At 43.7% G+C, this 56659-nt stretch overlaps 1 protein-coding gene and 1 long non-coding RNA gene across 2 annotated transcripts; one reads left to right on the top strand and one right to left on the bottom strand.

Moving 5' to 3' along the window:
* Positions 1-1584: 1584 nt before the first annotated feature.
* urm1 (ubiquitin related modifier 1) lies at positions 1585-54607 on the top strand. Its single transcript, XM_078550073.1, has 5 exons — positions 1585-1662; positions 5038-5108; positions 36394-36475; positions 52943-52991; positions 54106-54607. The coding sequence occupies exons 1-5, from the start codon at positions 1628-1630 to the stop codon at positions 54172-54174; spliced, it is 306 nt and encodes a 101-aa protein (XP_078406199.1). The 5' UTR covers positions 1585-1627; the 3' UTR covers positions 54175-54607.
* Positions 48659-54805, bottom strand: LOC144685497 (uncharacterized). The gene is made up of 3 exons (XR_013577739.1): positions 54088-54805; positions 52913-53076; positions 48659-49166 (listed from the first exon to the last, which is right to left on the bottom strand). It is a non-coding gene; the product is annotated as an uncharacterized LOC144685497 (long non-coding RNA).
* Positions 54806-56659: the final 1854 nt, after the last annotated feature.

The raw sequence follows: 56659 nt of genomic DNA, 5'->3' as shown, positions 1-56659 counted from the left end.
ATCAGCAAGACCTGGACAATATCCAGGCTTGGGCTGACAAGTGGCAAGTAACATTCTCACCACACAAGTGCCAGGCAATTACCATCTCCAACAAAAGAGAATCTAACCATCGCCCCTTGACATACAATGGCATCACCATTGCTGAATCCAACACCATCAACATGCTGGAGGTTACCATTGACCAGAAACAGAACTGGATTAGCCACATAATTAATGTGGCTACAACAGCAGGTCAGAAGCTAGGAATCCTACGGTGAGTAACTCACTTCCTACCTCCCCAAAGCCCACCCACCATCTACAAGGCACAAGTCAGAATGTGATGGAATACTCTCCACTTGTCTGGATCAATGTCACTCCAACAACACTGAAGAAGCTTGACACCATTCAGGACAAAGCAACCCACTTGACTGGCACCTCATCCACAAACATTCACTCCCTCTGCCACTGATACACAGTGGCAGCATTGTATACCATCTACAAGATGCACTGCAGGAACCCACAAAGACTCCTTCGACAGCACCTTCCAAACCTACGATTGTTACCATCTAGAAGGACAAGGGCAGCAGACACATGGGAACACCACCACCTGGAAGTTCCCCTCCAAGCCACTCACCATCCTGACTAGAGAATATATCGCTGTTCCTTCCCTGTTGCTGGGTCAAAATCCTGGAACTCCCTCCCTAACAGCACTAAGGGTGTACCTACACCACATGGACTGAAGCAATGCAAGAAAGCAGCTTGCAACCACCTTCTCAAGGGCAGTTAGGGTTGGGTAATAAATGCTGGCCTAGCCAGCAATTCCCACATCCCATAAATGAATTTAAAAAGAGACATGGTACTCCACCCTGTGCCACAGCATCCACGGCAGGAACTGCATCAAATTTCCTGTCTGGTCACCTTGGCTCGCTTGTCATTTACAGAAATGTATGTGTTGGATTGCTTCATGAGGAGCATGTGAACAATTAATGTTCTTCAAAATGTTCTTTTGGGGGAGATGGTGATGTAGTGGTAATACCACTGGACTAGTAATCTAGAGACCTGGGCTAATAGTCTGGGGACACGGGTTCAAATGCCACTAGCTAGTCTCAGTAACGGTGACCATGAAGCAATTGTCGATTGTTGCAAAAACCCACGAACGTCCTTTAGGGAAGGAAATCTGCCACCCTTACTCAATCCTGCCTACAGGTGACTCCAGGCCCACCGCAATATGCTTGACTCTTAACTTCCCCCTGAAATAGCCATGCAAGCCACTCAGTTCAAGGGCAAATTAGGGATGGGCAATAAGTGCTGGTCTTGCCAGCGCATCCCATGAAAGAATAAAAAGACTGCATAAATGTTGAATGAAAATGTCAATAGAGTCAACGCCACTGGCCATACAGTCAAAAATGTTATTAATAAATTATTTACAAACCATATTTGTGTCCAGTAATGACAATTCTGACTGTAATCAAACTTTAAAATGGGCCACACATTATTAATTTGCTGACCACAATGCCACTAAGCTGGTGCCCTGCACACTCCCAGAACTCAGGCCCCCAGCTACACATAGATTTCTATCCAAGAGCTGCCTCAAAGACTCATCACTTCCGGGCTGCAGCGCAACTGTTTCCGGGTTCACCAGAGCAACATGGCGGCGCCCATCGGTCTCCATCTGGAATTCAGGTGTGTGTGTGTGTGAGTGTTTTTAAGTGGAAAGACGGAGGGTTTTTCAGGAATCGCACGGTTTGTTGTGGCAGAGGATTGATGTCCGGCGACACATTCGGGCCGATGACTGGGGTTTTAAGTTTAATTTACCCCGCCTGTGCTTTGCAGGCTGGTCTCAGGGCCTGCGGAGTATTGACCAGTTTACTCTGTAAACTCATGAAACTTCATTCGTGGCCGCGCCTTCCGTTGTCTTGGGCCCTCGGCTCTGGAATTCCCTCCACTCCACCACTTCCCTCTTAAAGACATTGCTGAAAACCTGCCTTTTTTGACCAAGCTTCTGGTCATCTGACCTCATGTGGCTCAGTTTAATTTTTCTTTGTAATGCTCCTGGGATGTTTTATTATACTAAAGGTGCTGTATAAATGAATTGTCATAGTTAGTTTGAGATTGCAGTTTGGTGTTGGGTTGGTGGAGAATAAACTTGTGCAGTGTACGATGTTGTAAAAGACCAGTTTCCCTATCACTCTGTTGCAGTGTCAGTGCATGTCACTCAGCCCAATAGTCTGATCCTAGCACTTCCTACGCTCAGTTCAGAGACTGTCACTATTTTCTTGTTTTTCCTCTTGAAGATGGTTATTCATAGGAAGATATAGTTCTCTGAATGGCGGCAAACCTCCAGGGTAGTATCTATTCTTCACATGTGAGATTAGACAGAGTGCTGTCAATCACTCTCTAACAATGAGATATGCAGCTGAGTCTGAACCTAACTGCATTAAGGTTTCAGCATGGTTTCTAATGGGATCGATTGGGATTACTGATTCCCTACCAGTAACATGACAATCCCAACTGTTTTCTCCACTCAAGTACTTTAGGGATCCTGAGCCTAATTGCATTTTGCCTCTCTCACCAATCTGTCCATTGGCTACGTAAGCAATGCCTAATTTGCTGTTTGAATGGACAGTGAAGCAGAGATTGGAACTAATGGCAATTTGGGGTGAGTTCAACCAGTAAATTGTACAGCTTGAGGGATTGAATGGGCTTTTTCTGTTCCTGTATAGGTGTCCTGCTTTTGGTGCCAGCATGAAATCAGGCAACACTCTTGCAGTTTGGCTTTGCTGAGGCTATGGTTAAGGTGTATTGTTAGTTTAGAATGGAGGAAGCTTGACACTTTATTAAATTCTTCCTCTTCCTGATTTTGGACTGTTTGATTCTGGGTGCTGATGAGTCGAAAGCTGTTCTGTTCCCCAGCACTGACAATTCCTCATCTTCAGAAGCACTGAAGCAATCTGTGCCCATATGCAGCAAGACCTGGACAATGTCCAGGCTTGGGCTGATAAGTGGCAAGTTGCATTTGCACCACACAAGTGCCAGGCAATGACCATCTTCAACGGGAGAGAATCCGACCATCTTCAACAAGAGAGAATCTAACTATCTCCCCATGACATTCAATGGCATTACCATTACTGAATCCCCCACTATCAACATCCTGGGGGTTACCACTGACCAGAAACTGAACTGGACCAGCCATATAAATACTTTGGCTACAAGAACAGGTCAAAGGCTGGGAATTCTGTGGTAAATAACTCACCCCTGACTCCCCAAAGCCTGTCCACCATCTACAAGGCACAAGTCAGGAGTGTGATGGAATACTGTCCACTTGCTTGGATGAGTGCAGCTCCAACAACACTCAAGAAGCTTGACACCATCCAGGACAAAGCAGCCAGCTAGATTGGCACCCCAGCTACAAACATTCACTCCCTCCACACCGACGCACAGTGGAAGCAGTGTGCACCATCTACAAGATGCACTGCAGGAACTCACTAAGGCTCCTTCGACAGCACGTTGCAAACTCACGACTACTACCATCTAGAAGGACAAGGGCAGCAGATGCAAGCGAGCACCATCACCTGCAAGTTCCCCTCTAAGCCACACACCATCCTGACTTGGAAATATATCGCCGTTCCTTCACTGTCACTGGGTCAAAATCCCGGAACTCCCTAACAGCACTGTGGGTGTACCTACACCACATGGACTGTAGCAGTTCAAGAAGGTAGCTCATCACCACCTTCTCAAGGGCAACTAGGGATGGGCAATAAAAATAAAAACAAAAAGCTAAAAGCTACTGCGGATGCTGGAAATCCAAAACAAAAACAGAATTACCTGGAAAAACTCAGCAGGTCTGGCAGCATCGGCGGAGAAGAAATCAGTTAACGTTTCGAGCCTTCATGGCCCTTCGGCAGAACTGAAGCATAGTTAGTTTAAGGTGGGGGGGGGGAGCGGAGGGGGGCGGGAAGAGAGAAGTTGAGGGTGTGGTGATTGTGGAGATAAGCAGTGATAGGAGCAGATAATCAAAAGATGTCACAGACAAAAGGATCAAAGAGGTGTTGAAGGTGGTGATATTTGTCTAAGAAAAGTGCTAATTAAGAATGGAAGACAGGATACTCAAAGTACAGCTCTAGTGGGGGTGGGGTGGACAGACTAACAAGGTTTTAGTTTTAGATTTAAAAATAATGGAAATAGGTGGGGAAAGAAGAATCTATATAAATTATTGAAAAAAAAGGTGGGGGGGGGAGAAACGGGGTGGGGATGGGGGGAGGGGGAGTTTAAGATCTAAAGTTGTTGAATTCAATATTCAGCCCAGAAGGCTGTAAAGTGCCTAGTCGGAAGATGAGGTGCTGTTCTTCCAGTTTGCGTTGGGCTTCACTGGAACAATGCAGCAAGCCAAGGACAGACATGTGGGCAAGAGAACAAGGTGGAGTGTTAAAATGGCAAGCGACATGGAGGTTTGGGTCTTTCTTGCGGACAGACCGCAGGTGTTCCGCAAAACGGTCGCCCAGTTTGCGTTTGGTCTCTCCAATGTAGAGGAGACCGCATTGGGAGCAACGAATGCAGTAGACTAAGTTAGGGGAAATGCAAGTGAAATGCTGCTTCACTTGAAAGGAGTGTTTGGGCCCTTGGACGGTGAGGAGAGAGGAAGTGAAGGGGCAGGTGTTGCATCTTCTGCGTGGGCATGGGGAGGTGCCATAAGTGGGGGTTGAGGAGTAGGGGGTGATGGAGGAGTGGACCAGGGTGTCCCGGAGGGAACGATCCCTACGGAATGCCGTCAGGGGGGGTGAAGGGAAGATGTGTTTGGTGGTGGCATCATGCTGGAGTTGGCGGAAATGGCGGAGGATGATCCTTTGAATACGGAGGCTGGTGGGGTGATAAGTGAGGACAAGGGGGACCCTATCATGTTTCTGGGAAGGAGGAGAATAAAAATTCTGGTCTAGCCAGTGATGCCCAAATAGCATGAAAGAATAATTTAAAAAAAACAAGGGATTAACTCTGCTCTTTTCATTTATTTTGTGAAGTTAAATAACTCAACTTTTTTTCTCTGCAATGAATCCATTATAGAGGTGGTGCTGAGCTGCTCTTCAATGGAGTGAAGGATCAAAACGTCACATTGCCTGGCCAGTCAACACCATGTGAGTATTGGATTTCTTTTGCTTTCACTGCTTGTTGTAGAAGAGAATTTAAAGTGTGACACCTGTGTGACAGCTTGTAGCAAAGCAGAGGGAATGGAACATTGCATTTGTTGTGCCTTTATTGGAGGGGGAGAGAGAGGGCTTTTGGGAACAAGACATAAGAAAATGAGCAGCTGCTCTACCAAGCCTTCCCCACACTTGTGATAGCTGAAGCTTTTTGATTGGACACTTCCTACTTCTGCACCCCACCTTCCTGCTGTCATGTGATCTCCAACGAGAGGCTTAATAACCCAGGCTAATTAAGGGGAAGCAAACTCTGAAATATTCCCCCCCAGGCAATTGAAACCAGTCCAGGAGATCAGTTGGACAAAGTTTTTTTTAATATCTGTTAATTGACTTTTCTTCCACAACGTGTGATCTCTGCCCTGGTCAAGAACCGGTCCACCTCCCTTTTGAAGATGCACTGTTCAGAGTTAGCACACCCCACATAGGCCTGCAAATTGTTTCAGAGGCTCACTGCTCAAGGGAAAAGAACAACAATCTAACATCCAGCCTATTTGTCCTTCTGTGTACAGTAGTTTAAACGCATGTCCCCAGATATGGGCCACTGGTGTGTAATGACTGATAAAGACACATTCTGTTCTTATCGCACAGGATTCTCACCGGGCTTTGGATTGTATTTCACGATTGCATCCATCTTGCTATAAAAATCAAAAACTACTGCCCTTGTATGCAATGTACTGCGACCCCACCTAAATGAATATCTTCTTGGGAATGATTGGTTCCAACGAACCCACATAATTTGCTCTGTTCTACTGAAATTTGGTTGCTGTGCACTTAACTACCTCTGTAATTAGTTTATCATGAGTTCAATATCCCTGTCAGTTTCTGGAATTTAAACTCTCACTTATTGCTCTGTGTCTGCTTGGTGAAGTTGTAGGGGACGGTGAAGTTAAACAAGAATTGCGCTGTGTCTGTGATGTTTGTCAACACTTCACTAAGCAAGCCAGGGTCTATCAGATCTGGAAGTAATGTTTGAAGCTTGTTTCATTGAGATTCCCTGTCTCATGTTTCTCCAAAAAACCCTTAGATAAAAAAATCCTATCCAACTATTTATAGTACTGTGAGCAAACATTGAGTGAGTCTTAGCTACGCCATCATGAGTACAGTAATTTAGTAAAATAAACTTTTTGCTGTATGAACATCCGAAAATATGTACGAACATATTAATTAGGAGTAAGCCATTCAAGCTCTCGAGCCTGCTCCATGATCTTAATAATGACATTGCTGATCTGATTGTGGCATCAACTCTACTTTCCTGTCTACCCCCTATACTCATTGACTTTCTTGTCAGTTAAGAATCTTATCTAACTCGGTCTTAAAAGATATTCAATGAACCCGCTTCCACTGCTCTGAGGAAGAGAATTCCACAGACTATTGACCCTCAGAGAGAGAATTTTTTCTCATCTCCATCTTAAATAACCGACCCTTTGTTTTTAAACTCTGTCCCCTAGTCCCGGTCTCTCTCATAAGGGGAAACGTCCTCTCAGTACCCACCCTGTCAAATCCGCTGTAGATCTTGTATCTGTAATATATTTTGGGGAGTCGGTGCGAAGTGGTATTGTCACTAGACTAGTAATCCAGAGACCCTCCAAGAGAAAGGTAATGCTCTGGGGACCCGGTTTCGAATCCCACCATGGTAGATAGTGGAATTTGAATTTAATAAAATATTTGGAATTAAACCTGGTTGTACTACTTGTGACTTTAGACCCACGGCAATGTGGTTGACTCCTAGCTGCCCTCTGAAATGGCCTAGCAAGCTGCTCAGTTAAAACAAGCAAACAAGGAATGAAACTGGACAGATCACCCGGCATCGACCTAGGCACCGGAAATGCTACTGTCAAATTCAGCCCTGTCAACCCTGCAAAGTCCTCCTTACTAACATCTAGGGGCTTGTGGGAGAACTGTCTATCAGATTAGTCAAGCAATAGCCTGACATAATCATACTCACGGAATCATACCTTACAGACAATGTCCCAGACACCACCATCACCATCCCTGCAGTGGAGGTGACAGCAAAGTGGTATACAGTCGGGAGGGAGTTGCCCTGGGAGTCCTCAGCATCGACTCTGGACCTCATGAAGTCTCATGGCACTAGGTTAAACATGGTCAAGGAAACCTCCTCCTGCTGATTGCCACGTACCGCCCTCCCTCAGCTGATGAATCAGTGCTTCTCCATGTTGAACACAACTTGGAGGAAGCACTGAGGGTGGAAAGGGTGCAGAATGTACTCTGGGTGGGGGACTTGGGGACGAAGTCCCATCTTCACTTTGAGGATACCCTCCATCATGTTGTGTGGCACTACCACTGTACTAATTGGGATAGATTTTGAACAGATCTAGCAACTTGAGACTGGACAACCATGAGGCGCTGTGGGCCATCAGCAGCAGCAGAATTGTACTCAACCACAATCTGTAACCTCATGGCCGACATATCTCCCACCCTACCATTACCATCAAGCCAGGGGATCAATGAAGAGCATGGAGGGTATGCCAGGAGCAGCACCAGGCATACGTAAAAATGAGGGCTCAACCTGGTGAACCTACAACACAGAACTGCTTGCGTGCCAAACAGCATAAGCAGCAAATGACAGAGCTAAGCGATTCCACAGCCAACAGATCAGATCTAAGCTCTGCAGTCCTGCCACATCCAGTAACGAACGGTGGTGGACAATTAAACAACTCACTAGAGGAGGAGGCTCCATAAATATCTCCATCCTCCATGATGGAGGAGCCTAACACATCAGTGCAAAAGATAAGGCTGAAACATTTGCAACAATCTTCAGTTGGAAGTGCCGAGTGGATGATCCATCTCGGCCTCCTCCAGAGGCCCCCAGCATCACAAATGCTAGTCTTCAGCCAATTCAATTCACTCCACGTGATATCAAGAAACAGCTGAAGGCATTGGATACTGCAAAGTCTATGGGCCCTGACAATATTCCGGCAATAGTACTGAAGACTTATGCGGCAAAACTTGCCGCGTCCCTAGCCAAGCTGTTCCAGTACAGCTACAACACTAGCATCTACCTGGGAATGTGGAAAATTGCCCAGATATGTCCTGTACACTAAAAGCAGGACAAATCCAACCTGGCCAATTACTGCCCCATCAGTCTACTTTCGATCAACTGTAAGTAATGGAAGGGGTCATCAACAATGCTATCAAGCGGCACTTGCTTAGCAATAATTAGTTTGGGTTCCACCAGGGCCGCTCAGCTCCTGACCTCATTACAGCCTTGGTTCAAACATGGACAAAAAAGCTGAACTCCCGAGGTGAGGTGAGAGTGACTGCCCTTGATATCAAGGCCACATTTGACTGAGTGTGGCATCAAGGAGCCCTAGCAAAACTGGAGTTGATGGGAATCGGTGGGGGGAAAACTCTCTGCTGGTTGGAGTCATATGTAGCACAGAGGAAGATGGCTGTGGTTATTGGAGGTCAATAGGGAGGCAGTGTGGTATTGAGGCATAGTGGTATTGTCACTGGACGAGTATTCCAGAGATCCAGGGTAATGCTCTGGGGACCTGGGACCACCATGGCAGGTTGTTAAATTTAAATTCGATAAAAATCTGGAATTAAAAGTCTGATGATGACCATGAAACCATTGCCGATTGTTGTAAAAACCCAGCTGGTTCACTAATGTCCTTTAGGGAAGGAAATCTGCTGTCTTTACCTGGCCTGGCCTACATGTGACTCCAGACCCACAGCAATGTGGTTGACACTTAAATGCCCTTTAAACCAGGGCAATTAGAGATGGGCATTATATGCTGGCCTAGCCACGACTCCCACATCCCATGAACAAATTTTTAAAAATCTCAGCCCCAGGACATCACTGCAGGAGTTCCTCAGTATGTTCTCGGCCCAACCATCTTCAGCTGCTTCATCAATGACCTTCCTTTCATCATAAGGTCAGAAGTGGGGATGTTCGCTGATGATTGTACAATGTTCAGCACCATTCGCGATGACTCAGATATGGAAGCAGCCCATGTCCAAATGCAGCATGACCTGGACAATATCCAGACTTGGGCTAATAAGTGGCAAGTAACATTCACGCCAGGCAATGACTATCTCCAACAAGAGAGACTATTGCCATCGCCCTTGACATTCAATGGCATTACCATTGCTGAATTCCCCGCTATCAACATCCTGGGGCTTCCCATTGACCAGAAACTGAACTGGACTAGTTATATAAATACTGTGTCCACAAGAGCAGGCCAGAGGCTAGCAATCCTGCAGCTAGTAACTCACCTCCTGACTCTCCAAAGCCTGTTCACCATCTACAAGGCACAAGTCAGGAGTGTGATGGAATACTCTCCACTTGCCTGGATGAGTGCAGCTCCAGCAACACTCAAGAAGCTTGGCCACCATGCAGGACAAAGCAGCCCACTTGATTGGCACCACATCCACAAACATTTACCCCCTCCACCACAGACGCACAGTGGTAGCAGTGGGCACCATCTACAAGATGCTTTATAGGAACTCAGCAAGGCTCCTTAAACAATACCTTCCAAACTCACAACCACGACAAACTAGGACAAGGGTAGCAGACACTTGAGAACACCACCACCACCTGGATGTTCCCCTCCAAGCCACTCACCATCCTGACTTGGAAATATATTGCTGTTCCTTCACTGTTGCTGGGTCAAGATCCTGGAACTCCCTCCCTAACAACAATGTGGGTTTACCTACACCACATGGACTGCAGTGATTCAAGAAGGCAGCTCACCACCATTTTCTCAAGGGCAATTAGGGATGGGCAATAAATGGTGGCCTAGCCAGCAATGCCCACATCCCATGAATGAATTAAAAAAAAATGAGATCACCCCTCATTCTTCTAAACTCCAATAGATATAGGCCCAACCTTTCGAACCTTTCCTCATAAAATAACACCCTCATCCCAGGAATTAGTTGTGAATCTTCTTTGAACAGATTCTAATGCAATTATATCCTTTAAGTAAGGAGACCAAAACAGTTCACAGCACAGCAGTTCAGATGTGGTCTCACCACGCCCTATACAACTGTAGCAAAACTTCCTTCCTTTTGTTTGATTCCCCTTGCAATAAGCGACAACATTCGATTTGTCTTTCTAATCATTTGCTGTACCTGCATACTAACTTGGTGATTCATGTACCAGGACACCCAGATCCCTCTACCACAGAGTTCTGCAATTTCTCTCCATTTAAATACTATACTGCTTTTTTATTCTACCTTCCGAAGTGGACAAGTTCATATTTTCCCACATTATACTCCATCTGCCAAATTTTTGTTACTCACTTAACCTGTCTATATCCCTTTGCAGACTCCTTATGTCCTCCTCATAACTTACTCTCCTACCTATTTTTGTGTCATCAACAAATTTAGCAACCATACATTCGGTCCCGTCATGCAGGTCATTAATATTGATTGTAAATAGTTGAGGACTCAGCACTGATCCCTGTGGCACTCCACAAGTTATAACTTGCCAACTCGAAAATGATCCACTTATCCCTACTCTCTGTTTCCTGTTAGCTCACCAATCCGCTATCCATGCTAATATGTTACCTTCTACACCATGAACTCTTAATTTTTTGTAGTAACCTTTCATGTGGCACCTTATCAAATTCCTTTTGGAAATCCAAGTACACCACATCTACAGGTTCCCCATTATCCACATTGCTTCTTACTTCCTCAAAGAGCTCTGATAAATTCGTTAAACATTTCTCTTTCCCAAAACGATGTTGACACTGCCTGATTGCGGTAAGATTTTCTAAGTGCCCTGCTCTAACCTCTTGAATAATAGATTCTAGCATTTTCCCTATGACAGATGTTAGGCTAACTGTTGGGTGGTTTCCTGCTTTCTGCCTCCCTCCTTTCTTGAATAGGGGAGTTCCATTCATTGTTTCCCAGCCTGATGGGACCTTTCCAGAATGTAGGGAATTTTGGAAAACCACAACTGATGTATCTAACTATCTCAAGAGCCACTTCATTTCTGACCCAAGGATGAAGTCCAGCAGGTCCTAGGCACTTGTCAGACTTTAGTTCTACTAGTTTTCTCAGTACCTTTTCCCTGATGATTGTAATTGTTTTGAGTTTCTCCCTCCTTTTCATCTCCTGATTTACAAGTATTTCTGGGATGTTATTTGTGTCTTCTACAGTGAAGACAGACACAAAATAGCTGTTCAATGCTTCTGCCATTTCCTTATTTCCCATTAATTCCCCAGACCCCCTCTCTAAAGAGCCAATGCTCAATTTAGAAACTCTTACTATCTGTTTTTATACTTCTAGCTAGCTTTCTCTCATACTCTTATTTCTCCCTCCTTTTTTTTAAGGCATTCTTTGCTGGTTTTTAAATTGTTCTGACCTACCACTAATCTTTGCGGAAGCGGAATTGTATTATTTTACTTTCAATTTGATACTATCTTTAACCTCCTTAGTTAGCCACAGATGGTGCATCCTTCTCCAAGAATCTTTCTTTCTCACTGGAATGTATCTCTGCTGAGTGTTTATGAAATATCTCCTTAAATGTCTGCCACTGCATCTCTACTGACTTACCCCTTAACCTCTGTCTTCCTACCCCTGTGTTATGACCACAGCAAGTGTTAAGCAAGCCAGATCCCTGTCTTACTGATCATAACCTTTTTTTTTGTATTTTGAAAATGAGGAGGAAAAGCTACTGACCCCAAAAGCATAGAACTCCAGTAACACCTTTAGGATTTTAAAACGTTATAGGATTTATTAACAAGAAGAAAAAAAACCCATAAGCACACAAGGTTAAAGTTACGCAGTTGAAACAGTCTTACAAAAACATTCCCCCCAAAAAAAACCATTTGATCGGAACATACAAGGAAACTACTTGGCAACAGCTCCCTTATAGATTTTCAACTATAAAAATCCAGTAATATTACCCCAAGGCAAAACTGCTGTTACTTTAGTAAAGGTATACCACACAACTCCTCAAACACTTTCACTCTGCTGTGGAAATCCAAGAAAATTCAGAAAACAAACTTTCTGAAACAAAGGCTTTTCTGGTTTGACTGGATGGCTGGTTTGATTTCACTCCTCTCAGTACAGAGCTGGTCTCAAGGCATCTCTCCCACACAGCCACCACAACTCAGCTCAACATCTTCCTTAAATATCCTTTTCCCTTTTATCTTAGATTCCATTGTCATCAGGACCTCTCTGAACTCAACTTTTCCAAAATATAAAAATCTTTCATGTTTTCCTATTGCCTCTACTTTTAAGGAAAAAAAAACTTTCCCTTGTTTACTTATGAAACCTTTGTAAGTTGTAAAAGTTCCTTAAACTCCCCTTTGAAATTTAACAGCTGGAAAGCCAAGTCCCCATCTATCTCCTAATGGAATTTAAAAAAACCCAGCCTATTTACTTGTAAATCCAACTTCACCATAGTCTCACTACAAATGCATGCATCTAGCTCCTTTACCATCAGCCAAGCTGTCTCTATTAACCTTCCCTCATTTTAATTAACCTCTCTCTCTCACACACACATCCACCCATCTTTACAGAGTACTGCCATATTCCGAAAATATTTTAAAACATTCATCTTCACATATGCAATTACTTTTATTTATGTTTAAAACACTAGTCTTGGACCCACTCTTCTTTCCCTCAAACTGAATGAGAAATTCAATCCTGTTATGGTCACTGCTACCTAGAGGTTTATGTAGAGGTCATTAATTAATCCGCCTTCATTGTATACGACCAGGTCTAGAATAGCCTGCTCTCTGGTTGGCTGTAGAATGTGCTGCCGTAAGAAATTGCCCCAAAAACATTCTATGAACTCATCTTCTAGGTTATCTTTGCCAATCTGAATCACCCAATCTATGTGTAGGTTGAAATCGCCCATGATTATTGCTATACCTTTCTTACAAGCCCCCATTATTAATGTTTGCCAATAAGTTTGTTCCAGTAAGTCTAAGGAGCATCCACACAGAGGCAGTGGGACCAGGGCATTAAGTTGAAGTTCTTGCTCCTACTGATGGTACTTGCTCCGGTTTTTTATTTCTTTGCTGCCTACTGTTGCCAATTTTCTCAGTGCCAGCTGTGGCTCAGTGGGTAGTGCTCTTGCTTCTGAGTCAGAATGTTGTGAGAGAGTGCCGTATATTGGGCGCGATATTATATCAAGATCCGTCTGCCCTTTTGATGTCAAGGGATCTTTTAAGTCCACCTATTTTGAAGAAGAGCGGACAAGTTCTCCCTAGTATCTAGCCAACATCTATCCCTCAACCAACATCAGTAAAATAGATGATCTGGTCAATTGCCACATTGCTGTTTGTGGGAGCTTGCTGTGTGCAAATTGTCTGCTGGGTTTCCTACATCACAGCAGCGACTACACTTCAAGAGCACTTCATTGGCTGTCAAACGCTCCAGGACATCCTGAGGTTGTGAAAGGCGCTATAAACACGCAGTCCTTTTTCTCTCTGTCTCCTTTCCTGAAGCAGCTGTGTTTTTGCTGGGATACAGTTCTGTGGGACATCATCAACCCTCTGGTGCCATGTCAGAGTGACCATATTTCATGTCTTAGTGTTACCGATATTTTCAGTTGCGGGGCATCACAGCTCAATCTTGTATAAGTTCAGTGTTCAAACGCACACTTTCTGGCATACATTAGTGACCCAGCAGCTTTCATGGTCACTCTTCCCGGTGCTTTCCCACATATTATCAACTTTATTCAATTCAGGTTGGAGCTTTCCACTGTGGGATTTGAACTCCCAACCTCTGGGTCACGAGTCCGCTTCACAATTGTACCCAACACATGCTAAAAATTCACAGCAGTCAGCCTGTGTGCTGTGGTACCTTTTAGCTCTTCAAGTTTGACTTTCAATTCACGCAACCACTACACCCTGCAGGGCACAAGTGTGTGAAAGTGCAGCTCTCCTCACTCAGAATTAATCTTTGTGTTTTTTCTCTTTCACAGGTTGTGTTCGGCTTTGATCTTTGTAATGCTGTATTTTGTGTGTCTGTGTGTGTTGGGGTATAAATGTGATCTTTGTAATGCTGTATTTTGTGTCTGTCTGTGTGTGTCTGGGTACAAAAGCAGATACTGTTTTATGACCTCACTATTGAGGTGCTTAGCAACAAGCGACTTGTATTTTCCTGGTTACTTAATTGGTCCTCCCCTTGTTTCTGATTTATAAACTGTTATGCTTTGAACGACTCCTCCAGGTGGAAGATGGAATTCTATCAACCCCCCAGCTCCCTCCCCCAAACAGTTCACAAACCATATCTCTTCACCCTCTATCAAGTTTTGCCTTGTATAGTATATATGTTCTTGTAAGGGCTGCTCTAGCGGGCATATGAAATTTTGACTGCCTTTCCCTTTTCCTTTTGTACCATTCCATGGACCTCTGCATCAACCCCTTCCCCCCGGGGTCAGTTCAGGTAAGCTATGGGCCAGTGGCCAAAGCAGTGCTAGGCAACAGTGGTGTTGCTCCAACAATGCAGCTTGAACCGTGACGACTGTCCTGCTGTGGAGCTCTCAATATTGTCCGTGGAAGGGCAAACAGATAAACAAAAAGGGTTCTCTGCCCTGTCAGGGCTTTCTGCAGCCAATAATTTCAAGCTGTTAAATTGAAACAGCGCTGGCTGGTAAGTGGGAAAACAAAGGGAAAATGCCTTCACTTGCCAAGTGAGTGAAAACTGCCATAGCTTCTCTTGAAGGTTGGCGACTGCTTCCCCATCCATGGTTCAGCAAGGTTATCTGGTGTGGCACTGTGCCAACAGAGCAGGGAAGACCCTGGTTTGATCCATTCTGAGTTCCCTCTCCGTAGCTGGAAAGCAAGTGGCAGCGCTACAGTTGGCTTTGAGGCCCTGGGTTGAGGAGGAGCTAACCTCAGCTCCACTCCTGATGGCAACCCTGTGACCCTTGCTGGAGGTGCGGATGTCCAATGGGGTCTGGCTGTGATGCCTTTCACAGTCGAATAACTACCAAGCATGAAGACTGATCAGCCGAGCAGGGAATGAAATGGCAATCTGCATCCACGGGACGGTAGTGCAGCAAAGAGACTGCTTTGAAGAATTGATGGAAATAATTGGCAAAAATGGTGGTTGGGGAAACTTCCTGGCAAAGAAATCTTAAGAGATTTTTAGCAGCTAGTAAGACAATATAAACATTTGTTTTACAGCAGCTTGAGGCTTAACATTCAATACAACGACAACTTGCATTTATATAGCACCTTTTGCATAGTGAAACATCCCAAGATGCTTCAATTGAGCATTGACAAACAAGTATTGGCACCCAGTCAAAGAAGGAGACATTTACGAAGGTGACTTGAATGTTTCCTCTGAGGTAGGAGTTAAAAGGAGATTTTAAAGTGGGGGAAAGAGAGAGAGAGAGCGAGGTGTAGCGGTTTAAGGAGTGACATGAATCCAGTTGGTACTTGCTAATTTTGTGCTTCCTCGTTTTGATCACTGCTTTCAATGTCAGTTTACTTCATAAGTTTAAGTTTATATTTAATTTATCAATTTATATTGATAGGTTTACTTCAAGTCCTTAAACTGAAAAACTGTGTACTTACATGAACTTCATTGAATGAAACCCACTGGTATTAGAATGAAAGAAAGCTTGGAATAGTCTCAATATCATGACAGCTAATTGTCTTTGTGTATTTTTTATAATTCTTTGATGGGATGTGGGCGTCGCTGGCAAGGCCAGCATTTGTTGCCCATCCCTAATTGTCCTTGAACTGAGTAGCTTACTCAGCCATTTCAGAGTCAACCACATTATCGTGGATCTGGAGTCACATGTAGGCCGGACTGGGTAAGGATGGCAGGTTTCCTTCCCTATTAGTGAACTAGATGGGTTTTTATGACAATTGACAATGGTTTCATGGTCACCGTTACTGAGACTAGCTTTCAATTCCAGATCTTTTTTTTCAAATTAATTGAATTTAAATTCCACCAGCTGTCACAGTGAGGCTGAACCCACGTTCCCAGAGCATTAGCCCGGGTCTCTGGCTTACTCATCCAGTGACATTACCACTAGGCCACTGTCTCCACCATGTCTACAAAACAGTGCTCAAAAGCCCACAAAGTAATTTTTAAGGAATGATAATTCTGCGCCCCCCCCCCCCGCCCCCCCCACACCAAGCTTAACAAATGCACTGTCGGGTGTGCCATCTTTCAGAAGAGCCATTAAACCAAGGTCCCATCTGTCTCTCTAGTGAATGTAAAAGATCCCATAGCACTAATGAAAGAAGATCAAGGGAGTTCTACCTCGTGTCCCTCAAACAATATCACGAGAAGTAAATTGCTTTGCTTGTCATCTCAGTTAACGGGACCTTGCTGTGTGCAAATTGGCTGCTGCATTTTGTATATAACAAAAGTGACTTCACTTCAAAATGCATATTATCTTGCTCCGTGTACTATGTGCATTTAGGAAGCTGGCAAACCCATAGACCTGTAAAAATGTAGATTTAAGAATGCGCCATCAAGTTACGGCCGCCAGTTTCAGTAAAGTGACCTTGCAACTGTTGGTCCCGCATATTTGCCCTCTGGACCTCACAGTGGAGCCCAGCATCGCTGTAGAGATCGGCACTCGATGCCAAGCAGAGAATGACATGACATGGTCACTTTCTCGAATGTGATCCAAATCTCCAGTAAAATATAAGATCCTGCGACAAGATAATACTGACCCAGGGTCACTAAATGTGTAACCAGAGATCTGGAAAGTGAACACCTGGGAGTGGAAGAAGAGCCTTGTGTTCAAAGAAGTAGGTGCTGGGCAGGAGTGGCAATCCACTGAGCAATTTGGCAGTGATTGCAGGATGCTCTGTGGTGTGAAGCTGTGGTCAGCCTGGAGTCGGTCTGTATTTCCAGCTGTTTTGTAAATTAGCTTCAAATATAGATTTATCTTGCCTTCAAAGTGGGAATTATTTTTGCAAATTATACTGGCTCGTTCTGTCCCTTTCTCCTGGTGGAATTGCATTCAGGCAACCTGGAATCTGAAGCACAGTTGTGATAAAATAAACTTTGCATTATCCGGCACTCTACCAACCAGAATTCCCTAGTAACTGGAATTTCTGACATCTTGATTTTTTTTTTAAAAGCCTTCACTTTCAGTGTTCAGATTGTAAATCCACAAGTTGAAATTATTAAATTATTGGGTCAGTTTAGGTTATTGTGCCTGAACAAAGATATTACCACACCTTGTGTCGTGTCCAGAGTAATGTAACTAACTCCCCATTAACTGGCAACAGCCATTCCCCGAGCACGTCGGACAACAACAATTTTACTGTACTTCGTTGCGCTGATGGAGCTGTGGTTAATATGTCCTGTCCCTTTAGGAGCACTCTTCAGGTTTTTTACTGCAAGAAAGGGCTCTGAAAAGGTCCTTCCAGAGGCTGCTTAGAGAATAATGGCTGATTGAGGTTTCATACATTGGCAACTGCTTCTCTTGTTAGTTTTCGTGGACAGACCAGGCAGGTTCTCCTGGTTTACCCATTCTCTTTAAATACTTTTGACACTTGGAAGCCTGATGCATGTGCACTAGATGTAAGATTTTGACTCTCACTTATCACAGAAGGAGACAGTACAGAAAGAGGCCATTCGGCCCATCGTGCCTATGCTGGCATTTTGGAAGAGCTGCCCAGTTGGCTCTGCCCCCTGCTCTTTCCCCAAAACCCTGCAAATTTTTCCTCTTCAAGTATTTATCCAATTACCATTTTGAAAGTTACTATTGATTCGGCCTCACCAACTTGGAAGTTTGCTGATCTACAAGAAAGGAAGTTTCCTGAGCTTTATGCACAGTGTTAGTGCAGGACTGTTTAAAGCTGCCAATCCGTCTGTCCGGCTAACACAAGATCAGGTCACTGAGTTTAACTGCTTGATTCCAAACTCTGAAAACCATGACACGCTCATCAGTTTAAGCTTCAGGTTAGAAGCACTCAGTTTTAAATAAATAATGTTTTAGTTTTAAGAAAGTTTTGCATCTTTATTGAAGTGTGATGCCTGGCACAGGACTATCATGCTAACTTCCTTATGTTACTAACACATCTCCTGTGAAGTTGCTCATTGTAAATCACAGAATCCAGTGTTTATAAGGGCAGCAACATTAGAATCATCCAACGTAGAAGGAGGCCATTTGGTCCATTGTGCCTGTGCTAGCTCTTTGAAAAAACTACCCAATTAGCCCTGCTCGCCTATCCTTACCCCATACCCTGTTGCAAAAAAAATACAGATTATCTGGTCATTATCACAGTGCTTTCTGTGGGAGCTTGCCATGTGCAAATTGACTGCCATGTTACCTACATTACAACAGTGACTACACTACAAAAGTTCTTCACTAGCTGTAAAGCACTTTGAGAGCCCAGTGGTTGTGAAAAGCGCTATATAAATGCAAGCCTTTTTTAAAAGTTTTTTTTTCAAAACCAATGACGACGTTGAAATCAAATCTCTCCTTTCCCGGCTCAACGAAGAACATCTCCAGCTTTTCCAGTCTCCCCAGATAATCAAAATCCCGGGACCATTATAATAAAAAAAGTTACTCCACATTTTGTTCTGCATTTCAGTGCGATCATCGTGGGTTTTTTCAATTCCTGTGTGTGTGTGTATATATATATATATATATATATATATATATTATATACTTTAAAAATAAAGAACCCTGACCCTTTAAGATAAAATGACCCAGTCATGTCCTGGTGAGGTGTGGGAGATGCTCTTGTGTTTAATATTCCGTTCACACGCTGCTCATTACCAGCTGGCCATTCAGTGTTAGTTTGAAGAGTCCTGTTTGCTGAACTCTGAACAAAGTTTAAACGGCCTGCGCCTCTTTGCAAATCACATTTTAAAAAGGCAAGTTTCTGCCTAATTAAACAATGAGCGGTGAGTCTGTGCAACATCTGTGAAAATCCATCTTCTGCCTCATTCTTTACACAAACTGGGGCTTTGTTACACGCCATTCACTTGTAAATGTAGCCACTGATCCTGCAGCTTAGACTTTATTGGGGGTGGTGGGGGGGTGGAGAGGCAGTGAGGGTGGAGGCACATTTAGGCTGTTTTTTTTATTGGGTTAAGTGCTGTGCTGCTGGCTTTCTTGTACTTGGTTCTTGAAATCTGAAGCTAAATGTCACATTTGCTAAGGCTGGCCATTCATAAGGCCAGATTTCTATCAAAAGCAACAGCAACCTGCATTTATACAGCACCTTTCACATACTTGGGGTGTTTAAAGCACTTCGCAGTCAATGAAGTATTTTTTGTTGTGAAGTGTGGTCACTATTGTATTGGGGGTAAAAGTGGTAGCCAACTTGCTCACAATGCAAACAGCAATGAGATGAATGAGCAGGTAGTCTGTTTTTTTTAAATGTTTCAGTCTACCAGGTGCCCCTCATGGCTGCCCTTAGCAAATGCTCCAAGCTTGCTCTCACACTACTGCCAGCTGTGTCGAATCCCAAACACCACAAACCAGTAGTGCTGGTGGAGGTCTTGCATGAATGTAACAGCAGCTCACATGATCATACCAGACTGCTGGTGGTCAGTTTTTGCGCCTTTGATGGCACTCGATGCAGTTAGTGCCCATTTTTTCTCTTGTTCAGAAATAAACAACTTGCATTTATGTATCACCTTTCAGGATATCCCAAGTGCTTTACAGCCAGTGAATTACTTTTATTTATCTGCAGTTACTGTTGTAATGTAGGAAGTGCGGGCTAATCAGACCCAGTGGCCTGTTTCTGTCCTGTAATTTCAATGTGCGCATCACAGCTTTAACCTTTTAGCTGCCGACCTGCTTCATTATCCATGGAAGGCCTGGACGCCAACAGTGCAAAATGACCAGCGAAAATTGCAAGCTGAGAGAGTGTGGTGGTGCCAGAGGCACATCTCCCAGCTTTATTCTGGTCTGTTGCAGAAGTTGATTTGGCCTCTGGCACTGAAACATAAATGGTGCATGGGTCAACTAATCCAAGCCAAACAGTAACTTTTGGTCAGTTTAGTTTGTAGACGTATATGTGTGTGTGTAAGATATACTATTCATAGGTAGCTTGGGACCTGTGATGTTTAGGTGCTAATCTGGCATGTCCATTTAAGGCCAAGCACTACCCCTTGGAATCCTCCTTATTTTAGGTGTTTGTAAATTAAGCTGAAATCAATTATAGATAAGTAAACTGCTTGTAAATTTGAAGCTGCAAATTAATAGGTGAGCCTGGCTTTCTCTTATCTGAGTGCTTACTTTCTCCTTAAGGTGTGATGGAAGCTTGTCAAATGGAAGTTTTATATCAATATAATTAAAAACTGTACATCTGGCATGCATATCCTGTCATCACAGTTGTTGCATTCCCTTTTCTGTGTCACGGTTTTTGAAAAAATATATATAATGTATATGCAAAGAAGCAAAGGCAATTGTCTGCAATACACAAAGTCCTCCAACCATTGGCACTGCCTTGATACAGGAGTCAGCATGTCTATAACCTCTGACCTTAGCTCATCAATCACACTTTTGAAAGGGGTGACTGGAAGCTGGGCTGTGACTTGCAGTCTAAAGACAAATTTAAAATGGCCTTATCCCCTGTTTATTTAACAGCAGTTAGAGTCTGTCACCCCAAAGAAATGCTGCCTCATCCAAGCAGCAGAAGAGTGACACTGAGCACGACAGGTTATATTCTTATGAAGCTCTGGATTGCCTGATTTAACCGTCGGTTGCCCTTCTGAATGTGCGATGGTAATATGTGCTGCTCTAGGATAACAGTGCTTAAACAGCAATCTCTATGTGCCACTTTCCCCTTTCTATTTAGCTTTGCTCCATCTCCCCTCAAGAACATTTTTAACCTGTCAAAGGTAAGTGGAGGTGGACGACATCTTGTGGGGCCCTGGGTCGCCAGAATTCCCTGCTTTATATTGAAAATATAAATTTATGAATGGAAAGCACAGCCAGTGACTGATGCTAACAGCACTCATGCGAACATCATGCATGTTTTTATATGGGATTACTGAAGGCTGGTTATGCAGGATGCTGCCAGTGGGGCAACAACAGTATTTTGTTTGGCCCTGTGTGTCTGAACGATATTTTGACGTACATATTCTACCCATGTAACTTGGTGCCAAGTGTTCTTAATAATAACGCCACATGACAAATTGCCCTTTATCAAGTATAGCCATTTAAGGAGCTCTCTCAAATATTTTGGAGTACTTTACAAGGGGAAGGGCAAGAATGAAGACGGGGGTGTGGGAAGGAAATGGAAGGTTTGTTATCTAAGGAATCTTTCATGTTCATAAGAACATAAGAGGATAGGAGTAGGAGAAGACCATATGGCCCGCCTAGACTGCTCTACCATTCAATGTAAGCATGGCTGATCTTGGGCTTCAGCTCCATTTTCCTGCCTACTCCCCAAATCCCTTGCTTCCCTGAGAGACCAAAAATTTGCCTATCCCAGCCTTAAATACATTCAATAATGAGGATCCACAAACCTCTGGGGGAGAGAATTCCAAAGATTCACAACCCTTTGAGTGAAGTAATTTCTCCTCATCTCAGTCCCAAATGATCGGCCCCCTATCCTGAGACTCTGCCTCTGTGGTCTAGATTCCCCAGCCAGCAGAAACAATCTCTCAGTGTCTATCCTGTCCAGCCCTTTCAGATTCTTCTATGTTTCAATGAGATCACCTCTCATTCTACTAAACTCCAGAGAATATAGACCCAGTTTACTCAGCCTTTCATCATAGGACAACCCTCATCCCAGACACCAATCTAATGAACCTTCGCTGTCCCACCTCCAATGCAAGTATATCCTTCCTTAAATATGGAGACCAAAACTGCACACAGTACTCCCGGTCTAGTCTCACCAATACCCCGTACAATTGTAGCAAGACTTCTTTATTCTTATACTCCAATCCCCTTGCAATAAAGGCCAACATGCCATTTGCTTTCCTAATTGCTTGCTGTACCTGCAGCCTAACTTATTGTGTTACTTTTATGAGTACACCCACATCTCTCTGAACATCAGCATTTACAAGTTTCATTCCTTTCAAAAAATATTCAGTTTTTCTATTCTTACAGTCAAGTTAAATAATCTCTGTTCCCCACAGTTTACTCCATATGCCACCATGTTTGCCCACTCACTTAACCTATCTGTATCTTTTTGCAGCCTTTTTACATTGTCCTCACAGCTTGTATTCCCACCTAGCTTTGTATGCTCAGTAATCTTAGATATATTACTGTCTCTTTGTCCAAGCCATTAATATAGATTGTAAATAGCCTAGTCCCCAACACTGATCCTTGTGGCACTCCACTAGTCACAACCTGCCAATTTGAAGCTTCCCCATCAGAGACGCAATGGTGTAGTGGTATTGTCACTGGACTAGTAATCCAGAGACCCCGGCTCTGGGGACCTGGGTTCAAATCCCACCATGACAAATGGTGGAATTTGAATTCAATAAAAATCTGGACCATGAAACCATTGTCGATTGTTGTAAAAACCCATCTGGTTCACTAATGTCATCTAGCCTACATGTGACTCCAGACCCACAGCAATCTGAACTAGGGCATAGTGGGTAATAAATGCTGGCCTGGCAGCGCCCACATCTGATGAACAAATTTTTAAAAAAATTATCCATTAATCAATCGTCTAATATATCACCTCCAACTCCATGATAAAGGCACTTATCAAATTCCTTTTGAAGGAATTTCCACATCCTACTTATCTGTATACAAGCTTGTCAAACCACGTTGACTTGTTCAATTGACAGCCAGATGGAAAGCCACTCTATGAGAAATGCAGCAAATTGGTTTTGAGTGAATGCCCTAAGAAACAGGAGCATAATTGCTGCAAGATCAGCAGCTAAGGAAGGGGTGGGTAATGAGTGATGGACTAGAGGGGTGAAGAGTGCAGTCTGTGGCTGAAGATTGCTGAGGTAAGGCAGGACTCCTGTGGAGGGCCTTGAATTCCATAGAAAGAAGTGTTGGTGAAGTTGGTGGCCAGTGGAAGTTAGAGCAGGTGAACTGATGGCACGGATTATTCTGCAAGAGAGATCAGAATATGCCCGGTTTATGAATCACCCCTTCCAGTCAATCAGCCGTATAGCACCATTGCTTTATCCATGGACCTTCAAAGATGGTCACCTTGCCTTTGCCCAAGAATAATATTGTGGATCAGAAGTTCCCAAAATATGAGCTTGGCTGTCTTGGATAAAGAAATGGAGAGTTCTTGCACCTTGCAGATGAGGGAGGCAGCACCTTCAGAAGAGGATGGACTAAAAATTGCAGGGAGAAGAAGCAACGCTAAGTTTATTATTCAGAATATTTAGCTATTCCATACAGTAACTCCCTCCGTCACAGGCATTTGAAATGAATTGAGTGATTTTCTTGTATAGGAAGATCAAAAGTTCAGTTTGTTTATTCAATTGTGCAGTAATCAGTGTGTTATTTTTCTTGTTTCTGTCACCTTGGCTCGGCCCTAATGTTCAGTTTTAATAAGCTGGGCACAGGACACTGATTCTTTTATTGAGATTAGCTTGGATTTTTATATTGGGGAGTGGGTGAACAAGGAACAAAGGGGTGCCATTATCCCACATTTACATGAAAACAAAGGCCACTTGAGGGCTCGTGTGCCAGCCGTACAGGCTCTTGTGCACTGCCATTGTTTGCAGTGGGAGAATACCATCTGGGGGCCTTTGCTGTACAAGTCAGTTTATTTGCCAACATGCTCTGGGTGTGACAGTCGCCACCAGACCCCACCCACCCCCAACTCCTGCCATGTTGTATTTAGTGATTAGAAATAGCTGCACTCTCTTAAAGGTGCACCAGCTTCATGGAATAAACTCTTTTTTTTGTTGTGTCTGTTTGCGGACACGCAATTGTACTGAAATGAAGCAAAGTATCAGTTAGCGTTGCATTGCAGTGATGCTGGCTGACAGCTTTTCCAGTCCGTTTTTTCCCCAAATGTAGCAAGTGCCCCATTAAAGACTATAAAATATTTCCACATTAAAAACTTTAAAAAAAAATTTACCATTTATGTATCTGATTTGTTTCCCTGGCTTTCCTAACACTTTTCCCTCAGTTTTCCCTCCTTTATAAAATATTTCATGGACATACCGCAATGTGCAATAAATTCTTTCCAATTTCGGAACCCCTTCGTGCTGGAAGCTGCTCCTTAGCTGAATTAAAGATGATGAACGTCAGTCTGATATCTGAACACCCATAAACCCCATAAACCCCATTCCCCACTTGCATGGTTCAGCTGAATTTTGATTGGGAACGATGATCTCAGATTGGTTTTCCATCTCTTTCTCGCTCCCTCTTTCCAACCACCACCACCCCCCACCCAAAATCCCCATCACTGGTGTTAATGGTATGTTAATTGAATTATTAAAGTTAAGGATACACGAGGAAAGGGCATTGATTGGTCAAGCACCTTAAGCACATATAAAGACTTGTCTCCGGGACTCGCTCTCAGCTGCAGAGAACAGTATCTCTCCCACTTCCTATACTGTCTCTTTCTACAACTATATTCAAGGGCTGGATATTGAAAACAAGATTTTAATCTAATATGATAAGCTTCCTTTGATGTTATTTTGGTTACAGTGCCTCTTTAAGAGGCTGTAAACTAGTTAATTTGTTTATTAGTTCAGTTGTTTAACTGGTATACTCAAAAAGAATATAAAGTGAAGTGCAGGGGCTGGAGTGCATCACCAGCCCCGGTAATGAGATTTTAATTTGATAAGTTTCTGTTGAAGATTTTAGTTTTGGGTACAGTAGTACCCCTCTAAAGAGGTTGATCATTAGTTAATTTGTTTATTTTTCTTTTGTTGCCTCAAAAGAGAATAAAGATATACTCACCCCTTTAGTTAATTTGTTTATTTGATGATTTGATTTTAAAAGAGTATAAACAAAGACTTCTGGGACACTGTGTGTTAGTAGGTAGGAGGCAGACTTGTGTAATTCTGCATTCTGTAAATAGCCCCTCTATCAAGGAAAGAATTTGTGCCTAGTTTCATACTTCGCCATCTGGCTTGGGATCCATTGAACGGTAGGCATAAAGTGAGGCCAACTATAGTGCTGTTTGTAAGTGGAAGTGGCTACTGTCAGAATAGAGTTGCGGACACTCCAGGATTGTCCTAGAGTCTCTGTGAATTTATCTGGATATCGCTGGAAATATAACAGCATTAAAAATGATTGTGTTTTTCCCCATTTGCTTTTAATACTGTTGGTTTCAGTCATAAAAATATTGGAGATGTGGACGGGGTAAAGATTGATGGATTGATTGTTTAAGGAAGAGAGAGCGAGGGATGGTGAAGGTGGGAAGTCCAGGAACAAGTTCAACTAGAGTTGACATCAGACTGAATCAGATTTGGTGACTATCTCTTCTTTCTTCCCCTCCCGAAAAGCAAAGTAGTCTGCCAATGTTTACTGTTCTTTTGCCGAGAGGGCAAAACTTTTACTAAACTTGTACTTGTCCAGCAGTCACATTGTGTCTTCCTGATGGAAAGCTTTACATGCGAGCTTCCCTGAGCAATTTTAACTGGATATGGAGCTTGTGCTTAAGCTCAAAATTAGTCCATTATTATCTGCCTCAGTCAAGATTCTCTGCTATCCTCTCTCTGTTTGACTGCCTTTATCCATTTTTTTGAATGTGAGGGAAGATTTCCACCCCACCTCCAAAACCTTTGGCTATTCCTCTAATCAAAAAGATCAGGCATATTTGGTGGGTGAGGAACAGACAGCCTGAAATGTTGTTCCTTCTCGTTGACTGGGACAGAATATTTTTAATGATTGAAAAAGTAAGGGGTGCAGAAAATTTTGTGTGTGACTGAACTGTTCAAATCTGCAGCCTACGTATCACTACATAGAATTTACAGCACAGATGCAGGCCATTCAGCCCAGCTGGGCCATGATGGTGCTTATGATCCACGTGGGCCTCCTCCCACCCTACATCATCTAACCCTATCAGCATGACCTATACAGTGGAGCGTTTGCCTTTAAATAATTTCTATTTAGAGGCCTTTGTGAATTCTATCTCTTCGGTTATGTCTTTCTTTATTCAAGATCCTAACTTCATTCAAGTTGTTCTTTTAGACTGGCGTAGTTGGCATACTGACAGCTAAATACATTTCAATGTTACTTTTGTTATCACAAGGGTGCCCACTGTTTTCTGTTCAAATGGTACTGAGAGACTGGGTCGAACATGCACTGCTGTGCCATTGCCAATTACTGACTAGTGGGTTGACCTATGGATTTTTCCAGTTTTCTCCTTGCTCCAGCGAAAGTACTGGCAGTTCTCCAAGTAGCCATTCATCATGTGCAAGCCTACAACAAGAACTTGCATTTATATATTGCTTTTAAAGTAATAGAATGTCCCACGATTCTTCGACGATGATGGATTCTCCCGTTGCTTCACCGGATGAGCGTTCAGCAAGTTTTGAAAAAAGAAAACAGAGACCAGTTTACAGTCTAGGTTCATGGTCATCTCATGTGACATTAGACCAATCGGTTATGCAAATCGAGACTTGACAGGATGCTTCTCAGAAGTGATAATCAAACAAAATTTGACACCAAACCTCATGAGGAGGTATTAGAACAGGCACGCAAAAGCTTTGTCAAAGAGAGGGTTTTAGGGAGCGTCTTAAAGGAGGGGAGAGAGTTAATGAGGCGGAGAGAATTACGGAAAGAATTCCAGAGCTGAGACAGTGATTCAGCATGCTGTTGAACTGTGTGGAGCATCACAGTCGAGCTTGATCTTGCCCTTGACCATCGAATCTGTCTATATACACACATAACAGGCTTTCAGGACAGAATGCTGTTTTGGAGAAGGAGGCTCCCTAGTTAAGCATCACTGGGGCCTCCAGTTCTTGGGATGTGAGTGTCGCTGGGAAGGCCAGCATTTATTGTCCAGCCCTAATTACCCTTGAGGAGGTGGTGGTGAGCTGCCGCCTTGAACCGCTGCAGTCCATGTGGTGTAGGTACACCCACAGTGCTGTTTAGAGAGGGAATTCCAGGTTTTCGATCAAGCAACAATGAAGGAGCAGCAATATATCTCCAGGCGTGTGCTGCGAAGGTTTTGATGTTCCTACCCACCTGCTTCCCAGCCAAGATCAACAATCTCATCATGTACTGGGCACCTTGACCATTCCTGTTCCATCTCACCAGGGACTGTAAAAGTCAGAATTTCCCCCTCCTGTTCACTATCCAATGTTTCCATTCTTGAATGTGGGCATTAGGTTTCACTGTGGTGTCCTAAGTGGGCAAATAGCCAGCTGCCACCGACTGCCGAAGATCACATGGGCACCGAGGCAATATATTGGAGGGCCTGTGGCATTGTGGAACTATCCATTTAGAAGAAGAGAGCGGGGGGAAAAAAGGGACAAGAAAAAGGATGCCAAACGTTTTTTAAAAAGTGCCCCTTTAACTCCACTGACTTTTTATGAACAAAATGTTCATGTTTTATGGTTTCACTCCTTTGGGAAAAAGTATATATAATTATTGAAATGTTGCTACCTTGCCTTTTATCCTTCTTGCTGTGTTGAACATAGCTCCGTGTGGTGCAGATCTGAGGAGTATACACTAAGCTGCATCCTCCATATCGTCACCACCTCCCCCCCCGCCGCCGACCACGACCCATTGCACCCGCAGAACAATGACCTCCCCCCGCCCCCCTGTCCACCCTGACAATAAATGGACAGCTTTTCCATAGCGACAGGGCCACAAAAGGTGATGCAGGACAGGAATGCACTGGGGTCGATCGTCTGAAGCCACAGGACAGCCCAGATGACCCAAGCCTTTGGGAGAGTGCCTGATAAATGACTCGTCTTTTTTTTTTCCACGGAGAAAGAACCCAGCAAGATCGCTGTTGCTCTATGAGCATAAGTTGGAATGATTGGAAGTGGGGGGCAGGGGAGGGAAGGCAGAGGCTGGGTGGGTGGGTGGGTGACTTCTCTTGTCTGTGGTGTTTGCAATTCAAAACTGGATGGAACTGGTGCACATACCCCCCAGGAAGACCCTGGCAACAACCTAGTGCTGTGTTAATACATTGCTCAGCACTTGGACTTTGCCTTGCACAGACAGTGCGAACACAGACAGAAGTCACTGTTTTTGAATTTAAATAAAAGAGTTTGCTGAAAGTGCTTCTTTAACCTTGGTTGACTCTTCAGGCTCTCTTGTGATGACCTCGCAAGCCAGTTGGCAGGGCAACTAGATCTGTGTAATAATTTCAGCATTGCATGCATCTCAAGGACAGATTTAAAAAAATAAATATATAAATTAAAAGGTACAAGGCCTCACATGCTTGCCGGTGCAGTGTAACCAATGTGACTGGTAACAAAGTTAACATCTAAACTGCCAGTCGCTTTTGATCGACTCGAGAAAGGCGGGCGGGGAAGGATAGAAATGAAACCTATCTCTTGCGCGCTTTATAAGTTTTTATTTACAGAGATACACATTTCAAGCATGCGCCTCCAAACCCAACAACCACAATTTTTGTCTGTTCCTATATTTAGGAACACAAGTGAATCCCCAGTTAATAACCACCATCCATACAATTAAATACTCAATTAATATGCAATTAGCACCTCTGTGGCACTTTCACTAGAGCCTGGATTGAAAGATATAGAATATTTGATAAAGTTACTTTATAAAAAAAATTCGATGTGAAACTACCTTTTCCTTTGTTTTTTCACTTTTCTCCCCACTATTTGAAGTCGGAGACTCGAGCTGGGATACTGCTCCATAACCACACATTCAGGCACTGTTCACTCTCCCTTATCTGTGAGACTAAACAGTGACTGCCACCAGCATAATCGTCCAGAGGAGGCATCACAGAACCCGATTCTGTCCTTACTTGTCAATTAATAACCTGCCGCTAATATGTAAGGTCCCATGGTACTTTGCAGACAGTGAGGGAGTCGCATGGAAGGAAAGATTAGGAGAGTCAGAGTTCTGCAGCACAGAAAAACGGCCTTTGGCCCATCGAGTCTGCGCTGGTCAAACAAGTACCTAACTATTCTAATCCCATTTTCCAGCACTAGGCCCGTAGCCTTGTATGCCATGGCATCGCACTTAAATACTTCTTAAATGTTATGAGGGTCTCTGCCTCTACCACCCTTTCAGGCAGTGAGTTCCAGATTCCCACCACCCTCTGGGTGAAAGAATTCTTCCTCACATCCCCTCTAAACCTCCTGCCCCTTACCTTAAATCTATGCCCCCTGGTTATTGATCCCTCCACTAAGGGGAAAAGTTCCTTCCTGTCTACCCTATCTATGCCCCTCACAATTTTATACACCTCAATCATATCCCCCCTCAATCTCCTCTGCTCCAGGGAAAATAACCCCAATCTATCCAATCTCTCCTCATAACAAAAACTCTCCAGCCCAGGCAACATCCTGGTAAATCTCCTCTGCACTCGCTCTAGTGCAATCACATCCTTCCTATAATGCGGATTCCAGAACTGCACGCAATACTCTAGCTGTGGCCTAACCAGCATTTTATACACTTCCAGCATAACCTCCCTGCTCTTATATTCTATGCCTCGGCTAATAAAGGCAAGTATACTATATGCCTTCTTAACCACTTTATCTATCTGTCCTGCTACCTTAAGGGACCAGTGGACATACACGCCAAGGTCCCTATGATCCTTTGTACTTCCTGGGGTCCTATCATTCATCGTGTATTTCCGTGCCTTATTTGTCCTGCCCAAGTGCATTCACCTCACACTTATCCGCATTAAATTCTATTTGCCACTGATCAGCCCAACTGACCAGCCCATCTATATCCTCCTGTAATCTAAGGCTATCCTCTTCACTATTTACCATCCCACAAATTTTCGTGTCATCTTCGAACTTACTGATTAACCCTCCTACATTCAAGTCTAAATTGTTTATATATACTACAAACAGCAAGGGACCCAACACCGATCCCTGTGGAACCCCACTGGACACAGCCATCCAGTCACAAAAACATCCCTCAACCATCACCCTCTGCTTCCTGCCACTGAGCCAATTCTGGATCTAATTTGCCAAATTGCTTTGGATCCCATGGGCTCTTACCTTCGTTATCAGTCTCCCATGTGGGACCTTATCAAAAGCCTTGCTGATGTCCAAGTAGACTACGTCAAATGCATTGCCCTCATCTACACACCTGGTCACCTCTTCAAAAAATTCAAATTGGTCAGACATGACCTCCCCTTAACAAACCCATGCTGACTGTCCTTGATTAATCTCTGCCTCTCCAAGTGTAGATTAATTCTGTCCCTCAGAATTGCTCCCAATAGTTTCCCCACCACTGAGGTTAGGCTGACTGGCCTGTAGTTCCCTGGTTTATCCCTTCCTCCCTTCTTGAATAATGGTACCACTTTGGCTGTCCTCCAGTCCTCTGGCACCTTTCCTGTGGCCAGAGAGGTATTGAAAATTATTGCCAGCACCCCTGCTATCTCCTCCCTTGCCTCACTCAACATCCTGGGATACATTTCAGCCGGGCTTGGAGATTTATCTACTTTTAAGCCTGCCAGACCACTTAGAACCTCCTCCCTTTCTATGCTAGTTTCTTTAATTAAATCACAGTCCTTCTGCCTGATTTCCATACCCACGTCGCCCCTTTCACTTGTGAACACCGACACAAAGTATTCATTTAGAACCCTACCTACGTCTTCTGGCTCCACACACAAATTATCACTATGGTCCTTAATGGGCCCTTCTCTTTCCCTAGTTATCCTCTTACTCTTAATGTACTTGTAAAAAACTTTGGATTTTCCTTTATTTTACCTGCTAATGTTTTTTCATGCCCATTTTTTGCTCTCCTAATTTCCTTTTTAAATTCACCCCTCCACAGTCTATACTCCTCTAGGGCTTCTGCTGTTTTGAGCCCTCTGTATCTGCCATAAGCCTCCCTTTTTCTCTTTATCCAATCCTGTTGTCCCTCGACATCCAGGGTTCCCTGGATTTGTTGGTTCCACCCTTTATCTTTACTGGAATATGTTGGCCCTGCACTCTCCCTAGTACCTTCTTGAATGAGTCCCACTGCTTTGATGCAGATTTACCTAAAAGTAGCTGCTCCCAGTCCACTCTGGCCAAATCATATCTGATCTTATTAAAATTGGCCTTCCCCCAATTTAGAACTCTGATTTTTGGCCCATCCTTTTCCTTTTCCATAACAACCTTGAATCTAACGGAGTTATGATCACTATCTGCAAAATGCTCCCCCACTAATACCTCTACCACTTGTCCGGCTTCATTCCCTAAAATTAAGTCCAGGACTCTCTTGTAGGGCCTTCTACATACTGGCTTAAAAAGCTCTCCTGGATGTATTTTAACAATTCCGCTCCCTCTAAACCTACCACACTATGACCAACCCAGTTAATGTTGGGGAAGTTGAAATCCCCCACTATTACTACATTATTGTTTTTACACTTCTCTGAAATTTGCCTACATATCTGCTCTTCTATTTCTCTCTGACTGTTTGGGGGCCTATAGTACACCCCCAGCAATGTGACTGCTCCTTTTTTGTTTTCAAGTTCTACCCATATGGCTTCATTTGAGGAGCCTTCTAAGATGTCATCCCTCCTTACTGCTGTAATTGATTCCTTGATCAATATTGCAATACCCTCTCCCCTTTTACCTCCTTCCCTGTCTCGCCTGAAGACCCTATATCCTGGAATATTGAGCTGCCAATCCTGCGCCTCTCTCAACCATGTCTCTGTGACAGCAATGACATCATACTTCCATGTGTTAATCTGTGCCCTCAACTCATCTGCCTTATTCGTCAGACTCCTTGCATTAAAATAAATATCATCCAACCTTACCAAACTCCCTTGTGCCTTAACTGGCCTATAATTTCTATGCCTTCCAGACTCACTTGCTCTCTCTTCTAATTTTGGCTGTGCATTTCCCCCTGCTGAACCTCCTCTCAGGATTCCATCCCCCTGCCAAGCAGTTTAAACCCTCCCCAACAGCATTAGAAAACCTCCCCACAAGGATTTTGGTCCCATTCCGGTTCAGGTGCAACCCGTCCGCCTTGTACAGGTCCTTGACTGCCTGCCTCTCTCTGCACTTCCGTAAGCTGTGGGGTGACCATGTCTAAAAACGTGCTATCCACAAAACTCTCAGCCTTGCAGATGCACCTCAAAGCCCCCAGCTGCTGCTCAAGCTTCGAAACTCAGAGCTCAAGTAGCAGCAGCTGGTGACACTTCCTGCACGTGTGGTCGGTCAGAGCACAAGGAGCATCTAGGACTTCCCACGTGTTGCAGGTGGTGCATAACATGGGACTGAGCTGCCCTGCCATGCCTCTAGTTGAAAAAAACCCTTTAAGTTAAATACAGTAAAAAAAGTTAAATTATTTATGTACTTTAAATAAAAACTAGAACTCTTACCTTTCCTCAGCTTAATCTATTTTAAACTGGAAAAAAACTGGAGAAAACACTTGCCCACTACTCACCAATCAGTTCTCACCTTTGTACTGACATCACTTTTTGAAGCTTCCCCGCACTCGCGCTGGTTCTGATCTCTCCACCGCTCTCTCGCGCTGTCTTGTGATGTCACTCACAAGAGAGGTGGCAAGGATGTGTACGTATCCTGACTTTTCAGTGGGGTCTCTAGACAGATGGAACCTTGGCTGAATCTTTTTCTTGCCCCTGGCAGCTAGGGGTACTGAGACCAGGTGCAGTTCTATAACTCGTGTGCCAAATATCCCCAGTAACCCAGGACGATAAGGTCGGATCTATAACCTCAGCTTCCAACTTGACCAGATTGTGATAACTCTGGCAGCAATTAAACCAGGGGTTGAATTTGGTCAGTATGGCTAAATTTGCTGAGCAACCAGAGGAGCTGCTTAGGACCACAGCTGCCGTGATGTAGGTCTACATCGAGTGTTTGTTCATCAGCCTAAGTCCCTGCAGAACAAGCTAGCAGTGGATGCCAATAGCTCCCTGACAACTGCACCACTACACAGGAACCAATACCGGCCTAAGTAGTGAGAAATGTTGAATCCCTCACTGAGCAGAGTCTGAAAGGTATTGATTCAGGGGCCTGTCATCAGAGGTTGGAGCAGTGACTCAGACATACAACTTGATGTTCAGTTCCTGGATGCCACAAGCCAGTCTGCCTCCATACGGAAGCAAAATGTGGGCAACTGCTTTTACGTCAATCACGCCATTTGTTAGCCTTGGTTTAGCGCAAGTGGCAAACCAGTGCTGAAGGCGAAATGGCATGTTACTTTGGCAGGTGGTGTTTGTTTTGTACAGTGGCCTTGCCACAGTCCATGGTTAAAGAGTGATCAAGTTTCAGTATCACAGAGCTTGGTCAGTCAGGAATAACATTAGACATTTACGTTCTCTGTGTTTAGTTATGACACCAATTCGCCTTAGTTAACTTGTGCAGCGGACTAAATTATTCCCTAAAGAAGAGAAAACTGAGGAGCAACCAAGTTATGATAGAGTAGACATAGAGAGGAAATATCCACTTGCAGGCAAGACCCCAACCAGAGGCCATGAATGTAAGGCAGCCACTTATAAATCCAGTAGAGAATCCAGGAGAAACTTCTTCAACCAGAGAGTGGTTAGAATGTGGAACTCACTCCGACAAAGCAATAGCTGAGGCAAATAACACAGATGCATTTAAAGGGAACATCTGCACGCTGCTGCTCGGCGACTCATCTGAAAACACCACACCAGTTTGCTTCTGTAGGTTGATGACAGCCAGCTCTACCTCACCATGACCTTTCTGGACTCCTTTATGTTTCTAAATTGCCACATTACTTGACTGACACCCAGTGCTGGATGTGCAGAAATTTCTTCCAACTAAACCTTCGAAGGTCGAAACTATCATTTTTGGTCCCTGCCGCAAACTCTGTTCTCCAGCCGCCGACTCCATCCCACTCCCTGGACATCACTAAAACCAACACTCTGTACAACTGTGGCACGTTTTAGCTTCCTGCGAAGCACATTGGGAGGTTTTACTATGTTAAAGATTCTATATAAACACAAGTTGTTAACACTAGATAAGATTCCAAGGGAATAAAGAATAGGTTATGCTAATAAGGTTAGAAGAGGAAGAGTGGGAGGAGGTGTGTGTGAAGTATAAATATCGACATGGACCTGATGGGGCCAAAAGGCATGTATGTATCTGTACTGTAAATACTTGGTAGTTGTTAGTATTAGCGAGCGAACCCATAACGTGCTGAATGCAATGTTTCTCTGCCTGCCTTGTCCTTGCAAGTGTTTACCAGTTTACTTTAATTTGGGCCTTACCCCATTGAAATGGTGGACAGAGAGATATCCTACAAACCTATGAAGTACTCTCCCACTATTATCACCGACATTCATTTCTAGGCTATGTTGTTTTCTCCCAGGTTGCTCCCCCTCACTTCAAAAAGTAGCGAGCCACCCTGGAGTCTAGTTTCACATGCAGCCTCTGGCATGGACTGGTTGGGCCGAGTGGCCTGTTTCTGTGCCTACATCCAATGTAATCCTATACACTCGGGATGCCAACTGAATGATTGAACTACAATAGCAGGCTTGTGAATTTTTTGTTCTTTTAAAGTATTCTTGGGATGTGTGCAATGCTGACTTAAGTTTTTATTATTGTCCGTCCTTAATTGTCCTGTTAACTGCCTTGCTTGGCGGTCCTAAAAAGCTTTAAGAGTCGTTCACATAGTGTTGGGATAAAAGGCCAAACCAGTTAGGCATGGCAGATTCCTTCAACTTGGGGCTTCTACAAAAAACTACTCTTCATTTCTCCTGGTGCTTGCGTACATTTACTGGATTTATTGGATTCAGTATCACAGATGGCCTGGTGGGACTTGAAGTTGCAACCTCTGGGTTACTACTCGAGTGCCATAACCAATTCCAATATTAAATTATTCCCACCTGCACTATGGAAAGAGAAACCATTTGGACAAGTACCTTCTTGAGCTGTATGATTCTAGAGTGAAGTGCTGCCACTTATCGGTATCTGACTGATGGTGGGATGCGATCAAAGGTAACTTTTACCTTCGAAGAGTGCAGCTTCTTGTCAGATTGCACTCCTCAATCTAATTGACCTGACTTACAAGGGGACCGACTGCATTCTGTTGTGACCCTATGGATCTGCTGTCAGGTCAAACCAGAGCTGCCCTTATGTGTCTGCACTTCTCTACAATTGGGCCTGGGCATAAGACAGCCAAGATCAGCAACTGTCTGGAGTCTGGCACCCAGTGACTGATCTAAATAAGTGGGGGAGGAGAGGGTGCTGTCAACAGTGGTCTCTGTACTAACGCAGAACAATAGGGCAATAAGTTTTGCAAAAAAGCATTTCCTTACATGAATCGGAAGTATGTTACGTTAAAATATATAGGCTTCCCATGCAGTTCCCTACCAGTTAGATTAAATCAGACATTGGGATGCTGATGGTACAGTGTTCAATGTAGGTTTGGTCTGACATGTGGCAGTGATGCTGACAATCTGAATTCTTAATACTCCGCACGGTCCCTGTTGTCAATAAAAATCTTAAACTGTTCATTGATCAAACAACGTGACTGGTTAGAAAAGCAACAGCGACCCTGATTTACAGCAGGGATTTTTATTCATTGAAGATTAATCTATCTTGGTGATATTCTTAACTGTTGCTCAAGTGTTGTGAGTTTTCCATCTTACATATTATTCACGTGATGTTTAATTGAATTTGTACATGTTTCACCGCCCCATCTCTACCCTGGACTTTCCCCCAGTGAAATGTTTAAATACATAAGTAAGAGCTGAGGGGGTAAAAAACAAGTAGAATTACTTGAACATTTAGTGTTGGTCCTACAAAATGACTTCCTGTCGACAGTTTGAGATTAAGTGCCTGTTTCTTATCCTGTTAATAAATTTGCTGTTCTTATAATATGTTTACACTGTATCCATCTGGCACTTGGATAAATAATGATTTTCTGAATCAAAATGGTAAATGTTCCTTTCGGCTGTGGCACTGTGATGCCTGTTCCAATGGAGTTCCTCTTTGATCAGGGCCTCTGTGGTTCCCATGAATCTGTTTGGGTTGCAATGGCTTGTGACCATGTTTATTATCTGTAAAATGTTTAAAATAATCTTGTGTTTGCGTGCACTTCCTGTCAGATTTTTCTCTTCGGAAGTCTTGGCCGCGTTTTTAATGGAGACGGCCTGTGTGAGTTTGACATCCGGCTCTCGCGCTCTTCCAACTGGTGTTGGCGCTTAGCCTTCGTTATGTGACTGAAAGCCTTTTCATGCCGTGTGCAGCCAAATTATGAAAGGCACGCAGTAACTAATCTTCCATTTTGCAGTACAAAAGCTACAATCTTACTACCATCCCGCCCTGTTTTCGTTTTGTTTAGGGGACATTCGGCAGCTCCTGGTATGGATCAAAAACAACTTGCTCAAAGAGCGGCCAGAACTTTTCATCCAAGGTGACACTGTGTAAGTTCCAAGTTCAGCTCCCAATTCATTAATGTACGTACCTGTGTGATTTATGTGTACGCGCGCACACGCACCCTCACACGGCCCAGTGGACCCAGCTATATAGACCGGGCTGAGTCTGACTGACCTCAAGTCTGACCTCTTGCCTTTATCCAATTATTTGGTATCAGGTGGGGCAGGATGCACCACAACCGGCCTCAGCAGCCATGGGTTAGGGATTCGTCATTCCCTTTTCATGCTGTATGCCTTTTGACAGGCTGTAGCTGTGGGTGAGCCAAATCAGTGCTTAATGAAAAAGGACTGAACTAGAATCCCAGGCCTGTGCTTGTTGACACCGCCCAATGTTATTATTCTGATTCACACGGTTTCTGGAATATTCTGAATCACTGTTTCCTGTGGATTTGCTGAGCAGTCTTAGCTGGAAACTTCAGCTGATTTAGACAAAATTATAAACAGCCTCCACTCCCCAGGGGTAGAAGTGAGGTAATGAAAGCAGTCAAACACTGTGCTTTGGCATCAATAACATCACTCTCATCCCCGAGTCCAATCAGAGCTTTATTTCTAATGTGATTTTGTTTTTCCAAGTACCTTCTGTCCACATGAGGCATCTCATTAAAGGGACATTACCTTATTCAGGGAGAAAAGGAGTCAGCTGGGGTTTCCACCCAGACTGATCTTTATCTATTGACCGTGACACATGTGAAGATATTGAGTAAGGACATGATCAAAAATTGGGCATGATTCTCCCACAGTTGAATAGCTAGCGACTGCTGAAGGATGGCCACTTGAATGAGATACTCTCAGTTCCTTGCACCTTGGAACTGTGCCCCTGCATCAGTCACCCCGCTCGACAGAGAAGGATACTAACAAGAGCAGTCAACACTATCGCTTGTAGATGGCAGAGAATTCCCACCACTAAAATAATGGGATTTCAAAGAGCCTTATTGAGACGAGCAAATGCCTTGGTATTGTTGAAAAAAGAGACATGCTGTCAAAGCTTTTCGTCTTGCACTCATCAGGACAGATGCAAGAATGCCAAATTTCAAAGGGAACAGCAATTTATACTGCATGCGAAAAGGAATGCCGATTGGTTGGCAAGTCGGCTCTGATTGATTGCGATGTTGTCACGGCGAATGTCCCATCCTTTTGTTTATTCAAACAAGGTGCAATACCTGGACATATTCCTTCTGCCTGCAGAGGACAGGTCTCTACATATGAATATATGTAGCTTCCAGCAAGCCTAAGAGAGCTACATTGTGAGCTGGACTGATAACCTTAAATTAGTTGTTGGTGTAATTCTTAGCACACTCTGGATTGTTCAGAAAATGCTGCCCCATCGCGGAATCACATCTAACGTTGGACATTTTATTCTGAGTTTAGCAAGCGCAAGTTGCTTGAGTACAGTCAGTACTCTGCCTATTGCAAACAGCCGAAGGGAGGTGCTGTTTGATGCGATCTGCTAGCCACTGGGACGTTTGCAGGGACCTGTCTTCTGCAGGCAAAAAGAATATGTCCAGACATTGCACCTTTTTTGAATATACAAAAGTATGGAGTCGATAGTTCCCTGGTGCATTTGCCATGGCAATGTCTTGACCAATTGGAGCTGACTTGCCAACCAATCAGCACCCCTTTTCTCATGCAGTATAACTCGCTGTTCCCCTTACAATTTGGCAATCTTGCACCTGTCCTGATGAGTGCAAGATGAAAAGCTTCGACAGCATGCCTCTTTTCTCAGAAATGCCTTTGTACAAAATATTTTAAAATTAGACCAGAGATTCCCCTGTAAAAGATGATCATCACCAGGGATGGTGGTGGTTATCAAGGAGTTTGGGGGCTGGTTTCAATCTTTACATAAACTTTGTGTGTTTCTTGATTATAAGCTGGAAGCTGAGCACCCACAACTCCCCCTGCACCCCCCCCTTTGCCAAATCATGATTAAGTACCTTGTAACAACAAACAGCCTTGTCAATATTGTGTTGGCTCCTCCCATCTTGATTGCCTGGTTTAGATTTTCATATCTACTTCAATAATAAGTCAACGTACGGATATTTTAAACGCAAGAGGAGTATTCTCTGTTGAGCTCTTACATTGTCAATCTCGGGGCCACTTGCAGTATTTCAGTCCAGAAGGGCTTATGGTTCCTGGGTTAAGAGCAGCCTCCTGTAGTAAATCCCAATCTCTGTTCCCTGTCCAGATATTTTTCAATTCTTTCATGGGTGTCACTGGCAAGGCCAGCGTTTGTCGCCCACCCCTAATTGCCCTTGGCTTGCTGGGCCATTTCAGAGGGCAGTTAAGGGTCAACCACATTGCTGGGGGTCTGGAGTCACATGTAGGCCAGACCAGGTAAGGATGGCAGATTTTCTTCCCTAAAGGACATTAGTGATCCAGATGGGTTTTTATGACAATCGATGATAACTTCATTGTCACTATTACAGTGACAAGATTTCAATTCCAGAGTTATTAATTGAATTTGAATTTCTCCAGCTGCCATGGTGGGATTTGAACCCATGTTCCCAGAGCATTAGCCTGGGCCTCTGGAGTATTAGTCCAGTGACATCACCACTACACCACGACTCCCCAAGAGTCCAATATTTTACGTAATGACTGCTGCTCTCTACAGAGGTGATTTTCAATTTTTTCAGTTTGAAGACCCCATGTAAATATCAGCTCCCAGGGATCCCCTGCAAATATTGGCGCACTCCCAGGCACCGCCTGCAAACATTGGCGCACTCCCAGGCACCCCCTGCAAACATTGGTGCCCTCCCAGGCACCCCCTGCAAACATTGGCGCACTCCCAGACACCCCTCTGCAAATATTGGCGCACTCCCAGGCACCCCCCTGCAAATATTGGCGCACTCCCAGCCCCCCCCCCCCCCCCCCCCCCCCCACCACCCCGCAAATATTGGCACACTTCCAGGCACCCCCTGCAAATATTGGCGCACTCTCAGGCACCCTCCTGTAAACATTGGCGCACTCCCAGGCACCCTCCTGTAAACATTGGCGCACTCCCAGGCACCCCCCTGCAAACATTGGCGCACTCCCAGGCACCCCACTGCAAACATTGGTGCACTCCCAGGCACCCCCCTGCAAACATTGGCGCACTCCCAGGCCCCCCCTGCAAATATTGGCACACTCCCAGGCAACCCCCTGCAAATATTGGCACAGTCCCAATCTTATCTTCCAAAAGACAGTGTCAACCACCCAAAGGGAAAACCACGCCATCATTGCTTTGTAGAGAACATTTTTAATGACATGCACAATATAATAATAAACTAGTTAAGACTGATGAAAATAATAATCCCTGGATATTTATAACCATGACCAGAGTTTATCAGCACATACTGTGGTAAGCAGCACTGTGAAAAGGGAGTGTTCTGTAGAGGCTATCTGTTAGTGAGGGAGTCACAAACAATTTGTGTTACATCAGATCTGGTGACACACACTGTCTGGGGTCGAGCAGCAAGAAGGAGATGTGTGGCATGAATATTTAATATTTCTCATTATTTCCCATGTATCTTAACTCGGCATTTGTTCTTAAATTTGGTGGTGACTTGTTAGAAATTCAGCTTCGTTTATAGACCCCTTTGTGCTGAATATTTATCTGTGTGTGGGTGCTTTCTAATTAGACTTGATTGAACTTTTAACCTGCAATGTTTGAGCTCTATTCTGTCGACAGCTTGTCCCCTAAAGGTATCATCTCTGCCATCACAAGGAATAAAGACACTGCACTTTTACTATATAGCTGGAAAATGTTCAAAACTGTTATTCCAAAGCTTTGCCCTCCACCACCTCCTGCTCCCCTCTTCAATCATTGGTGCAATGTTTAGTGCAGCACTGAGAGTCATGTTAGTCCCAGCTTTGATCCCTGGCCTCTGTTGTTCTCAGTTAAGAGAAGCCTCGTTTGGCTTCAATGGCCCAAGCTGAGGATCAAGAAGGGTTCCTGGACCTGATGTCCATCAAGTGACATTTACCACAAAGTACCTGTTTGAAAGAAAGAACTTGCATTTGTATAGAGCCTTTCACAACCTCAGGATGTCCCAAAGTGCTTTAGGGCCAATGAAGTACTTTTTGAAGTGTAGCCACTGTAGTAATGTAGAAAAGGTGGCAGCCAGTTTGCACACCGCAAGCTTTCACGAACAGCAACGTAAAAATGACCAGGTAATATATTGTAGTGATAATAAAAATGGCAAATGCCAGAAATACCAGCAAGTCAGGCAGATTCTGTGGAGATAAAAATAGAGTTGACATTTCATCAGAACAGAAAGTTCATCGACCTGAAATATTAACTCTATTTTTCTCTTCACAGATGCTGTGTGACCTGATGAGTATTTCCAGCATTTTCTGTTTTTATTTCAGATTTCCAGCATCTGGAGGATTTTGCTTTTGTGTTTACTTTAGTGATGTTGATTAAGGAATGAAAATTGGCCAAGACACTGAGCAGAACTCCCCTGCTCCTCTTCACAAAAGTGCCATGAGATCTTTTACATCTGCCTGAAGCTGCAGATGTCTAATCCAAAAGATGACACCTGATGGTCTACACCCTAGGGTTCTAAGAGATAGTGGATGCGTTGGTTAAAATTTTCCAAAATTTCCTGGATTCTTGAATTGAAAATTGGATTGGAAGTTCATAAATGTAACACTGCTATGAAAGAAAGGAGGGAGAGAGAAAACAGGGAACAATCAGCCAGTTAGCCTGACATTGATTGTCGGGAAAGTGCGGAACCTGTTATTAAGCAAGTCTTAACAATGGACATAGAAAGTCCATAGTATTGTCAAAGTCAACATGGTTTTATAAAAGAGAATCGTGATTGACAAATTTATTAGAGTTTTTTGAAGATGTAACTAGTAGGGTAGATAAAGGGGAAGTATTAGATGTGGCATATTCTGATTTCCAAAGATATTCGATAAGGTGCCACGCAAGATTAATACACAAGATAAGGGCTCATGGAATTGGGGGTAAAATATTAACATGGATAGAGAATTGGTTATCAGACAGGAAGCAAAGGATAAGTGGAGCATGTTCAGACTAGCACACTGGAAGAGTGCTGCAAGGATCAGTGCTGGGGCCTCAGCTATTTGCAATTTATATTAATGCTCAGATGAAGGGACAGAGAGTAAAGTATCTAAGTTTACTGACAGTAGAAGGCTAGGTGAGAATGCAAGTTGTGAGGAGGACACAGGACTCAGATAGTGCAACATAGGTTAAATGAGTGGCAGGTGGACTAAAAGGTGGGGAAGTGTGAGGTTATTCACTTGGTATTAAGGATAGAAAAGTGGAATATTTTTTAAAAGCATGTAACTTGTAAAGGTTGATTGTCAGGGGGACTTGCGTGTACTCATAGAAGGAATGCAGAAAGTTAGAATGGTGGTATAGTAAGCAATTAGGAAGGCAAATGGCATGTTGGCCTTTATTGCAAGGGGATTTGAGTACAAGAAAAAAGAAATCACGCTACCGTTGTACAGGGCTTTGGTGAGACCACCCTGTGTGTAGTTTGGTCTCCATAGTTATGGAAGGATATACTTGCATTGGAGGCGGTACAGCAAGGCTCACTTGATCGGTCCCTGGGATGAGATGTCTATGATGAGAAGCTGAATAAATTGGGCCTATTTCTCTGGGGTTTAGAAGGAGAGGTGATCTCATTGAAACATACAAGATTCTGAAGGGGCTGGTCAGTGTAGAGGTTCTTTCTGTTGTTTGGGGAATCGAGAACATGGGCATAGTTTCAGGATAGGGGGCTGATCATTTAGGGCTGAGATGAGGAGAAATGTCTTCACTGAGGGTTGTGAATCTTTAAAATTCTCTACCCCAGAGAATGGTGGATGCTCCATCATTGAGTATATTCAAGGCTGGGATAGACAGATTTTTGTTCACTCTGAGAATCAACAGATACAGGGAGCGGTTGGGAAAGTGGAGTTGAAGCCAAAGGATCAGCCATGGTCATATTAAATGGTGAGCAGACTCGCAGGGCCGAATGGTCTATTCCTGCTCCTATTTCTTACGTTGTTACCTCCGATAGTGCAGCACTCCTTCAGTACTGTAATGAAATGCCAGCCGTGATTTTGTGCCGCAGCCTATGTGTGAATGTCGTGTGAGGCCAGAGTCAGGCATGGCTGTGATGCCCTCTTTAGAAGGCAGCCCCACTCACTGTCTGGGCTCACAGAATGACCACGGGATTGGTCAACGACAAGGGCTGTGGTCACCATGGAACTGGAGCCCAGAACTGAGTCAGCACTTTGAAGAGAGGAAAGAAAAGAATTGCAAATTGTCTGACTTTTTAAAAAGGAAATGTTTCTTTGCCACGTCCAGCTCTCGTAATGGTGGTGTCAGAATGCACTGTGTGCTGCAGCAGCTTCCAGTTTCTGTCTGGCCCTCAGGATGCTTTAAAATTCAGGGCACTCCGAACGACTTGAAGTGTGCAACTTTGAGGAAGATAATTAAAGTACGCTGAAGATCAAACGGCTTTTCCATCCAGCTTTGATCATTAACTGATGTACTAATGCTTTCCTTTTGTAGACATGCTTTAAATTAATAGCTCTGATAGCATTTCCAAGTGTCACTTTAACATGCTTCTCCTCTGTCTGTCTGCACTGCCAAGCAACTGCTCCCAGCTCACTTGTCTGAGATTTAGTGATTATAGCGGTGACTGTATAATGAATTAGAGAGGAAGGTGACTCCATGGATAAGTGCTGGAATTCACTACTTGCCCATTGAGCACTTCTCTAGGTTTAATAAATTCAGGGTTCTTTAGTGCAGCTAAGGCAAACAAATGTAGCTGAGGAACTGAAGTTCATACCTGAGAGTTTGGTGAGTGGGGTAGTTCAGTGATGGGGGGAGGGTGAAGGAAGTCTTGTTTCTGTTTGCTTTTTCTACCTTTTTCACCCTGTAGGAATTGGTTCTCACTCTGCTACAGGGAAAGGTGCTAGCTGTTTGGTGAGTATCTGGCAAGGTCTGTTCCAGTCCTAAGGTTTAAAATAGTATATAAACTGGTGGTACAGTTAATAAAAAAATATATAAAAAGGAACATAAATAAGCGAATAATATAATTAAGTAATTAAAACACATTAAGGATGGCAGGACAGGTGATGTGTCAGGGCTGCAGCAAGAGGGAGCTCCTGGATGCCAGTGTGATCTAGGGAAAACACGTCTGCAAAGGATTTGCAGCTTCAGGAGCTTCAGATCAGAGTCATTGAGCTGCAGGCACTGTGACACATCAGGGAGGGGAAAAGTTATCTGGATGTTTTGTACCAGGAGGCAGTCACACCACATAGGATAGGGTCTTCTGATTTGGTCAGCAGTCAGGGACAGGAAGGTGTGACTGCGAGTGAGGCAGGTAAAGGGACTCGGAGTGCAGGAGTGTCAGCCTCTGCAATTATCCAATAGGTTTGGATGTTTGGATGAGAGTGAGGATTGCAGGATGGATGAGCAAACTGACCATGGCACAGGAAGCTATTCAAGTGGGGGGAGCTAAAAGGAATGTAGTGATAGTTGGGGACGGTATAGTGAGGGGGATTGACACTGTTCTTTGCAGCAAAGAGCAAAAGCCTAGACGGCTGTGTTGCCTGCCCAGTGCCAAGGTTCGGGACATCTGCTCAGGCCTGGAAAGGAACTTGTAGTGGGAGGGGGAGGTTCCAGTTGTTGTGGTCCATGTAAGTACCAGCGACATAGGTAGAACTAGGAAAAAGATTCTGCATGGAGAGTATGAGGAGCGAGGCACTAAATTAAAAAGCAGAAGCTCAAAGGTTATATTCTCTGGATTGTTACCTCATCCGCCTGCAAATTAACATAGGGTACATAAAATTAGAGCGATGAGTACGTGGCTGAAAGACTGATGTGGGAGAAGTGGGTTCCGGGTTGTGGGGCACTGGCACCAGAATTGGGAAAGCGAGACTGTACCGTTGGGATGGTCTATACCTGAACAGTGCTGGGACCAGTTTTCTAGCGAGCTACATAACCAGTGAAGTAGAGAGTGTTTTAAACTAATTAGTGGTGGCAAGGGATCAAATTTGGGAAGATGTGGTAAACCAAAGAGTAGAGAAAAGACAAGAGAGAAAGCTATTAATTTGGAAAACGATAAACAGACCGTGACAGGAAGGGACAGAGAGTACAGGGAGTACAAATCTAAGAGGAAATCAGCAGATAAGGCTAGAGGTAACAAAAATAATAAAAGGATGAAACTGAAGGCTCTGTATCTGAATGCATGTAGCATTCAAAACAAAACTGATGAACTGAGAGCACAAATAGAAATAAATAATTACGATCTGTTAGCCAATACAGAGACATGGCTGCAGGATGACAGATTGGGCCCTGAATATTGAAGGGTACGTGACATTTAGGAAGGGCAGGAAGCTAGGAAAAAGTGGAGGAGTGCCTCTGTTAATTAATTATGGTATTAGCACATTAGAGAGGGATGACCTAAGTTTAGGAAATGGCTTGGGTAGAGATCAGAATTGATAAAGGCAAGAAGCCACTTGCGGGAGTGGTGTACAGGCCCCCTAACAGTAACTATAGAGTAGTATGGGGTATAAAGGAAGGAATAGTGGGAGCTTGTCAGAAAGGAATGGCGATAATTGTGGGGGATTTTAATCTGCATATAGACTGGGAAAATCAGGTGGACAAAGGTAGCCTAGGTAAGAAATTCATAGAATGTTTTCGGGATAGTTTCTTAGAACAGCACTTTCTGGCACCAACCAGAGAGCAGGCTATACTAGACTTTTAAAAAATTCATTCACGGGATGTGGGCTTTGCCATCTGGACCATCATTTGTTGCCCATCCTGGTTGCCCTTGAGAAGGTGGTGGTGAGCTGCCTTCTTGAACCGCTGCAGTCCATGTGGTGTAGGCACACCCACAGTGCTGTTACGAAGGAAGTTCTAGGATTTTGACCCAGCGACAGTGAAGGAACAACGATATATTTCCAAGTCAGGATAGTGAGTGACTTGGAGGGGAACTTCCAGGTGGTGGTGTTCCCATCTATCTGCTGCCCTTGTCCTTCTAGATGGTAGTGGTCATGGGTTTGGAAGGTGCTGTCAAAGGAGCCTTGGTGAATTCCTGAAGTGCATCTTGTAGATGGTACACACTGCTGCCACTGTGTGTTGGTGGTGGAGGGAGTGAATGTTTGTGGATGTGGTGCTAATCAAGCGGGCTGCTTCGTCCTGAACAGCGTCAAGCTTCTTGTGTTGTTGGAGCTGCATTCATCCAGGCAAGTGGGGAGTATTCCATCACACTCTTGACTTGTGCCTTGTAGATGGTGGACAGACTTTGGAGAGTCAGGAGGTGAGTTACTTATCGTAGGATTCCTAGCCTCTGGCCTGCTCTTGTAGCCACAGTATTCATATGATTAGTCCAGTTATTGTGCAACAAGATAGGATTAATTAATGACCTCGGATTGAAGGTGTTCCTAGATAGCTGTGGTCATAATATGATTGAATTTTGCATTCAGTTTGAGGGAGAGAGAGTGGGCCCAAGGCTAGTATTTTAAACTTGAATAAGGGCAATTATGAGGACACAAAAGCGCAACTAGTTAAAGCGAACTGACAAATTAGGTTAAGGGATAGGTCAATAGCAATGCAGTGGTGGACATTTAAGGGGATATTTCAGTATACACAGAATAGATACGTTCCAACGAGAGAAAAATTCCAGGGAGAGGACCCACCATCCGTGAACTAAAAAAATTAAATATAGTATCAAACTTAAAGAAAAAGCATATAATTGCACAAAGATGGGCAGCAAGTCAGAAGATTAGACAATATAAAAAACAGCAAAGAATGATAAAAGATTGATAAAGAATGAAAATTTACAGTACAAGAAAGCTAGCTAGAAATATAAAGGCAGATACTAAGTGTTTATATATAGATATTTTAAAAAGAAAATAGTTAACAAAGTGAGCATTTGCCCTATAAAAAGTGAGTCTGGGGAATTAATAATGGGAACTAAGGAGATGACAGAGGAATTGAACCGGTATTTTGCATTGGTCTTCACCATAGAGGATACAAGTAACATCCCAGAAATAACTAAATCGGGAAATGGAAGGCTCGGAGGAACTCGGGAACATTACAATCACCGGGTACTGAGTAAATTGTTGGAGCTGCGGGCTGACAAGTCCCCGGGTCCTGATGGACGTCATCCTAGGGTCTTAAAAGAAGTGGCTAGTGAGATAGTTGATGTGGTTTTAATTTTCCAAAATTCTTTAGATTTGGGGAAGGATTGGTTAGATTGGAAAATAGTGAATGTAACTCCTTTATTCAAAAAGGGAGGGAGACACAAAGCAGGAAACTACAGGCCAGTTAGCTTAACATCTGTCATAAGGAAAATATTAGAAGCTATTATTGAAGACATTGTAGCAGGGCACTTAGAAAAATTCAAGGTAACCAGGCAGAGTCAACATTGTGAAAGGGAAATTATGTTTAACCAATTTATTAGAGTTCTTTGAAGAAGTAACATATGCTGTGGATAAAGGGGAACCAGTGGATGTACTGTACTTAGATTCCTAGAATCATTTGATAAGGTGCCACATAAAAGGCTATTGCAAAAAATAAAAGCTCATGGTGTAGGGGGGAAACATATTGGCATGGATAGAAGATTGGCTGGCTAACAGGAAACAGAGGGTAGGCATAAATGGGTCTTTTTCTGGTTGACAGGATGTGATGAGTGGTGTGCCACAGAGATCAGTGCTGGTGCCTCAACTTTTTACAATTTATGTAAATGTCTTGGATGAAGGGACCGAAGGTATGGTTGCTAAATATGCTGATGACATAAAGACAAGTAGGATAGTAAGATGTGGAGAGGACACAAGGAGGCTACAAAGGGATATAGATAGGGTGAGTGAGTGGGCAAAGACTTGGTAACTGGAGTATAATGCGGGCATATGTGAAATTGTCCATTTTGGCAGCAAAAATAAAAAAGAAGCATATCTTAATGGTGAGAGATTGCAGAGCTCTTGGATGCAGAGGGGTCTGGATGGTCCTAATGTATAAATCACGAAAGGTTAGTATGCAGGTACAACAAATAATTAGGAAAGCTAATAGGATGTTATTGTTTATTGCAAGGGGAATTGAATACAAAAGTAGGGAGGTTATGCTTCAGTTGTACAGGGCACTGGTGAGACCACATCTGGAGTACTGTGTACAGTATTGGTCTCCTTATTTAAAGGAGGATTTAAATGCATTGGAAATAATTCAGAGAAGGTTTTCTAAACTAATACCTGGATTGGGCAAAAACAAAATACTGCAGATGCTGGAAATCTGAAATAAAAACAGAAAATGCTTCTTCATGATCATACAGACTCGAAACGTTAACTCTGTTTCTCTCTCCACAGATGTTATCAGACCTGTTAAGTTTCTCCAGAATTTTCTGTTTTTATACCTGCATTGGGCAAGTTGTCTTATGAGGAAAGGTTGGACGTGCTAGACTTTTATCTGCTGGAGTTTAGGAGAGCAAGAGGTGACTTGATTGAAACCTTTAAGATCCTGAGGGGTCTTGATAGGGCAGATGTGGAGAGGATGTTTCCTCTTGTGGGAGAATCTAGAACTAGGAGTCAATGTTTAAAAATAAAGGGTCGCTCATTTAAGACAGATGAGAAATGTTTTCTGAGGGTTGAGAGTCTTTGGAACTCTCTTCCTCAAAAGGTGGTGGAAGCAGAGTCTTTGAATATTTTTAAAGCAGAGGTAGATAGATTCTTGATAAGCAAGAGGATGGAGTATGGAAGGATATCTGGTACAATGAGCAAGAAGGCAATACTTGTGTCAGGACAATTGTGAGGTAATTAAAACTTTTTCACAAGCTCTAGACTTGATATATTATAATCTTTAGCATTATCGACCTAAACGGAGTTGGTGTGTTTGGTGACGGATTTGGTGCCTTGGGAGATGGCGCGTTTGGCCAGTTCCCCTGGCAGCATGAGGCGGACGGCGCTCTAGATCTCTCTGGCCGAGATGGTGTGACGCTTCTTGTAGCGTGTGAGGTGTGAGACCTCTGAGGCGATGCACTCCAATGTCAGCAACGAAGGAGTTCATAACACTCATGGCCTTGGAGGAAAAAGTGTCCTATCAAATTACAGCATATTAACAGCACATGTGACACATGCACCAGATTTCACCAGCAACCTGTCTGAACCAATAGAGTACAATGTAATGGACAGTCATTCAGAGAAATGCAACAACTATTGAAAAAGAATCAACAGAAAGTTGTGTCTGTTGCTGTAAGAAAAAAGTTTTATTTTTTTAAAAGATAATTAGAGATGTTTTACAATAGAACAAAATAAATTTGTGATCTGCCCCAGGTTTCAATTGGTGAATACGTTGAGTCATGCAGAATTGGAAAAGGGAGCAGGTTTCATCCCTGGTCTAAGCTGTTCCTGTGTTTGGGATTTTGCAATTGCTGTCTGCGTTCCTGGACTAGAGATAGGAAAATAGGATAGGGTTCCTATCCCTGATTGTTATCCAGTGGCCCATGTGTGTGAATATTACTGTGTGTGAGAGACAACAGGTTTGCTCTCTGTGCTGTCTCCTCCCTCGTTCATCTCAAAAGGCTCCTTAAAATTTTTTTCTCTATGGGGATCATAGTCAAAGAAATCAGAAAACAGAATAATTCCCGAGTGCCTCCTGTAAGCTTGCATGATTCTTGCTGCAGAGAAGCCTCAGAGTAAATTGCCTGCGTGTCTCTCTTCTCTGTATAACAGTGCATGGAGTGAGAACCTAAGAGAGGGAAAAAATGCATTTAATATGAAAACGCAAGAAGGAAACATTGAAAAATAGTGGTTGCCCTGATGATTCACAGGGTCAAATGCACCATTGTTAAAATACTGAGAAAGCCCCAGGCTTGAGCATCATAACGGTGCATCTCCAGGAGGTGCAAAAAAAAAAAGGCTTGGTAATAGCAGGCAGACGTGAATGGAGCTGAACCAGTCAAGGATTTGATGCACCTGAACCAGTTTCTTCCTTCTCCCCTCTCTGGCAATTGATATCAATTCTCATTCAGTCACTTGCACAATAAAGTAGCAATAATCTTATAACAAAACGGCACTTCCAAAAATAACGGATGACACTAAAGTCACGTTATGAGCTTGCACTTTGATCAGCTGAGATCTGCCACCCGCGCGCACACAAGAGGAAGCCTGGTCGCAAAACCAACAAGTGACCTCTCAGCACTCTAGTACAGAGCAGCTAAATATCAATATAATTCTGTCAAATGCATGGACTCTGAATAGTGAGCTTGCTGAGTTTTAAGCCAAATGCAAGCTTTTGGGGTTAATATTTTGCTGATTTTTTAAAATGTATTTTTTCATGGGATGTGGGCATCACTGGCAAGGCCAGCATTTGTTGCCCATCCCTAATTGCCCTTGAACTGAGTGACTTGCTAGGCCATTTCAGAGGGCAGTTAAGAGTCAACCACATTGCTGTGGGTCTGGAGTGACGTGTAGGCCAGACTGGGTAAGGATGACAGATTTCTTCCCCTGAAGGGCATTAGTGACTAGATGGGTTTTTATAACAATTAATGATAGTTGTCATGGTCACCATTACTGAGACTGGCTTTCAGTTCCAGCTGGCATGGTGAGATTGAACCCATGTCCCCAGAGGATTAGCCTGGGCCTCTGGGTTACTAGTCCAGTGACATCACCACTACACCATCATCGCCCCATATTTTTCACTTCCACTATTTAAATGGGAGGAAACTATGGGGTGGTCTTTGACACTGTTCCAATGCACCATGTCATGGAGTAGTATGATGGAAGCCAACACCCAGAGCTCACCAATTTCAACATATCTACCGGGCAGAGAGTTATCATTAAACTGCAAGCATGTGTTCAAAGCTGCCTCTTCCTGTAGAAACGGATGATGTTGCTGGAACAAATTTGTCTTGGGGACAGGACTCGTTATGGAACCTCATTGCTATGACAACAGCCTAAAAAAAAATCCTGTCTTGTAAGCAGTTTGTTTAAAAGTTGAGATTGCAGCTTTAGTTTCTCTGGCATCAGACTGACCCCATTGCAAGCGGAAAGCCTTTACAAGCAAGCAATTGTTTGGGGAGGGGGTGGGGCTAGAGAAGATGGCAGTGCAGTTTACATTGCCCCTATGCTGTCGATAGCAACCTTCTCTGTTTGCCAAGTGGTTCTGTATGTCTGACTGCACAGGGAAGGAAACACCTCTTGAACCATACTGCTGGCAACATTCTTTTGAGTTTGGTTACCCAGGTGTGTATTCCAACAACTTGCATTTATATAGCGTCTTTACTGTAAGAAAATGTCCCAAAGTGCTTCACAGGAGCATTATCAAACAAAATTTGATACCGAGCCACCTAACACACTTGCTGTAAAAAGAGACATGCTGTCAAAGCTTTTCATCTTGCACTCATCAGGACAGATGCAAGAATACCAAATTTCAAGCGATCGCAACAATTTATGCTGCATGAGAAGTAGGTGCTGATTGGTTAGCATGTTGACTTTAATTGGTCGAGGTCAATTTGTTGCTCCCTTTGAAACTTGACATTCTTGCGTCTGTCCTGATGAGTGCAAGACAAAATGCTTTGACAGCATTTCACTTTTTTTTCAGTTATACTTAAATTCTGTACTACCACATGACTACCTCAGAAAATATTAGGACATGTGCCCAAAAGCTTGGTCAGTTTTTAAGGAGTGCCTTGAAGGAGGAGAGAGGGAGAGGTGGAGAGGTTTAAGGGGGGGGGCGGGTGGATTGTAGAGCTTGGGGCTTTGGCAGCTGAAAGCATAGCCACCAATATTGATGCGATGAATATTGGGGATGTGCTAACGGCTTGCATTGGAGAAGTGCAGATACCTCAGGCTTGAGGTTACAGAGATAGGGAGAGGCGTGGAAACTGAAAACAAGGTTGCGAATTTTAAAATTGAGGCATTGCCAATCCAGGAATCAATGTTGATCAGTGAGTACAGGGGGGAATGGGACTTGGTGCAAGGATACATGTTCGAGTTTTGGACAAGGAGAAAATGGAGGACGCAAGATGGGAGGCCAACTAGGAGAGTCTTGGAATAGTCATGTCCAGATATAACAAAGGCGTGGATGAGGGTTTCAGCAGCAGATGTGCTGAGGCAGGGGCGGAGACTGGTGATGTTACAGGAAGAGGTAGGCAGGTTTGGTGATAGTGCTTTATGACCTTGGGAGCTCATATTGGGGTCAAGTAGGCTGCCGAGTTTGTGAACAGGTTGACTGAACCTCAAGTGACCAGGGAGAGGCATGGGGTTAGTGGCTAGAAAATTGTGGAGGGAACTGAGAAAACTGCCCTTGCTATTTAGTTAGAGGATTTTCCTGCCCATTCAGTACAGTATACATGCAAGAATTCCACACACACTGTCTCTAAATCTAGCTACTGAGCTATCAGTACCATAGTCAATAGGTAATGAGTTCAAATCTCACTGCAGAGTCTGAAACATCACCTCAGCTGCCACTTCAACCCTGGAGGCGCTGTCTGTCCGATGAGATATTAAATGCATGCTCTGCCTGCTCTCTCAGATCCCCTGGCACTATTTCAGAGGAGAGCCAGGGAGTTCACCCTGGTGTCCTGGCCAATGTTTATCCTTCAACTAATATTACAAAAATAGATTGTCTGCTGATTAGCACATTGCTGTTTGTGGGAGCTTGCTGTGCGCAAATTGGCTGCCCTGTTTCCTACGTTACAAAAGTGGCTGGACCTTAAGTATTTAATTGATTGCACAGGGCTAAGGGTTCCCTTGAGGTTGTGAAAGGCGCTATGTAAATGCAAGTTATTTTCCTTGGTCGATCATGAAGACTGCCTCGACTGTTTATGTTGCAACGAGTGTTTTCTGTCAGTGCAAAATGTGTCATCTTACAAATGCAGGGCACAGCATCTAACATAAACCACAAACATGAATGTTTCATCTCCAAGCAGTCCCCCCCCCGCCGCCGCCGCCGCCGCTGCCGCTCCCCCCAGCAAATAAAACTTGGCAGTGAGGGGGCCAAAGTGGAGTTCGGACATTTGCGCGTCAAGTCTCGCACTTAACCCCGCTGCCCCTTTACCTGGTTAACTTCCCACATATAAGCAGTGACTCTTCCGCACACATTCCAACAAATTCGGCAGCAATGGGGTTAGGAAACTTTTATTCCTGTTCAGGAAAGTGTGAATTGTAAAGGTGAAGCCATACCCCCAAACCCAAACAATTCACAGAGTGGACAGGTGAACACGGCTCTGATTTTGTTAAGTCTGTGTCGCAATATTCACAAGCAACGTACTCAAACCATGTTCCCTCTCCTCTTTTGGCAAAGATCGGTTGGCCGCGTTTGTTACTGAGGAATTAACCCAGAGAAAATTGCAAGTGCGAAATTGATTTGAAATTGACCGATATATGTTGTGAATGTATCTGTTCTTCAGCCCCCAGCCCCCAGCCCACATACACTAAATATTATTCCTCCTGCCCAGTACCAAGAACAACACCTGCCCGGGGGTGACTGACCTCGCTGATGGTTCCCTTGATGTCTTTCAGGAGGCCGGGGATTCTGGTTCTGGTCAACGATGCCGATTGGGAATTGATGGTTGGTATCACCGATTGATTCCGCTTCCGTTTCGCCAGCGATCCACGTCGTCGCGGTTCCCTTGAACCCGGGGGGCCGAGAGATCCTTAAAAGTTAAAGAGGACAGGCTTGTCAACGTGTTCCGTGTATTCGCTCCAAAGGGAGAGGGGAGAGGGGGTGGATAAAAGCTTTGCTGTTACTGATAGGGCGATATCTGTTCAATATGTGACCCAATCATTCCATTTCACAGCTGAAGGAGACCAAACCAGTTCAGTTAAGCATGCCCCCCACCCCCCCTACCCATTTTGCTAGTGGAATATGTATTTTGCTTACCCCAAGTACATATTTTGCTAAAGTACAATGTTATGGGCGCAGCACTTGAGCTGCTATTGCAGGGGCAGAAGTGTGAGTAAACTAGGCATTTTAACACTCCAATATTATTTTTACTCCATTCCAGGCAAATGATTCGGGATAGTTAGAAACAGAATACTTGTTTTAACGGGCTGAGCGTTTTTTTTAAATATAATTAATTACAAGGAATATCCCTCCATTTTATTGACCCACATAGAAAATGGCTGCTATCAACCATAGTTAGGGCTGAGTAGTTGGCGTTGTGGTGGATTTTACTTTGGGAGAGTTGGAGTGCATTTTATTTTTTGTTCAATCCTCTTTTTCCGCCGGGTGGGGTCCAACTTTCCGATTCAGGTGGGTTTCACACCCTTTTCTGATCTGGAGGTCCTCACTGTGGGAGCTCAAGTCCAATTTTAAGTTGGGAGTTGACCCTTCAGCCTTGACGACAATTTTTTAAAAAAAAATTTTAAAATCAGTGAAAATCGAGGGGAAAATAAGGCTTGTTCTTCATAAATGAGCCCAGAGATTACTGCCCGTTTTTGAAAGTGCGAAATTGATTTGAAATTGACCGGTACATTCAGAGGGTTGCAGTGAAGTCCAGTCAATGTTAAGCCGGATGTCTCACCAAATACGAACACTGGGCCTAGAGATAGGGACAAGCGAGGCATTGAGCTTAGAAGATGCGATTGCAAATGGGCGAACGAACTATTATTGGGTTTGAACAAATTCAGCAATTTATCCATTTGACCGAGATTTTTCCTCCTACCTTTTGTGTTTTCGCCAGGGCCGGTTGGACTATAAACTGGAGGACCGAGACAACGTCGTGTTTATATCAACTTTGCACGGTGGTTAAAGGGACATTTAAAAATAGACGAGAGTTTCTCTGTACCAGTGTCTAACCGCGGCTTCTCGGTGATAAAGTGACAGCATGATGTTCTCGAGGTTATCCGGATCCGCTCCTTGTAATACACAAATCGTTTGACCCGCAGTGCATGAGGAATACAGACCAGAGTAAGAAAAATCAGCGTTTTAAGTATAGATTTTGAGCTGCAAAATGAAATAAGCTTCTCCGATCCTTAAAGTCCTTAATCTCTCCTTTTAAAAAAAAAGTAATTCCGACATATTATGTGGGCAGTAACATTACATGGTTTAACATAATCGAGTCAATGTACCGAGACCTGAAATCTCCTCTCTGTTAAAATGATGCCTTCCCTCCCCACCTCCCCCCCGCCAGAATTATTTCGATTTTCTTTCTAGTTAAATTGAAATTAAATCGTTGACTCTTGCGTTTGAATCTTGCTCTGCATTTATGCTTCCACTCCTGGCTTAATTCTGAAGCGTTTCCCTCTGTTTCTTCACCCACCCACCCGGACAAGCACCTTCTGATGTATTAACTGAGGGCTGGAAATGAAGGGGCATTGCAGTGCAGTGTGAAAGCCAGTTTGCCGTGAGGTGAGGTGAGGGTGTGATCAAAGACCCTGGTGAAGGAGAATTCTTTAAACGGTAGACCCGCTCCTGGCCTGAAAATCAGCGGCGTAATATAACGGAATATTTCTAACCAAAAGCTTCCAAATTTTGTGTGTGTGTAAATATATTACTGCCAAAAAAAAACCTTTGTGAGAGACGAGTGCTAATTTTACACAACAAGCTTAAGTACAGAATTTATGTCAGATTAAAGGTGCGACGCTCTTAACAGTAGATATTAGGTGGCTTGGGAATATTATTTGTTTCTATATCGATATTGTCTGCAAAGTAAGAGTTATACCAAATTGAGATTTTTAAAAAAGAGGGGAGGGAACAGGTGCGATTCGTACTGTTAAGTTTTGCAGCAACGTCTGAATATTTTATTAATTTTTAAAATATGTACAGATCACATTACCCGTCACAACAGAAAATCCCCGTTGCAGACCGATAAAAGTTGCCTATTTTGTGTAAAGACGCGCGAATTAGATGTATGAGCATCCCTTTATCGAATATTTAAACGGAATTAGTTCCAGATGTTGGTCCTGGCTTCAAATTTAAAGCGAACCCCCAGATTTAATAAGAAATAATTTAAACGATGATTTTTTTTATATTTAAAAAAAAAATGCCGCTCTTTTTCCACACAAACCCCGCTTTCGGAGAACAGTTACTGTAAACATGTCAGCAGAATTGCTTTGCAGTTTTGTCATTGTTCCCGTGTTGTGCCCGGACTGAATTTACCTGCCGTTGCTCCATTTGCCAGCCCTTCAGTGTCTAGGCAAGAAACATGTTTTTCAAAATTTGACAAATCCCGTTCGTCGTTTCTTCGAGGTACAACAGAGGCTTGTCCAGCTCAAGGTGCTGTTAGTTAAACCTGCTTTCCTGGTTTTTCTGATCAAAAACTGGCTTTTTTTTAAAACAAAACCAAAAAAAATCTATATATATATATATATTTCCTCCTCGCTTTATCACTGTAGACGAAAGAAGAATATTAAAATCCAGCTACGGATGTCCATCTACAATTCTCGGGGTCCGATTTGGAAAAACACAAGAATTGCGTTTGGACAATCAATAGCGAGAATTTCGAGGCTTTTTTTCCCCCCTCTCTCTCTCTGTCTCTCTCTCTCTCTCTCTCCCTCTCTCTCTCTCTCTCCCGGAGGCAGCATCTCCTGTCTTCGATACACCACAAACACAGGAAACACACACACACACAAAATAAGATTTTAAACAGATCTGCTGACCAACGCACTGTCCCGTCAATTTGCATCTCTTCGGCTCGTCCTCCAACGGACCTGGAGATGTGAGAACCAGATTGCAAAGATGTTTTGTAAAGCACACTGCAGACAATTTATAAACACAGCAGTTCGGGCTGGACATGTATTCATTTGTTGTTCGTTTTGCAATAAGGACCGCATCATTCTGACCACCATTTTTGCGTCAGCACAAAATGCTATTTTTTTTTGCACGCGTTTAAAAAATGATACAAATTTTCTCTTTTTTTGGGAAGAACAGAAAATCTGCATCTCAGTACCAACACTTGAAAGGTAACATCGGTCATGGTTGCAGCTATATATATATATATAGATATATATAGAGATGCACCCACACATACATACATACACACACACAGACACACAACCTGTAATATGCTGCAAAACAAAAGGGATTTGTCTCATTCTCGTTTTAAAAGTATCGACGTTCCGATCCTTCACTCTAGTTGAGGTGCCATTTCGGGCTCCTGGTCCTCTGAAGCTCCTCTGGAGGCTGTCGGCTCTGCATTTCACACTGTGCTCGGTTAGTGAAACGGGGCTTCTTCTGAGCAATCTCTCTTCCAACACCAACACCACCCCCCCACTACCCCCTCCCCCAACAATAAA

This window comes from Cetorhinus maximus, chromosome 10 (genome assembly GCF_964194155.1).
Source record: "Cetorhinus maximus chromosome 10, sCetMax3.hap1.1, whole genome shotgun sequence".
In the NCBI taxonomy this organism is placed as follows: Eukaryota; Metazoa; Chordata; class Chondrichthyes; order Lamniformes; family Cetorhinidae; genus Cetorhinus; species Cetorhinus maximus.
This window is presented reverse-complemented; position numbering and strand designations above follow the sequence as displayed.

Excerpts from the sequence above, each read along its gene's own strand:
- urm1 (XM_078550073.1), top strand. The coding sequence starts at position 1,628 with ATGGCGGCGCCCATCGGTCTCCATCTGGAATTCAG. Across the intron at positions 1,663-5,037 it reads GGTCTCCATCTGGAATTCAG|AGGTGGTGCTGAGCTGCTCT; the intron begins GTGTGTGTGTGT and ends AATCCATTATAG. Across the intron at positions 52,992-54,105 it reads ATGCCGATTGGGAATTGATG|GGCCGGTTGGACTATAAACT; the intron begins GTTGGTATCACC and ends TGTTTTCGCCAG.